The sequence below is a fragment of the Leuciscus leuciscus genome (genome assembly GCF_965113295.1).
Source record: "Leuciscus leuciscus genome assembly, chromosome: 6".
Classification (NCBI taxonomy): domain Eukaryota; kingdom Metazoa; phylum Chordata; class Actinopteri; order Cypriniformes; family Leuciscidae; genus Leuciscus; species Leuciscus leuciscus.
The window spans coordinates 24,513,562-24,585,650 of record NC_138730.1 but is presented as its reverse complement, the minus strand read 5'-3'; the positions used below and the strand labels follow the sequence as shown (position 1 = coordinate 24,585,650).

At 38.5% G+C, this 72,089-nt stretch overlaps 4 protein-coding genes across 6 annotated transcripts; 2 read left to right on the top strand and 2 right to left on the bottom strand.

Moving 5' to 3' along the window:
* Positions 1-22,476: 22,476 nt before the first annotated feature.
* mplkip (M-phase specific PLK1 interacting protein) lies at positions 22,477-24,591 on the top strand. Its single transcript, XM_082172500.1, has 2 exons — positions 22,477-22,947; positions 23,168-24,591. Exons 1-2 carry the CDS (start codon positions 22,612-22,614, stop codon positions 23,363-23,365), a joined length of 534 nt encoding a protein of 177 aa, XP_082028626.1. The 5' UTR covers positions 22,477-22,611; the 3' UTR covers positions 23,366-24,591.
* On the bottom strand, positions 24,559-30,030 carry ralab (v-ral simian leukemia viral oncogene homolog Ab (ras related)). The gene is made up of 5 exons (XM_082172499.1): positions 29,721-30,030; positions 27,172-27,364; positions 26,885-27,093; positions 26,635-26,809; positions 24,559-26,283 (listed from the first exon to the last, which is right to left on the bottom strand). Exons 2-5 carry the CDS (start codon positions 27,271-27,273, stop codon positions 26,161-26,163), a joined length of 609 nt encoding a protein of 202 aa, XP_082028625.1. The 5' UTR covers positions 27,274-27,364; positions 29,721-30,030; the 3' UTR covers positions 24,559-26,160.
* A 952-nt stretch (positions 30,031-30,982) lies between these two features.
* Positions 30,983-33,605, bottom strand: cUnh7orf25 (chromosome Un C7orf25 homolog). 3 transcript variants are annotated; one of them, XM_082172496.1, is made up of 2 exons: positions 33,501-33,605; positions 30,983-32,885 (listed from the first exon to the last, which is right to left on the bottom strand). In XM_082172496.1, exon 2 carries the CDS (start codon positions 32,865-32,867, stop codon positions 31,548-31,550), a length of 1,320 nt encoding a protein of 439 aa, XP_082028622.1. In that variant the 5' UTR covers positions 32,868-32,885; positions 33,501-33,605; the 3' UTR covers positions 30,983-31,547. The 3 variants fall into 3 exon arrangements, with proteins under 3 accessions (XP_082028622.1, XP_082028623.1, XP_082028624.1); XM_082172497.1 differs by having other exon boundaries at positions 33,452-33,573; XM_082172498.1 differs by lacking the exon at positions 33,501-33,605 and adding an exon at positions 33,344-33,429.
* Positions 33,606-34,446: 841 nt separating this feature from the next.
* fbxl7 (F-box and leucine-rich repeat protein 7) lies at positions 34,447-71,782 on the top strand. Its single transcript, XM_082172594.1, has 4 exons — positions 34,447-34,892; positions 37,852-37,941; positions 65,365-65,970; positions 68,811-71,782. The coding sequence occupies exons 1-4, from the start codon at positions 34,856-34,858 to the stop codon at positions 69,545-69,547; spliced, it is 1,470 nt and encodes a 489-aa protein (XP_082028720.1). The 5' UTR covers positions 34,447-34,855; the 3' UTR covers positions 69,548-71,782.
* The last annotated feature ends 307 nt before the right edge of the window (positions 71,783-72,089 follow it).

The following is a 72,089-nucleotide window of genomic DNA, read 5'->3' as shown; positions in this document are numbered from 1 at the left end:
GCAATAACTGCTTCCTTTAACATCCACAATAAAGGGCTGACATTGGCTGTGGCTGGTGCAGTGATGATGACACATCTGTCACGAGGCAGCACCATGCATCTTCTCGTCCCTGTGGTGGCGACCTGCCCACCCTCAAATGCAACCCACTTAGAGACGGGCCTCTCTCTCTCACGCCAGTTCTGCCCACTTCAATACATAGAGAGAAGGAAAATAATCAGATCTGCCTCAAAAGGTTACCCTACAGCTCACCTACACCTATTCCCTCTCCCACACTCTCAGCTGAGCTTATTATGTGCTGATGCTTCTCACTTATAGTTCTACATACTGTGATGTGGTTGCAGTACATTTGTGTATATCCTCTTCATAAATAGCCTCACTGATCTGAATCCATTACTGACCTCTCCTATAATGAAGTGTGTGGTTTGCACAGAGCTATAACATGATTCCTAGAACATTTGTGTTGTTTTGAAAAGGCTGTATTCAAATGACAGTGGCGAGGTGTTCTGTATGTACTGACTTTATTGAAAGTGAATATCTGTACAGCCTTGACTGAACAAAAGCTATATTTACACTACTGGCCAGGAAAAAGATAAACTCAGTGTCCTTCCTATTGTTATGTATTTAGTAAGCAAGTAAAGGCAAAAATTAAATGTAAAATATGAAACTGAAAAAAGGCAATTGTGATTTTATAAAAAAATTTTATAAAACTTGCCCCAACCTGAAATACAATTAGTTGTCTTGAGGACAGAGTTACATTTTTCAATTATATTCAATTAATACTATCAACACATCTTCAGACATGATTAAACCTGGATTTAATGTATTTTAGCCATCTATGTTTTGTAAATGAGGAACAGATAAAAATGTAAGTCATTATTCACTGAAAATCACACTCAAAAAATTAAAAAAATGAATAAATAAATGTACATATGTACATGAACCTACGTGGCAGGTTTTGGGTGTCATTCTGGAGGAATTAGTCATAAAGCCAGTGCTGGAAAAACTAGTGTTTTTATATTACTTTCTATGGCGATGTAGGGGTTGCCCTGAAAAATATCCATGAATGAGCTGCAAAATAGATTATTTGTGCTGAATATTCAGACCAGTAACCCTGAATGGCTTCCAGACATGTGCTTTCTTTAGACATGCCAAAGTGCCCCAAATATGTTTTTTATGTAATAGAGAGATTGAGGAAAGCCCTTTAATGCCATCTTGAGAATGAATTGGCTGCTTCATGTTTAAATGTATTTGACTGTTTTCCCGAGAAGGTTTCATCTCAATCTCAACTCCCTCGGGTCATACAGACTTTTAGATATCACTGCCAACAGTTGCAGTTCCAGTTACTGGACACTAACCAATACAGACATTTGAATGCACAATGTGGACAGCCATGCAGAGGGGTATGTTCAGAACAAGTTATCAATTTCACATTTATTTACATGTTTTTGCTTTTGAACAAAAACACTGTCAATAAGAATTTTATTTTGGGGCACACTGTTTACATGTCAGTGAAGGAACTGCAAAAGCTTTTCCTTTACAATTGATAGCATTATGTGCCCTGGGCAAGGGCTGTGTGCCGTCCTCTTGCCATGCCTAAACAAGGCTTCACTCACAGATATGGGTGTTTTCCCACTTTCAATGACCATGCAGCAATAAACAATACAACATCCCACTCCAACCTTTAATAATTAAGGACTGTTATGCATGCTTGACCACATGGGGTGCTCTTTCTGTTTTGCTCTCTTTGTTCTGGATGTTGATGTGTAATCAGCCACATCAGAGAATGCTATGGCCCAACTACAGGGGGTGTGAGCCATATGTGAACCCTGGACCACAAAACCAGCCACATGGGTAAATTTTCTGAAATTGAGATGTATACATCATATGAAAGCTGAATAAATAAGCATTTGTAATAAAAGTTTGTTAGGATAGGAGGATATTTGTCCGAGATACAACTACTTGAAAATCTGGAATCTGAGGGTGCAAAAAAATCAATTCGATTTTGCTGCATTCACTCACAAAAATAAATGTTTTATATATTTACGGTATAGGAAATTTACAAAATGTCTAAATGGAAAGTGATCTTTACTTAATATCCTAATGTTTTTTGGCATAAAAGAAAAATCGATAATTTTGACCCATACAATGTTTTGTTGGCTATTGCCACAAATATACCCGTGCTACTTGTGACTGGTTTTGTGATCCAGGGTCACATATGTCCTCTGGCACTCTCTTCAGGTTCCTCTGTGAGTCAAAAACTGGACCACACATTTCCCTCCACCGCTTTGTTGTATTGTATAATTTCGAGCTCAGCAACGTCACTGTTGGAGATTGCTTGATCATAATTCTTAGCAAAACAGGTGCTGTTCATTTTTTTACATTCAGTGCCATGTTGATGCAGTGAAAAGGCAAAACCGGTATGCATTTTATTTGAAAGTGAAAATAAATGTCTTTAAAAGCTTTATTTTATCCACCTGGAACTGATTGCATCAAACATTGACCAATGAATTTGCACACAGAATAAGACCAGAAACGTGCATTGAGAGAGTTAAATAGTCCAAATATTGATTTTAGGTTGAATTTAAAGTCACAATGAAACGGAAGTAGTTACAGACCTTTTTGTACATCCGAGTGTAATTGATTATCAAGAGAGAAAAATTTGTGCAGGGACTTTGTGTCACAAAGTCACAAGGCTCCACTCCCTCACAACAGTCCCTGGAGTTCTGAGCACCAATCAGCATGCTAATCAGTTCTGTACCACATTTAACCACACACCTCATTTTCTGATCTTGACATGTCAAAGGACTACTTACCTGCTCTACTTACCTCCATTGTGATCTCCTACAAACTCCTAGCGATCTTCCTTGTATTCTGTCATCGTCTCGTTCTCCAGGAGAACCTCGTGTTCCTGCAAGTGTGTTCTCCATAATATCTTCTCACCTGGATTCCAACCCCATTGCAACAGCAACAAGGTGTGTGCTTACCCTGGTAAATTTTCCAGGGTAAGCACTGGGAAATGCTTACCTTGCATTTTCATTTAGAATTAGGCACTGTTCTTCTAATCATCATATCTGCTGTTCTACACTCGCTTAAAACTCCAATTAACAATCAATAAAGCTGTCTACATTGCGAATGGATAAACACACTTTCCCATGACACTAGACTATAGGGGTGAGCCGGACAAGATGTGGTGAGGGGGATGGGGGTTGGTTGGGTGCTGGGGTGGGCCCAACTAAACAGGAAATTGGAGCATCGCAACCCCCATCCCTGCCATTAGGGGTTCAGATATGGTCTTTGCCAGGACATTATTTGAACCCCTATGGCGTGAGTTGCTCAAAACAAGACTTACGGTCACAGGTGTGACAATCGTAACAGGTGCACCTGATGCTCGGGCTCTGTCGATGTGTGATATCACAATCATGCCAGGAGAATGTTTGCCTGGAGCTCTCTAGATGACAGCTGGAGTCACTCTCACACTGACAGTAAGTTAGACAAAATGAGGTTTTCCCAGGTGCCTGTGGGATTGTGTTTGTGGTCAATGACACGGCTGCAGAGCCCGGTAGGGTGTGACTGTAAATCTGTGGTGGTGTACCCAGGTGTAATACTCTAATGCTCAATGGCAGCAGTTTGTGTGTTGTGGTTGGATAGAGGGTGTCTGATTCAGCTGTGTGGTTTTATTCGAGTTCCCCCCTCAGCAAAAACTCAACCACTTAATTCCCTTCAGACATCCTCCATCCTGTACTTACTGGCAGTGTAGGCACATACCGGTATGCTTGTCTCACAAGAAAGAAAACGGGTAAATTTATCTGCCTTTGATCCTCCAAACCTCTTCTCCAGCAAGGTCTCTGGTACCACATGGTTTCTTGATCACAACTTCATTTTGGCAACATGTGCAGTGTGTTCTTTCATTTTGAATGTTTCATTCAAAAGCCATTTTTGGTGTTTCATTCAAATGTACTGTATCACAACAGAACATTAAACAGGGAGCTAAATGTAATGTCTTCAAGAAATGATACAGTGAGATGCACCAAATTAAACAGTAAACAACATTAACCTTTTAACTTTTACTCTCAACTAAAATAGATCATAGTTTGGGTAGATTAAAAGTGAAAAAATACTGTGAGTCAGACCAGGCTCTGCTTTGCTCATTTTCTGACTCATTCATGTTCAGTGTCATTAAGAGACCATCTTGTTATGAGTCTTTTCAACTTCATCACAATAATGGTAAAGCAGAAGCAAAAACACACTTAAGTACAAACAGTATGCACACACATACACACTGAACAAAATTATAAACGCAAAACTTTAGTTTTTGCCCCATTTTTCATGAGGTGAACATATCATGTGGCATATCAAGATGCTGATTAGACAGCATGATTATGGCACAGGTGCGCCTTAGGCTGGCCACAATAAAAGGCCACTCTAAAATGTGCAGTTTTATCACACAGCACAATGCCACAGATGTCGCAAGTTTTGAGGGAGCGTGCAATTGGCATGCTGACTGCAGGAATGTCCACCAGAGCTGTTGCCCGTGAATTGAATGTTCATTTCTCTACCATAAGCCGTCTCCAAAGGCGTTTCAGAGAATTTGGCGGTACATCCAACCGGCCTCACAACCGCAGACCACGTGTAACCACACCAGCCCAGGACCTCCACATCCAGCATCTTCACCTCCAAGATCGTCTGAGACCAGCCACCCGGACAGCTGCTGCAACAATCGGTTCGCATAACCAAAGAATTTCTGCACAAACTGTCAGAAACCGTCTCAGGGAAGCTCATCTGCATGCTCGTCGTCCTCATCGGGGTCTCGACCTGACTGCAGTTCGTCATCGTAACCGACTTGAGTGGGCAAATGCTCACATTCGATGGCGTCTGGCACTTTGGAGAGGTGTTCTTTTCACAGATGAATCCCGGTGTTCACTGTACAGGGCAGATGGCAGGCAGCGTGTATGGCGTCGTGTGGGTGAGCGGTTGTCAACGTTGTGGATCGAGTGGCCCATGGTGGCGGTGGGGTTATGGTATGGACAGGCGTATGTTATGGACAACGAACACGGGTGCATTTTATTGATGGTATTTTGAATGCACAGAAATACCGTGACGAGATCCTGAGGCCCATTGTTGTGCCATTCATCCACGACCATCCCCTCATGTTGCAGCATGACAATGCACGGCCCCATGTTGCAAGGATCTGTACACAATTCCTGGAAGCTGAAAACATCCCAGTTCTTGCATGGCCAGCATACTCACCGGACATGTCACCCATTGAGCATGTTTGGGATGCTCTGGATCGGCGTATACGACAGTGTGTTCCAGGTCCTGCCAATATCCAGCAACTTCGCACAGCCATTGAAGAGGAGTGGACCAACAATCCACAGGCCACAATCAACAACCTGATCAACTCTATGCGAAGGAGATGTGTTGCACTGCGTTAGGCAAATGGTGGTCACACCAGATACTGACTGGTTTTCGGACAATTTCAGATACATTCAGAATCACTTTCTTGCCTTCTTACTATGGTATGCTTGCAATATTGACTTACATTCAGACCTGTCAGGTTATATTTAGCAAGAAATGTCAGTCTTCCATCATTTGTCATTGTGTGTAGTCTACGACGTCATGTCTAAGTAGGCCTAAAGAAGGCCCAAGTAACTTGCAATTTCACACAATCACATGAGGTGATAGAAAGCCCAGAGGTCTGATTAAAGCTTCAGTTAAAGGGTTAATGGAATAAGCACATCTTTACACTTTTCAGATACGTTCCATATTAGGATACTTCTCATTAAAACAGCTTTAAAAATAATTTGAATTCGCCTGAGCCATAGTGTGCCTCATATTAGAGAGCATCAAACTATCAACACACAAAAGCACTTCAAACTTAATAGTATTGTGTTTTGCATGCAGTGCTGTGAGGATGACTCAGACTTGTAAGAGCATTACTATGGTTGGATTTGGCTGCCAATTAAAATGCCCATGTGTGTGAGCAGTGTGTGGGTTGGTGGGGCTGCGCTCTTTCACACAAGAGAAGCCTCTGGGGATCATTAATCTAAAGCTAATAAGAGACCGGGTAATTGGGCATGTGGTTCTGTGTGTGCGTGTGTGTTTTGGGAGCGGGTGTAATCATTATAGAAATACAGGCTTAATCACAAAAATGGACCTTGTGGACATCTGTAGGCAGTCTTCGGGGAGCATGTTGATTAATTAAAATGGTACCATTTCATGTGATCTATTTCTGTATATGTGTACTGATGACACAGGTCATTTTATTTTCTCCATATGACCAATCTGCCCGGCGTGACGTGTGAAAACGGTGGTGTTCTCCATCAACACCTTCATTACTTAGCCTGCGTGATACGGCCGCCCACCCTGCATGCCTCTGTGAGTGACTCTGATTGGTGAGGAACAGGCCATGTGTGGGCAGAGAGGTGTCATTCTCATATTAGTGGCCCTCACACTGTGTGTACCTACACCCTGCCGTCCATTCCATGTCTCAGGGATGATGATAATGATGATGATGGTGCCCACATAGTGTGGTCAAGAAATGTTTCATCCGCTACATCTAGCCACAGATAGAAGCGAGATGCGCACAGACGTGTTCGTGCACACTCGACGTTATGGACGCAAAATGGTATAAACACATGTACGCAAGCACCCACGTATGCAGACATCCTCTAACAGAGCTGCCCACACATCTCACTGTGTCAATAAGTATTCATCTGTGGGAAAGAGATAAAGTGAGGTAAGAGGGGATTCCTTCTGCGTAGTCTCCTTCACAGCTTTTTTCTATGCACCGCTGCAAAAAAAGCATGCGGTGGGAGGTATTAGCCTACTCTTCTCTGAGCTGTGACATCACAGTGAACGTTCAGGATGACATCAAGATTAGAAATGACTTCAGATTTTTTTTTAGCATGAAGTGACTTAATTAAAATTTTTGTTCCTCATTTCAATTTGTACAACACAATTTGTTACTGTCAAAGACTAGATTAAAGACCAGATGTCATGACATTCAATCATAAAAGCATTATTCCTGATTCAACAAGGTCATATAATCATTCATGTGTCACCAATTGTGTCCACAACATTTGAAGAAGTGCACTGAAAAAAAAAAAAATCAATCTGCTATAAAGTGTATTATAAGCTAAGAATATATATTATTTAAAAATGTAAAAATCTTTTTCTTAAATGTCATTATTGTGTATTTTTCTATGCATGTGTATAAATAAAATAAATAAATCTGATTTAGTGCAATATTTATTAACACAAACATTGCCAAAATAAAATGTTTAAAAAGTTTTCAAATTTACACTAGACAAAGCACACACACACACACACACACACACACACACACACACACACACACACACATGATTTATCCATTATATATATATATATAGGTAAACAGGGATGTGCCAGGTACAACTCATGGAAACAGATAAATTATCCCTTTTATTTAAAATCCATATATATATATGTATATATATATATATATATATATACATACATATACATATATATATATATATATATATATATATATATATATATATATATATATATATATATATATATATATATATATATATATATATACATTTATATATATATATACATTTTAAATAAAAGGGATAATTTATCTGTTTCCATGAGTTGTACCTGGCACATCCCTGTTTACCTATAATGGTAAAACTGCCATTATGTTAAAAGACATAATGAAGAGGAAGTGACATCAGTTTTCAGGGTGATCAAGATCAAAATTTGTCAAGTTCAACTCTCATTTCTGTCAGAACCACTATCGTCAAAGATGATTGACAAGTATCATACAGTTTTGGATTGGCAGAATGTTCTGATCTTCCCACCCAAAGTGCAGTGATAAACAGAACATAACCAATGTAAATGTATATCATTAATGTTCTTAATGACAATAATTTAATGTAACAACATAATTCAAGATAAATTAGTCTAATTCCAAGAGGAATTTCAGAAGACCAAGTCCTGACTGTGAATGAGAGGAGGAGCCGGGGATGGAGGAGGGGAATTAGCACCTGAGCAACAAGATAAAGCTGCTGATAATATGAATGGACCTTGTAGTGATGTTGTGATAGACGTCGTACTTCTATAGGTAGACATGGACCAGCTGAGAGTTGACTGATGTGAGCTTGACTGACATGACCTGCCAAAACTAACGCTAAGCTTGATTTTATATTATTATTATTTTTAATGCTGATCAGATTTTTGAGCACAACATATCCATCCAGTCACTTACTGTAAAATAAACTGCAGAAAAATCATATTTTTAACTCTTTGGTTTGAAATATTCCATCTCATCACATTCCCCTTTTCACAAGTTCAGAATACAACAACAAAAATACAAACTCTTTAAAAAACTAATCAGCCCACTATTTAGTGAATAAACAACCAAAACTCTGTATATTTGCAGTAAAGCATACAGACATCATGAATGACGTAAATCAGTAAAGAAACCTTGTGAGCTTGTGTGTTCAGATTTCTAAGCTCACACAATGGGACGCAGCTGAGACTGACACTGTGGAACTCATTTAATGTCCACCTGTTTTCTATAAACTTTTCATTACCTCTGTATAAAATGTGTGTCTAACCAAAGCAGCGATGGCCAGAGCTGACAAGGAGAGAAGTGAGGACTCTTCACCCTGAGAGCGCATAATAATCCTTGCTGCTCCCTCTGGAGTCTGAGAACCTGTTACAGAGAAGTGTGAGGTTACACGTTCGCAACGCTCGTGGTGTATCCAAGAATACAACTGTCTGACCTCGGAAAAAAGAGCATAAACTCCGTCCGGAAGGGCGAACTCAGCCGTTTGGAGAAAATGTGCAGGCCACATGCACTAAACAATGTAAATGTAAGTCATAAACAAGCTCATTTCCTCAGTGGTTCCAGAGCAGTAGGCTGTGTCAGCAAGATGATAGGCTAATGTGCATCCCATGTGACAATCGTTTCAGATGCTTTGATGTGATTCCTAAACAAACTTTCACATGAGAATCACAGTAACGCTCTTGGCTGAAGTGCCACAATGGGAGAGAAACACAAAACGGAGCAGACTTAACAGGGAACTTAATGTGGTGTTTGTATTCCCCTTTATCTTCCACGGCTCCTATCGCTCCTTTCCTATATATGAGTCATAGAGGCATCAGAGGTAGCTTCTTCAATCAATTGGCTTTTTCATGTGGTGGGATACTGACGTCCACCAGCCTCCTACCGACCTCTAGATCAAGGTGACCACTGGGGCACAAACAGCTGCTCCCTGGTGTTTAGTTCGTCATGACGGTGACAAAGCAGTGCACCTCTGGGAATGCAAGAGGCTAATGCAAACTAAATTGATACTGATACAGCATGTCCTGATTTTGCAGAGTTTGACACATTCCTGGGTCAACTCATTTGGTTAATCCTAGAAAAACATTCCTTTTTAAAAAATGTATCCTAACCATATCCCTATAGAAATAATCAAGTTATCCCTAAAATCAGAGGGAAACGATAGGTGAATAACACTGATGTATAAGCCTAACCCTGGTTGTAAGTCAAACACGTAGTCAAACAGTCCGGCCGAAACTACTTAGTTGAAATCACGTCGTAAACCAGTCCAAGGCGGACCGACTTATTTTTAACCATATTTCAACGTTGAAAGACGGTAATTGTTTACTGGGATGTTGTACTTGGTGAAATCAGGTTCTGTCCCTATAATATTTTTCATTCTAAACTGTACAACATTTTACAACATTTTACATTTTAAACAAATATGTTTGAAGAAAGAAACTTGGTTTTGTCCATTAGGAATTGAGTGCATCATTGCTGTTTGCTAATTGCTGCAATCTGATGTGAGTGACAGTTTGCTGGATGGGAGGGGTTATTGTCCCACCCTTGTGCTGGTGTTTTTGATTAAATATTAAAGGGTTAGTTCACCCAAAAATGTAAATTCTGTCATTAATTACTCACCTTCATGTCATTCCAAACCCGTAAGACCTTCGTCCATCCTGTGTCAGAATCACACGCATGTATCGTCAGAGCCGCCTTAACCTATGTTAGGCCCCGGGGCTGAGAGGTTTTGTAGGCCCCCCATCCCCTCGATTTATAGAGTCTCATTTAAAAAAAGTGTAATATCTAGGTAATCTACATCACAAAATGCATTAGTTTCTTTCGAGACCTACAACAGTGAGTTTTCCCTCTTTGAGCCAGAAAACACCATAATATTGTTAATAACATATCACTGAGCCCACTTGAGCATAAACACAAGACACTTTATTTAACAATCACACACAGCAACTAAATTTCAACTTTATGCAAATGAGAAGCGATTTTTGCGAGCGACAACCAATAGGAAAGAAGCCTTTCAGTGGCGCTCAGCTCCCGTCACCGTCTCGAGTGCAGGCAAGACAGAAGAGTTCAAGGGCGATTTCACTGTTTTATATGATTTGACTGTAACTAACCACAAACATGGATATAATAAAATGATGCATGGAAAAGAAACTGTCGACAGTCTCAGTGAGTTTAATCCATACATTTATAGATCGAGTGTTGTAGTTTTACGATGCAAGTTTAGCACTGCTGCAGTTCATTTTACAGTTTCCCCTGCATTATGTTGACTATTAGGGACAAGAAAATGTATTATTTGTCAAATTCGGATGACGTTTTAGTAATTTATGACAGTATGAGTGAGTTTAATTTATAGATTGATCGATCGTTAATCTAGTAAATTATTTAATCCACTGAACACTGCTGTGTGGTAATATAAAAACACTCTCCCGAACAGCATACTGTATCTTTCGAGCCTAATTCCTAGTCAAATTAAAATAATATAGTAAAAATACGTTTTGTATAGATGTGGCCAGACGAGCAGTCTACCAATAACATTAGAGCGACAGCACTACCAACGCCCACAAGCGACTTCACAGTATAGAGACTAGCGACATACAGCGACAAAATCTGACAAGTTACAAAACAATATGACCTTTTCAGCTCATCATGAACCTGAACATGGGAGGCCCCTGAACTTGGGAGGCCCCTGGGCTTCAGCCCAGGTAAGCCCGTGCATTAAGGCGGCCTTGTGTGTCGTACTGCTCACGTGAACAGTGTTGGCAATACTGAGATGTTTTTACTACCTTTCTGGGCCTTGAAAGTTGCAATGACGTTGCTGCCTATGGCTGGTTCAGAAAACTCTCGGATTTCATCAAAAATATCTTAATTTGTGTTCCGAAGATGAACGAAGGTCTTACGGGTTTGGAACAACATGAGGGTGAGCTAACCCTTTAAGAGCACACATGAAATAAAAAAATATTTATTTGCATGGACAAATCATTCATAATAAACACTTTTAAAGCATACAGTGATTGACGTTCTCATTGCTTGTACATCTATTAAATGAACTGAAAATCCGCTAGATTCTAATTCATTTTCACAGGCTTTTTCCAAACAGCAGATGTGAAAACATTTCCGTTTGATGAAGCTTTAGACATGTGGTTTCAGTCAAGTCTGAAGTATGCACGTTGTCCACTCTTGCAAAGTCCTCTTCACTGCTCTGTGGTGAGCAAATTCATTCCCAGCAAAAATCTTCTCATTGTTCCTCATATAGTCAACAATTAATTTCTCTTAGGATTCTAGTTGACCTCTGAAAACTATTGTGGATAGAAAGGAGAAAGTTACATACCCTTTATGCGTGGGAAAATGCAAATGCCATCTTGTGGTTAAAAAGTTGTGAAGTACTTCTACTGCTATACTTGCTTTTTACTGAATTTTAACTTTACCCAATTAATATTGAAACTGAATACTCAATTACATTTCTAATGAAAAAGTAAAACTCTTTACAGTTTAATCTATATCAATGCAAACATTTATTTTCATACAATTTGCATTTAGACCAGTGGATCTCAACTAGTGGTTTTCTAGGGGGGAAAACTTAAAAATGACTTAAAATAATACAAACAACTAAAATCAAGATATTGTAATTCCCCCTTTGACAAGTTTTTTTGAAGAAGAAGAAGAAGAAGAAGAACTGGGGGTTCCCACAGTCTTGGAAAACCTGGATAAACAATGTTTCCTAATTTTAAAATGTATTGAGTTCCAGACCTAGAAAAGTCATTTAAAAGAAAATCAAAGCTTATGACTGTGTGGGCATTTTATACATTTTATGAATATATATTTTTCTAGGTATGCCAAGCTCTAAAATGTTGTGCCAGATGGAAATTGTGAGTAATAAAATATTTGTAAAAGTCATTATCCTGCCAAAGACACATGAACATGGCCCAAGTAGTATGACACAAGTCGTCTCTCTAACAACTACATTGAAATGTCTACTAGTTTAAGTTCTGTAAACCTTGTTTGTGGAGGAGAGTGGGAATATAACTACTGGCTTCTGATCCTCTGGGATATGATAGGAGCTGCTCAGTGGGGTAAAACGTGCAGCATCACTGCTTGTGCTACAGGGGTGAGAAGCTCTTAATGTGATCAGACATCTGCTGAAGACAGAACTCACATGACACAGTATCTGTAACAGAAATAGCAACTGTTCACACTGCCGCACACATCTGAATCTTAATTATTCACAGAGTGAGATTTGAATAGATTCAAAGATTTTAGATCTGCATTGTATGTGACGGATGGATATAATTCAGTTTATTGCTGTGAGCAATGTAAACTGATATCATGATCTGGGGTCTATTTGATCTTCTTAAACTAATCAACTCATAATTGCTATAATTTCTGTAATTTCCTCAACATTCTGTGCCTCGCCAAAGCCATGTGCCTTCTTTCTCTGACTAGACGCATTGTGTTTTTCATATTGAACTGAATTTGTTTTCAGTTTTAACTGGAAAACGTAAATGTTCAAAAGGGTTGCAGGCTCACAACAGTCAAAAGAATTGCAGAATGTTCAGATTTCCAAAAGATTAATTCCTCCTCATATTTTGTAGTGCTAATGTGAAAGGCAGTCTTGAATGACCAGCACATTGGTCCCTGTAAAGTTAAAAGAAGAAAAGTCAAATAACGAAAGGATATGAGTGTACGTGAGAGGGGATTTCTCCAGCTTTACAGCAGCCAATCTCAGATCCTTGGAAATCCACTCAAATCCACAGGGAGAGCTAAGTGAAAAAAGTTTCAACAGCTGACAGAAATGGTTAAGCTCTTTTCCCGTGCCACTGATCTCTGCAGAAACACTTCACGGTATCAGGTCTTTTCAATTTCAAGACAAAAGGTGAAATGTTAGAGGATGTGAGGTGTGAAAATATCTTTGAAACACAGTGAACAGCTGGCCATTATTCATCCCAGGATATTCTCTTTCACTCAGGCTCTTTGTTTTGATTAGGCAATCATGAAAGGTAAATAATGAGCGCATGCAAATTAAGGCTTTTACAATGCCAGAATGAATTGTGTGGCTTTCATGGAAGAAGTGAGGTCGGCTTTACACAGATACAGCACCTCCTCGGGAAAAAACATACTAACTACAAAGCGGCTTCCACAAACTCAGGGCCAAAACTCATAAATGTTTTCCCTCTGGCTCTCATCCAGTTTTCCAGTTGAATAGATGACTGCAGGTTTTCATGTAGGTTTCAGGTTTTAATGTAGGTTGTATGTCCTCCAAAATATGTATATCATGAACAACATCAAATATTTTGACATGATTTGGGGCGACTATAACACAAGCATACCTTATTCCCTGACACTGTAAGACTCACCTCATTGAACCCTCATGGCCATGAATCTTTCCACTCGAATCCTGAATCTCTGAGGCTTGCAACAACAAAAATTAGATGAAAATAAAATAAAATAAAAATTATATGACTTACTATAACCCAACTAGGTGCAAATAAAGGCTTAAAACAGCATTTAATGTCACTAAACATTTTATTAAAAGTTTACTAAATTAATAAACAAATAAGATAAAAAAACGTGTAACATTCTACCAAACTCAATACAGATTTAAAAAAAAAAATATTATTATAAGATTCATATACTGTGTATAGATATATTCTAATTGATACATTATTTTAAAGCATATATAATTTATATATGTCCTCACCAAACATTTGGATTCTACAAAATTTCATTAATTCATAATTCAATTTGTGTAGGGAACCAATAAACAGATAAGATAAAAAAATAAAATAATTTGAACAAACACACATTTGTCAGATATCATATATATACTGTAGTGTATATATCACCAAACATTCAGATGTTACAACAGCATCCAGTTATGATTAGAAATGAACCCTTGACCAACACCTGTAGCCAACCAGCTCCAATCTACCCAACTGTATTGTAGACAATAACATGTAGATCGGTTTGTTGCCTCATTCCTTGTTCAATAGATAACTCTGAAGGAGAGCAAAAACCTTGGGCAGGCTAGAGGTTAACTGAGGACTTGAGTGAGAGAGAAGAGTATAAGGACTGCTCCTACAGGCCGGTTTGACAGAAATGACAGGTAAGTGCAAATAATAGCTCAGGACAAAAAGGGTGAATGTTACTTTTCAAATAGATAGGGTGGGCTTGCAACTATCATGCCCAAAGGAAAGGAGGTCAAAAAGACAATATTTTTCCAGTATAAGGGCTATTTATCACATTGCAACCTTTTGATCAATTATACCTATCTGTTTCAGTACACACTTGATTGAGCAGTTGATGGTCCATTCCTTCATTTATCCAGTCAAACTCAGTGTAAAGGATGAGAATTAGTAAGTGGAGACATGCTTAGCTCCGACCCATTAATGCCTCTGCCTTGTTGCCCATGTGAAGCAAATGTATGCTGAAAAGAAGTTCAGGCAGCAGTGAATAGGTGACAGGATTGTGCATTTTTTAAAGAAAAACCTTTCATCCACAACAGGACATTATGTGCATCAGATGCAAAGTATTGTGAACTGTCTCTTTTTTTAATAAGATTTTGTGTGTTACAAAAAAACCATTGATTGCATAGACAAAAGACCTACTGGTGGAGAAAATGTGGGTCCACACGTGCTGACCCAAGTGCAAAGGTTGACAGGTCTGTGGTCACACAGTTCAGCCACAGCAGAATTGGGACATTTTAGTTTGGTTAATTAGTGCCCCTGGACATTCCCCAAAGGGGCTCAGACTGAACTCAATGCTTTAATTGCTTTCTGTGTGCATGTATGAGTCTATACGTTTTGTCTGTGTATTATTTTTATATTTCTGTGCTTACACTCTTAAAAATGAATGTTCCAAAAGGGGGGTTTTCACAGCAATGCCATGGAAGAACAATTTTTGGTTCCCCAAAGAACCTTTCAGTGAACAGTTCTTAAAACAACATTATTTTTTATTAGTGTGAAGAACATTTTACAAAATCTTTTTCCACCATAAAGAACCTTTCATGCGATAGAATGGTTCCATGGATGTTAAAGGTTCTTATGTAACCATCAATGTCAAAACAATAACCTTTATTTTTAAGAGTGTATAAGACCAACAGTTTAGAGAAATTCAGATATTTATGATATACGTCACACCAGATTTAAGTCACTTCAGATGAAAGTGTCTGATAAATTAATATTCTTCAATCACACTTCATGTATGTTGCACATATGCAAGAAAGTATTAATTTTGCTGATCATAAAAATAAAATTGTATACCATGCAGCCATGGTCAGCATTACTTTGCTAGCGTCTTTGAATACATTCCCAAATAAATTTTGTTCTACGATGTCTGTGAAATTATATGACAATTCACAAAATGAATGAAGCTGAGCTCAGTAAACAGCCATACAGGTATGAGGCCTGATTTTCATTGCACATCTAAGCAGCACATATTTATTTCAGCAGCCATACTAGCAGGTCACTGTATTTACAGCATATTCTGAGCCTATTTTTTGCCACACGATCATAATCATGATAACTCATTAATCTTTGGAGAATAACTCATTGAAATTTGTGGTCATGAACTCATAACAAGTTAATGGAAGGGAGTGTCTACTGTCTGAAGAACCTCATTAAATTCCAAATCTACATCTGTGGCACAAAAAAGATTTAGACATTTGGGAAGACCTGTTCTGTGTGATTGATGAAGCACATGATATATTAATCAACAGTTGTGTCTCTACGGTTTCATCCACCCAGCTGTGCTCAAACCTGAAGGGCAGGTCTTCACAAACCACACTAACTCTCATTATCCACTAAACTCTCACAAGGACCTACATTTGTAGCAATTCTCAATTTAGTCAAATAAACAGTTAATAAATCATGCCTTTTCCATAATTATGTATGTAGAAAAAAATTATAGATTTATACATATACAGGGCTATGAGAGATGAGAGATGAGAGAGCGAGAATGCGCAGCTGGTATTGTGTCTCCTGCGGAAGAGTTTCAAATATTTCAGGATCGATATGTGTAGAAAAATCTATATTTTTGACAACACTAGATTGCACTTAGTTTCTTATTTCAGATGCCTTTTTAAAAGACTACAATTAAAAAAATGTATATTATATAAAATTCAACCTGAAATGTGTATATATATATCTGCCTGTGGTTATGCCTGATCATAACCATTCTTTTGCAGTGATATTCCTCTGAGCTTTTCTCTTTTGTAATGTCTCTCTCAGCCATCTCTCTTTTCTTCAAATCCCCCTCTTGCTCAGATCACTCTCCCCTTCCATCATAAATGGACACTCTCCCTATGATTGGCAACAAGTTTTTTTGTGGTGCTCAGTCTTATCCACTTTTTAACAGTATTTTTCAAAAATTGTTTACTGCACCTTTAATACGGGGTTCAGGCAATATGTGCATATGTAGCCTACTCTGATTATCTTCACTGTATGTACATGCATAATAAAATGAAATGACACAACCGACAGGACAAAGTTGGGCCACCATTTTATATAACATCAGAGCCATTATACACAAGATTGGGCATTTATCTGGCAGTCATATTAAGATCCCAAACTATCCTGTTATGTAAAATTAACTAAACTATTATTTGATCCATCTGCAGCTATCCCACTATTTTCTTTTGTTTGGAAAAATTCCTGCATGACCCCATCTCTCGTTTGCCACACAGATAACAAGCCGTGTTTTGAAGCCGAGTGCATTTTCCGCAGCTATTCACATAACCGATTGCTAACTCTGATCCAGACAGAGAGGACGTACCAGCATCTATTTTGGCTTGAGTCCTAATTGGTCTAAAAATACACTTATTGTCATTGATCAATTAATCTGTTAACACATACATTCTTTCTTTTCACAAACGTGTTAATGAAACAGTATTACACATCAAAGGGATGGCATTTCAAGGGTGCATTATTTGTCAGAGAATAGAGGTTTGTTTGTGAAGTGAAAAAACAAAGTTACATATATAAATCACGAGTTTGGGATTTCATCCCAGCCCTCATGAAGCACATCATAAAGTTGTTCAAGAAACTTTTTCAATTGTATCACACACACCTGCAAAAATCAGTCTGGATGTGCTCACAAAGCAAATTAGTAAAATATCATCATAATACCCTAAAGCTCAAACAGGTGTGTTTAGATCTTTCCACTTATGATTGGAATAAAAACAGCTGTTTTTTTTTTTTTTGTGTGTGTGTGTGTGTGTGTGTGTGTGTGTGTGTGTGTGTGTGTGTGTGTGTGTGTGTGTGTGTTAAGGATAGGACAAAGGAAGATGATAATTCCACTCTAAGGAATATTCAAGTCATTATCTTAACCAGACTGCTGCACTCTTCCAAGAATTCAACTCTCAAGCATTTATCTGATATCACAAGGATGCTATGTTATTTCAAATACATTTCCATGAGATTTGTAAAGTGAATATGGGTGGAATTTTAGGTGTTATTAGGTGGAATGATGATTGACGCAGGCATTACGTGCTATGAGACCATGTTGAATAACTGAAGGAAACAAGATGATTTTAGTCTCACGGCATCTGTGAAAAGTTCTCCAGGGTCAAATAAAAAAATTAGAGGCTCTGCACAGCTGCCAAAAAGAAGAAGAAGAAAAAAGAAACGACAATGCCTAGAAGAGGATTAACTCAAAAAAGTTTTAGTCTGCTGAACTCTTGATGGATGCAGGTGCTACTGCTCACCTGAGATCTGTTATTGCCCTGAACTCCTCCAATTCCTGTAACAGATCCCCAGAGCTCCCCAATTCCATTAAGAGTCCACAAACAACAGCACCATTCATCATGATCCACTAGTTTCCTCTGAAACTGAAGAATGAGCATTTCACATTTATAGGTATTTAAGTGCACTGCATAATTTTCCCATTCACCAAATGGGAAGTGCCACAAAGTTTGAAGTGTCATAAAGAATCCAGAATGAAGCAGCCAGAGAGAAGCTGTGCGAATAGCATGTGACCAATTAAGCATGAAGCCAGATGACGAGATTTGATTATTAGAGCATGAGTATACCAATGCTGCAGGATTCTGAACTCTAGATAAATAGTCTGCGCCGAGGTACCGCTCAGCCCTTCGCTATAGCGAGACCAATGGCATCTCCCAACAACAAACAAGTTTGTCGCTCTCTCTAGCACATTCCCAAAGCAATTGCCTCAAGCTAGGTCCATGAACTAATGCCAAAACATTCCAAAAGAACCATTAAATAACAAAAGGCCTGACAATAACAAAAGGCCTGACATGGCATAAATCTAGATAGATAGATGAATGAATGAATGAATGAATGAATGAATGAATGAACGAACGAACGAACGAACGAACGAACGAACGAACGAACGAACGAACGAACGAACGATTGATTGATTGATTTGGGACATGGTATCATCTCCTCTATGCCAGGAGCAAGAATTTCTTGGTTCTACTGAAAGTTGGAAAGAATCTTAACTCTTGCAGCTGACTTTTACTTTTGATATTAAAGACATTAATAGTGACAAAGGGTTGGTCCAGTAAAACAGATACAGCTATTCTATAGCACAATGAAGAAAAGATGGCCTCTAGAGACTCAAAGTAACACGAGAAGCTCCATATTATCTTCTTTGTAAACTAGAAATATATATATCTTAAGTAATATGTAGAAGTGCTTTTATATAACAAATCAATAATCAAAAAATTCATATGCCATAATAGACCATTTTTAACCAGTATTGACAATTATTAAACAAACTCTTCAGACAACACACAGTAGAGGTGTTTACTTTCTGAAAGAATCGTGTTTTGAATTAATCGTTTGATTGATTGATTCAATGACTCACTCATAAAGACATTGGTTTCACAGTCAGGGTTTAGATTAAGCCAGGATTAGATTAGTTCAGTTCAGCTAGGACATTTAAGTAGCTTTTATAAACATGCCTTAGGAAAAAAAAAGAAAATAACTGGTGTGCATCTTGAGACAAAACACTGACATGTTTTATGAAATGTCAGTGAAAGTTGCTTTCAGTTAAAACAGTTCAAGCATGCATTTTAGTCTGGGACTAGACTAGGTTTAAGCCTTGTCTGTGAAACGAGGGGATAAAGTCTTAAAGACATCATTCAAATATTTAGTTTCTGAATGAATCAGTGTTTTGAATGAATTGTTTCAGTGAATGATTCAATGGCACACCTATAAAGACAGACACTTGTGTTTCTGAATTAATGGGTGTTTTGAACGAATCGTTTTAATGAATGATTCAGACTCACTTAAAGTTGTAACCTGCATCCAAATTTGCATACTTCCCTAATAAATAGTTCACAAAAAACAGTATGTGAAAAGTATGTCTGAATGAGTCCGAATTCACAGTATTCAAAAAACAGTATAAAAATCCCGATTGACCTTCTGGTGAGATTGTGCATCCGATGGACACTTTATGCTTACTCTCCCATGAGACCAGAGGAGAGAAGTTGTAGATGGCAGTGAAGTGAAGCATTTGATGCTGGTATAGGTCACATGACAATGACAGCATGACAAATTCATTATCGCAAAGTAATCACTTGTTCAAAAGAAGTATACTCATGGTTTCGGATGCAGACAGTAACTTTTTTTTCCTGAATGAATCAGTGTTTTAAAAGAAAGGATTGAATCAATGATTCACTCATAAAGATGCTCACTTGTCACCATCTACTGGATGGACTGTATGTCACTCTTGGTTTGCTGCTCGACCAATAAAATTCAAGGAAAATAATAAAGCAATAACCAAATTTTTTTTTTTATATAAACCACATTCTGTTATGAGTACTCGCATCATAACAAGAAGTGAAGGTGTAAATTAGGAAACTGAGTAAGTGACCAACCTTCAGTGAGTTGGATGGAGGGGCATTTGAGGTGGGACAAAGTTAGTCTGGGAACTAAACATGGGAACCAGAGGGCTAGAGCATGAGCAAAATCTAGGGTGGGAGGAAATAGGTCACTTGCCTGAGAGACTTAAGAGGGAACACGGTTCATCTGAGTGCCACATTGTTTCTCAATGAGTTGGCCTATGACTTCAGTGACAGTTTTGTCCCATAAAACATTTTGTCCCTCATGTATTGTAGACAAAATATGCCTCTGCAATGTCTGCATTTTTTTTCTTTTTTGTGCATTTACTTTCTTGTTATTTTTGTCATGCCAGTCAAGCCTGCGTCTGATCTTTGGCCCAGAAATGGTCATCATTGTCTTTCCCAGGCAGGACAGAAAAATGCTACAGTTGGTTGCCAATCTAATGTCTAAACTGATAAATCTCCAACACTGAAAAACAATTTAATAAACAGCATCAACATCATGATTTAGGTTTACATTCAGAACTGTAGGATTTCAGCTGCATCATTTATATCTTTTGACTGCTTTTAACAGTAGGCTAATCTTACATTTGTTGTAACAATGTTACAACTAAACTAAACTTGCAACCCAGTGACTTTAACATCTGTTGAAGTTTTGTGCTGTACATCAGTCTAAAGTCCCATATGATCAATTAAGAAAACTGACTTTGCACAAAATTACATAACTTTTTCTGAATTACTCGGTATAGAGAAAATGAGAAAATTCTAGTGCCAGTGTATTCTCACTGCAGCCATTAGTCCTGGTTTAAGTTCCCAAAACTAAATTTCTCAAGCTTAAGAATGCCTTTTAAGGCCACACTTTCTCTGCTCACTAATGTCCAAATGAAATAATAACAAAACCAAACACAGTTCCACCGATGAAAATATGACACAAGAGCTTTGATTTGAATAAAAAGAAAACACGCTTGAGAACTCAATCCATCAGCAGTCCTCAATCAGAACTCTGTGAGAAAGTATAATTCCTCCTCACTGTAAACCTCTTATCCTCTCAGCATAAAACTTTGTCAATGATAAATTATGATCTGTTTTCAAGAGCACAGCTAATAAAACACAAATGTGACCTCAACAGAGGAATATTCATAACCACAGGAGCCCTGGCCCCTCCCACTCAGAGAGTGGAGGGAGGTTTTAATTTTTATGTCAACTATGTTTTGCTATTATTTTACTGCACATATTGGCTTATCCAATTTAAACACATGAATCAGCGCACTGCTTAATCTTCTAACAGGACTGTGTAATGGTTACACTGACCTCTGCTGACAGCTGAAGAGAAACAACTTGGCTCTCACAAATATCCTACAGTAAATCATAAAGAGAAATTAACACACAGACTAGACTGCTTTCAATGAAATAAAATAATAATATCAAATAGCTTAGAGTAAATCATAAAGAGAAATTAACACACAGACTAGACTGCTTTCAATGAAATAAAATAATAATATCAAATAGCTTAGAGTAAATCATAAAGAGAAGTGAACACCCAGACTTCTTTCAATAAAAATCATAATAATGATGATATTAATAATAAATCTTCCCAGGAACTTTACATTTGTTTTCCATGAAATGAGTTTTCAATTTCAACATTTGAGGTCGGTCTTAGACAACTATTAAATATGAAGCCTGTTTTGCTACTTCAGCGTATTTGTTGCATGAAGCATAAGGAGATTTTTTTTTTTGAAAAAGTGGGACTATAAAGGGATAAAAAGAACTACCCATCGATGAAGTGTTCAGGAACATCAGATTATGTTCATGTCTACATGTAAGGAAGCCTCAAAATGTATACATTTATCTCCAAGGTGGGCTACAAGGCACTGGTGAAAAGTCCAGCTGAGACCATGCATGAATTTCCACGCTGGTGGACCAGTAGTATTTTACAAACAACGGCCTTTCTGATTATAGTGATGGTGCTTGTAACAGCAAGGTCGTGGGTTTTATTCACAGGGAATGCATAAACTGATTTTTATTTTTTTTATTTTAAGTAGGCAAAATCATTTTGGCATGCTCTAAAGGTGCCTAGAAAATAAATAAGGAAAACTGTTTGTCCATTGGAGGCTACCAGCAAACACTAACATATTTGCCCAATGTTGGACAAAGTTTCTTGTTTATTGCAAGTAGCCTACTTGAGGTAATGAGTGTGTGAATTACACTGAAACTTTGCTTAGATTGTTGGTGCTTAACGGTACTTTCGATGATTAAACTCGTGTGTGGGCGTTTGACGCTCCGTGAGAATAGGTGGCAGTATCGAGTCTTTCATTGGCGATGTTGTATTCAAATGATAATCGTCGAGAGACCATTCTTATTCCGGGTCGTTCTGTATTGTTATGCTAAGTGCAAACAGGTTTAGGAGCTTCAGGTTATAAATACAGTCGTCCTTTGAGGTTTAGGAAACAGTGTAGGGAAATACTACGACAGGATGCAAAGACCACAGTTTCGCCATCCCCGCCAGGGCTCGGATCCACGGGCAGCAGGTTTCCGCAGCCCGCCTCCAGTTTACGACAGGACAGGGAGCATGTTTCCATCGCCTCCGTGGGCATTTTCCGGCCCTCCGCCGCCGTTTGGACCGAGATTTGGGCCGTGTTCTCCCAATACCCCACCGAGAGAGTTTGGTGGTAATAGGGGCGGTGGTGGTGGGAAATATAATAACGGTCAGTCTCCGGGTCAAACACCGCACAGATCGAACGCCAGTCCCCGAGGCGCACCGTTCAGACGCTCGCCGTATGAGAGTCCCGGGCGACACGCTGGATATCAGGTAGTTCACTAGAGTTCAGGACCAAATGCGCGATTTTAGTTTTTAAACATTTTTATGTGCTGTAATTTCGCCTCTTTGCAGCACTCTGTTGCTCTGATCCGAATGAATTTCTGCGAATTATGTGCGTTTATATTTTGTTGTTGGCTAAGACACTATTATATAACCTCTGATTAAATGTGGTCGTTTTAACGTCTTTCTGCATGATAATTTTCTCCTTAAGGGTTCACCACGGACATCCACACCATTTGGGTCAGCGCATGGCAGGGAGAGAGGGACAAATGATATGGAAAAGTTTTACAAACCATCAATGCTTCAAGATCCCTGGGCTGAACTACAGCCTATCTCAGTCACACAAACTCAGTCTAAATGCAACTCCAAACAAACCAATACAAGCAGACAAGGGAGGTACTACAATTAAAACGCAGTACATTTCTCTAACTTCAGTGAGCGGCAAAAGTCACTGAACAGTGCTTTTTATTTAGTGCAGCTGTAGTGCACTAAACTTTTAAAGTCAAACGGAGCCAGACGAACACATGGACCTGAGGCAGGATTCACCAGCAATAATTCTTGAGAAACTGACTCCACAGCATTTTTAAAAACATATGTACTTTCTTGTATTAAGAGACCTTCTCTTTTACTTTTATATCTGCACTTCAACGTCAGGATCATAAAAACGGGGTGCGTTTGTAACTGGCAGCCTATTGAAAGTAGTTTGCCATCTCTGGCCCACTCCCATGGAGTTTGCAAACCTTTCATTGAATTCAGAGGAATATGTCTTCAAGCTCAAAATGCAGTCTAACAAAAGAGATGTCTGATCACCACATCCACCTACCTCTCAGTATTGACTGTGTGCTGTTAAATAGAACGGGTCAAGTATTTGTAGGTTTGGCTCCTTTCCTAATTTTCTATGGACTGTTGTTTTTTTTAAACTTTTAATTTTTGGTGACACTTTTTTGGTTTTATTAAAATCTATGGATTTCTTTTCTGCATATTAAAAAAAAACGTGATCTGATAACAAACATTGTCATTATAAATGGCCCACAAAGGACCATTGTTGAATTATAAGCCTAATTTAATGAAAATTTGAAATGCAATACCGTCCTTGTCAAAAAAACATTGAAAGTGGAAATCTGTTACGCTTTACTAGTAAAAACATGTTTAATATCTTCAAAGTTAATCTTAATGTGTTTTTTCAAAGATAATGTAGATAAAATACCATAACATTAATACACGTCTCTGGAAGTTGTAATTCAGTAATTACACTTTTTGCTGTAGGATATACCAAATGAATCTCATGTTAGAGGTCTACAAAATAGATTTTTATTAATGTAACACAAATGAGTTTAGTATGCTTAAATGTTTGCTTTTCATTTTCATTCAACATTCGTATCACCAGAATTGCTGTTGTAATATTACATTAGAGATGTCAGTTTTTTTTTTTCGTCTTGGTTGTCAGCTAGTTATTTTGATAATGCTTATAATTTGGCCTTACCTTATTTAGCATTCAGATTCCTGCATGTTTAGCATTTGCCAAGAGACACCCAAAATATAGAATGAAATGAAGACATTACATCTTGTATAAGTAATAAGAAAGACTCAAACAATAGAGGCTTATATTAAAATGTCTTGTATTGTAAACATTTAGCACTCAAAGTCAGTCACTTTTTTTTTTTTACACAAGTAATGAAGGGTTTCTTGAGGCATCCGCCATTGATAAGTCAGCATCATTGCCCCATGGCACACTCACCACACAAACAGACCAATCAAGAGCTTTGTTGAAGTGTATTAACCCACTACGACAGATAAAACTGAGGGAACAAAAAATTTGCAAAAGCCACAGTGCACACATAGATTTAGGTAAAGACAGTTAAAAGAAGCAGTGTTTTAGCTGCAAAAGAACAATATTTGGTAGAAGCCAGAATAATGTGGAAATAAACTGTCAACATAACATTTATTTACACATGGATGTGCTTATTCAAAACCATTCATCAAAGGGTGACGGTTTTCTTTTGTCTGAAATGCAGATTATGTCCAGCCCTTTTAGAGTTTCTTAGTTTTAGTATGAGCGAGTATGATTTCGCAATATGCTCTTGCCCACAAAATAACTAAAATTCTGAACATTTTAATTTACAATAGAAAATATAATTACACAGGATAAAAGTTGCAAGAAAATTTAAATTGCATATAAGTTCTAATAAAGTACACATTTCAGTCTGTGTAATAAAACATTCCAACCCGTTTTCACAGTAAAGTTGACTCAAGCTAGATGATGCTCTCATTTCTAAATAGCAAAATCCATGTGTTATTTGGGACCCATAGAAAAGCACAAACGAAACCCCTAAATCTGGTGCCATGCACACAGGGATGAGTGAATAAGCCCTTTTGACTATAAATATTTTATGCATGAGAGATTAGTTTAAATCACATATTTGAAACAAGTTTGATGCACTTAGGATATTAAGATGAAATAAAGGACAGTGCCAAATGTTCTGAAATGACTGAAAGCCTTTTACACTTTGGAGTGTTTGAATTCAAACAAAAGTTTTTGGTTAAAAGAGCCAATTCAATTTCTATAAACTCCATTAATTCTTGAGTTCATTAGATATTTAGCTGTTTTTAATAATTTGCAATGCGTCTTAGGAAGTATTTAGCAATGCCTATGTGAGGCAAAGATATATATAGCTGTAATTTTCTTTTAGATAGGTGCCTAAAAGCATTCATGCATGGAGCTTAACACCCACTTTTGTATACTCTAACATTAAGGCTTTACTTTAGGAACTGAAACAGAACAGGTGGTTTAAGTCATAAAAACACACCGTGAACTTCGTAACAAATAGCTTGGAGTAGTAGTATTTTCCCAGTAGTGTTAGTGTTCAGCACTCAATGGACTCGCACTTAACTAAAAGCAACTAAAGAGAACGGAATCCAGTTATAAGTTAAAATCATTATAGTAGTCTTTTATGGTGTGCTTGAGCCGAGAAATGTTCTAATCTGATATGTCAGACCTTTGACACCATTTGTCATTTTAATGCATATCTGATATTCTGTCCACTTATACCCATCGAAGAACCAGACAAAGACTGTTGACTAGATGTGTTTTTAAGAGGTGATCTCCAGCAGTTGACTGGAGAGTGATGAAACCTGATGGATTTTTTTTTTTGAAGCAGTGGAAAGGTAGAGAAGAGATGTTAGCATTCTAGTGCGACTCGGTTGTTATAAAATGCAACATCTTTCTCGAATTCTCTTTGCCAAACTTTTCCTCTTCTTTTTTCCATTTTTCTCTTTGCCATCTTCCATTTTTCTGGCTCTGATCTCTCGCATGAGATCAAAAAACACCTGGAGAGATTATGAAGTTTGTATGAATGTCTCATTGAAGAAAATAAATAGTCCATCCAAAAATGAAAATTCTGTCATCATGTCATCCAAACCTGTATGACTGACTGACTTTCTTCTGTGGAGCACAAAAGAAGATATTTTGAAGAATGTTTTTGTCTATACAATGACAGTCAATTGGGGCTGTTTTTGTATTTTAAACATTTTTCAAATTACCTTCTTTTATATTTCACAGAAGAAAGAAAGTCATACAGGTTTGAAACGACCTGGGGGTGAGTAAATGATGACAAATAACATCTTTGGGTGAACAATTCCTTTAAGGATCACATGTAATGGTCGCCAAACCAGGCCTACCTTATCTACGTTGGCACGGGTTTTGGCAGAAGTCTCGACGTAGCTGACTGCCCACTGCTCTGCTCTGGCCTTGGCCTCCTCCACCCCGACTTGCCGTCGGTCCTCCAAGTCTGACTTATTTCCCACCAGCAGGAAAGGTACGTTATCCTCCTCCTTCACCCGAAGAATCTGTTCTCTGAAATTTAGAGATAAAATGAGAAAACTTTGACTAGTATTATATTAATCATCAGTTTCAAAGTCGTTTCTCTACCTGAAATCAGCAGTTGCAGCAAAGGATTCAGATTCTGTAATGGAGAACACACAAAGAAATCCCTCTCCGCTGCGGAAGTAGTTGTCCCGAATGGCAGCGTAGTCCTCCTGTCCAGCCGTGTCGAGGATGTCGATTTGGACCTCCTCTCCATCCAGAACCACCTTTTTTCTGTAGCTGTCAGCTTTAGTGGGCTCATAGTCTTCCACAAACTTTAAAGAGACCAGCATAATTATACTTTATGGGTAACATCAATTTACACTGTGAAATTCCAAAATATTAAGTCTTACCTCATCATACATGAATTGCAGTGTTAGTGCTGACTTGCCCACGCCGCCACTGCCCACCATTATCACTTTGTGAAGGGCCAAAGCGTTCCTGTTAGCAGCCATGGCTTCAAGCAATGAGACAGTTGGCAGTGCAGTGATGAAGTAGTGAAAAGTCAGAGGTAGATGGGTATTAAGGGAACCCTAGAAAAAAGGTCTTTGAGAAGAACACAGCAGATGTTAAAGCTTGTGAAACTTTTAACAATGCAAGACTGGTATTTTACTTGTTCAGGAGCAATTACCTACATTCATTAATAATAATATATACCTGCACCCTTTCAAGTCAGTCAAACATGAATGGGCTGATTTTTATGAATAATCAACTTTCCGACCCTGCCTGTAATGATGAAAACACAGGCCTACTTTCTTTTCCATCCTCTGAGAAAATGCTAAAACAATGAGGCTTCTCATTAAGGCTAGCATAGCATTTGTCAGTTCCCTTCCTAACTGACACTGACATCATTGCACACTCAGATTCTCTTAAAGGACTGTCAATAGTTACAGGGATAGTTCACCCAAATTAAAATTCTGTCATCATTTATGTACCCTTCTGTTGTTCCGAACCTGTATTACTTTTTTTTTTTTTTTTTTTGTGGAACATAAAAAGATATTTTGGTATTTATGCTGATAACCAAACAGTTTTGGTGAACATCGACTTCCATTGTATGAAAAAAAATTCCTCAAAATATCTTTTTAATTGTTTACAGAATATAGAAAGTCATAAAAGGTGAGCAAATGATGACAGCATTTTAGGTGAACCATCACTCTAAATATTCCTAACAAATGTACATCAATGTTGAATCAATTGGCTTCCATGTAGCAAAGAAAATCCCATTTTAACTTTAAAAACACTGAGAGATTAGCCTTACGGTTAATTAAGGCTTAAGCCTCCAGATTGTGAGACTATTGGCCAAAGGTGTAATCTGATAGTATGTAATTATATATATATATAAAATAAATCCTCTTTAAAAACCTGAAATCATGGGTGGAGTTACTAGACAATAATATAGGATTACAGCTATTGACTCAAGTGCAGACTGGTTTACTCAATTTACACAGTGGCAAATGGTAAACTACATGATGCATGCAGTTGATTGCTTTTACATGATTGACCCCACATTAACAGCTTGTTTGTGCAAAGAGTGAGGGGGTGAAAAAATGAAAAATTCAAATGAGCACTTGACTAATGGGGCATCACATTTCTATAAAGGTGCCTCAGCAGGCTTTTGTTTGTGGCACTGGTTCATTTGAATAACAGACGAGAATGTTACCAGGTTGCAATTTAAGGACTGGCAATAAAGCAGTAGGTCTAAATATTTCTGGACCAAAGACTACAGGTCGGTGAATATTTCAATACAGTGTTGATAAAAGGGCCTTCTGTTAATTCATACAAGACGGCATTGTCAGATCAAACAAGTACCTTATCAAAAGATATCCTTTGATTCAAAATGAACATTTTCTTACATAAAATGTTTTTACTTGTTAGCTTACACTCTATATATGGGCAGATACATAGATAGATGTTTAATACTACTCTGAGGTATTGATATCCACCTCTTAGGGAGTAAATAAGGCAAAGTTCCCCTCTTCAGGGTACTTCCCCAGTGAAAAGCTGTTTTACCCCAAAAGGTACAATTTTAGCACACTGAAAGTGTAAATTGCCTATGATAAGAATAGCTCTACACGTTCTCTAATAACGGCCTTCACCTCTAGCAGCAGTATCATTTCAAATCTAGAACGTGTTGTAATTTGTCTCTACAAGCATTTAATTTAGGGAGATTCACTATAATAATGTAAAAGTACATGTAAATATAATTTACGATGGCTACATCACCTCACCTGCTTCCTTTGGCACAATACTACCAGCTCAACGTGCACGTGACAGCTGTGATGTTGTAAAAAGTGTACTTTTAAAATCACAGTTTATACAGTGATCAGGGTGCGGGGACCTATTTCTGACTAATAAAAACTAGTTATAAGGTCGTGATACATTCCTCAACAATTAAATAATGACTCTCAATGCAAGCACGTGATATTTGACACCTGTTCCGCCTGTACAGTCGTTTACAGGAAAACAAGACTCGCTTGAATGGACTTAATTCATTCAATAGCCACGAGTGAATTATTTCAACGGCCTGCTGTGTCCCATCATTCAAAAAGGGAATAACGACAACATTGATTCAGAAAAGTGCTCATTGGTAGAGCTAATACCTGCTGCTGAGCTAGCTAGCTAACTCAATAATTTCGAAATGACACGCACGATGGGCTGCTGTAGTTCGCGAGCTCTTGGAAGTAAAATCACGAGTGATTTTCCTGTTATATTTAAATACTGACAGCGCGCTAAATGCCACTTCCGTGTTTAAGAGAGGATTTCGTTTTAGCACTCCACAGCTAATAGGGAACACTACTGCTTTAGTACGTGGTTGTCTTTTAAGCCATCTAACAAATTAAACGAATGGCAGTCTTTATTACAATAAAAGTTGTAGAAATGCGTGTATAAATCAGATACTTACCAAATGAGCATGAGCTCGCGAGTTTGAAGTCTTGTTAGCTTTGCTGCTGCGGGCAGATTTGTTATGCTTCAGTGCATGACTCAGAAGGGAGCAGCACTGCTGTCAGCTTCGGCTGGCTGGGCTTGGTCTTCTTCACACTGACTACCAGGTTAATTCTGAATTACAAGAAGAAGAAAAAAGTGCTCATATGCTAAGACTTGAATGTACGCCACATAACTCGATGGGGTTAACTGTTACGTCTCCGTCATAGGTTTTACTTCTCAAAACAAAACAATTTTAGCCTTGTTTCTTTCACCTTAAAACTTTTTAAACGTAAACTAGCATGTTATGTTTTGAGACGTCATCACAATAATTGTCCACCTAGAGGTCTCCTGATTAAACTGTACATCACTGCCAGCAAGACTAGCCTTTAAAATGAATGGAGAATTATTATTATAGTAGTTCAACAAAAATAAATAAAAAATTCTAACCATAAATGCCGATTATCAAGTTGGCATTCAAACATTCCGTTTCTATATAGATCTCTCTCATAAGGCCATGGTGATGGTGAGCTGGGCTGTGTGATAAGTAACTTTCTAGTTCCTCTCAAATAGAATCATAAGTAACATAATGAATTAAGAATTAGAAGTTTTAAAAAAAAAAATATTCAAACATTTATCTTAATCTGAATTTCATTGCATTAGATGCAAGTGGCATCGGCAAATTATTAATGCTGGGGCTAACTTCACTTTTCTAAGGCACTTTTTCAATGATTTTTAATCAGTTGGTTTCAAGGTCATTTTTCGTGGATGTATGAAGCCAGTTCTCCTCGAGTACACAGGTACCTTATAGCAGAATAACCACCGGTGTAGTTCATATCAACGATAAACATGGATCACAAAGTTTGACAACCAGAAAGTGTCCCACCCTTTTTGAACAATATTTAGTTTCATTCTGTTTAAAAAACAAACCAAAAAACACTTGTTTTAATATTTTGTTATATAATCTAAATACATTTTTACATACATAAAACATTATAATATTTATAAAACTACCGTTCAATTAAAAAATAAAAGATCAGCAATATTGTGAAATAGTTTTATATTTTCAAATGTGATTCCTGTGATGTCAAAGCTGAATTTTCAGCATCATTACTCCAGTCTTCAGTGTCACATGATCCTTTAGAAATCATTCTATTATGCTGGTTTGCTGCTCAACAAACATCATCACAGTTAAAAACTGTTGTGCTGCTTAATATTTTCTTTTCAGGGATCTATGATGAATTGAAAGAACAAAAGAATAGGATTTATTTGCAATAGAAATACTTTGTATCATTTTACAGTAAAACCACAACATGGCTTGGCTTCAATCAATCACAGAGATATATTATTATTCATGAGGTAAAGCCATCTGAAGAGTGATTATTTTGTACTCTTATTCAAGGTTAAATCAGAAATATCAGGTGTGTGAAAAGAAATTGAAAAGAAAAACACCCTAGGCATTTAGTCAAGAGCTTTGAAATGAAAGTATATGCCTTTGTTTAAACTGTTTTTCACACTATAAGCTATGATTGAATCAAACATTTGGTTAATTTGACATCTCTGGGGAGCCTTCGAGGGAGGCACTGAGCTCACCGAGTTTACATAAAGAGCCACAGAAACATTGCTGAGTGTCTGCGTCAGCCGTGCAATTTATTTGCGAGTATACAGTAGTGGCTCTCTTACAAGTGTCTGGTTTTAAGCAGAACATATTACTCTAACCATCTCTTACACAATATAAATCTCCCCATATCTTAGGCAATAACCTTTTCTTAATTGCTGACATGTTATTACTTTAACAGCGCTTCAGTCATATTGGAGTTGCTCTCCATTCTTTCCCCTCAGTGAGTGCGCGAGGTTGGTGGATGAACACGCTGTATCGCACACCCTGGTTAGCAGCAGCGCGAACGAATCCGCTATTCGCAGTCATAGTGATGGCCCGCAGCGTGTCCCCCGTCCCAAAGATCATCAGTGATCTACGGTTCACTTTTGAGCTCGCAACTAAGCGGTTGGTTCGCTCAGACGGCTGGTCCGGAACCACTTTGAGTCTGGCTAGCAGCTCCTCAGCTCGGGATTTTTCTCCCGGGCCTCCTAACGTATCCAAGATCACGCGGAAATCTTCAACTGCAGAATGACAAGCAAACAGCTCTTTCCCCTTCATGAACTCCTCCAGTCGGGGCAGGACCTTCTCTTGCCGTTCCTGTGCGGCCTGCTCTGTCAGCACCACCTCTTTAAAAGTAAAGTGACAGTTGCCGTGGCTGAGGGAGGACACGTAAGTTATCAGAGTGGTGATGTCAAGGTTCACCCTGTTGCACACATCTACCTTCACCTCAGTAGGGAAGGCAAGGCTGGCCACAATGGTGTCTCGATCAACACGGGTGTGCATGAGGTCTGTATCGTCACTGTCGTCTTCAGCATCATCTTCTTCCTCAACCAAAAAATCATTTTCTCCCTCCTGGCCCTCTTCCACACCACAATGTTTGTCTTCACTATCATCTTCATCCTCTTCCTCCTCCTCCTCCTCTCCACCTTCGAGCATTGTATTAACAGCAACAATGTCACCTCTCACAGATATGCCCATCTCTTTGAGCTTGTCTGCCATAGGGCTGGATACCCCATTGTAGAAGGCAAATATAATGTGAGGGTTGCTGTACTGCACAGGCTGCTGCTGACTGGCCTCAAGGAAATCTTCAGCTTGCCGGATCACGCTTTTATCCCCATACTGGCCACGGCCTTGCCAGATGTTGTGTAGTGCCTCCGCCTTGCGCCCGATGGCTTTCACCCAAGTGTGTCCTCCGTTTGCCACCACGTCGACTACCAGAGTCTGCTTCTGTCCATCAGGTCCCTCATAGGTGAACACGTGCAGGACGCTCAACACATTTTCTAGATTCTCGGCTGACTCTACGATGGCCCTTAGGTGAGTGAGATTGGTACTTTGCAGGTGAGACTCCTTGATCACAACCTTGCCGGCCTCCACCTTCTGTAGGAACTTGAGCTCAGCTCGGAGCTTACTGCACAGTTTAGCACGTCCCTCGACCTCACGGCCTTGTCGACTGCAAATCTTGTCCACTTGCTCAAGCAGCTCCTTGGCTACTCTGATCCTGTCCTGCAGCGTGTTGTAAGTAGCCATTGCTGTTAAACATTATTCCTACAAAATGAGAATGAAAAAGGTTTAAATAATGACCACAGAGCTACAAGAATCTCTTTCTCTCTCTCTCTCTCTCTCTCTCTCTTTATATATATATATATATATATATATATTTTTTTTTTTTTGTAGAATATTTATAATTAAATCAATAATTTTCTGGATTTTGGTATAATTTATAAAATAAATGGCAGGGTAATACACAAGATCTTCCAGGTAATCTCCCAAAGCAATTTCGCTTTTTATATAAACCATTAATATCAGCAAAAGCAGGATACAGCAATGTTTAAAGCATAACGTTACTTATATGAGCACTAAACAAGTGCTAGAAAAACGAATAGTTCGCTAAGGCGAGGTTTTAACGAAACACTATAGGATAAAACATATATAAAGATATAGCTTTCTTACATTCTTACGAGAATATCAATAAGTGCACAAATTATCACGCTGTTTTTACACACCGGCTCATAAATACGTGGACATGTCAGCTTGCTTGGTTAAAGCCATGGTTTTCTACGAACCAGTCACACTTCCTCCTGTTTGCTTTTAATAAGAGAAGAACAACTGACCGTTTAGCTGAAGAAAAGCGAAGTTATCTGGAAACTGATATACACTTACAGCATGTACAGGTTAAAGGCAAGTTCTGTCTCTTCTGTGTTTTTTTTGCCTGATGCTTTTTCAACCACGAAGAAGAAGCAGCGCTGTCATAATGTTAGTGAGTTTGTGTTGCCACCTAGCTTGGAGGTTATGAATTGCATGAATTGTTTGTAGGTTAGTGTAGCATATTGTTTCACATGTGACATATTCGGGACAAACGTTTTGTATATTTTGTCATTTTGTAATTTTATATTTTGATGACATATTTTGCACACACTGCCAATTTTCTTCATTCATTAGACATTTTACTTTTTTAATATAAAAGTTACCATTAGGGCAAACATTTATTCCTTTAGAATAAATAGTACCTGTTTTTATGTTACTAGTATTATTTTTTAAATACAAGTCAGTAATTCAGTTAATTTATTTCAGTCTCTTATACATTTTTTAAAATTCTTTTTGCTTCTATTAAAGTTAAATTAAAAGCTAGTTTATATGTTATTAGTAACAATTTAGATACACATTAATGCTGAATAAATATGTTTGTTTCAAATAAATTATTAAAATTGTTTATCTAGCAACTATCGTCATGGTAGCATAGCATGATAAATAGGTAGTCCTATAGTAGGCTACAAATGCTAGTAGTATAACTGAAATAGGTATACGATCAATATTATATATATTTACTTATCACAAATAGGCTTATAGCACAGGAATAAGTAGCGACTAATTGAATATAAAACTAGACACTTTTGGAATATATTTTTTTATTATTATATATGTAGCCTACCTTTTATTATTCCTAATATATATATACACACACACACACACACACACATACATACATACATACATACATATATAGGCCTAAACTTCTCTTGTCTAGCTACTATTTATAGTTCGAAGTGAAATCGAAAAAAATACTGTTACTGTACAGGAAAGAGGGAGGATATTAGGTCAAAGTGAGTCGCGCTCGCTCGCTTGCATGGAGTGAACTCATGGTTACAGATTCTGCACGAGCGTATGCGTGCTCCTGACGCAACAAGTATCTGGTTTCCAGTCTCTCCTTTGGATGACTACGCGCAGTCTGGAGACGAAGAGCTTTTAACATGAAGAAAATTCATAGCCAACATTATATCTGAAGTAATACAGTTTTTAAACTGTCGTTTGTGGAGCTGCGCTAAGTTTTAACCGATTGCATAATAGTGGCTCTGACTTATACCGTTATTTCTACTCTTCTAGTTGCATTACAGGACCGAACTGTATTTGAAAGCAGTCTTTGGCGGATTTGCATGACATCTTTTCTTTAGCCGTACGTGTTTTACGCATATGGATACTTTTCCGGAGCGCAGACGGTAGATTATGCATTCCGCAGGATGGGTGCGAACAATGGGAAACAGAGCGGGAGTGAAGGTGAGTGCCAGAATCAAACTCTAACAGACAGCCACAATGCTCATTTTCCACTGTTAAATCTCGGTGTACAGCAGCCATAGTTGTGTCAACGTCACTATTCCCCATTATTCTTTGTGGGCAACAGTAGCCTTGCGGCAATCATCTAATTTTCTGTCATAGCATGAGCTTTTGATACATTTGAAAGGTCTTTCTGATGTTTCTGGCGTTTGTCCAAAATAAATATGCATATTACATGTATGTATGTATATGTATATGTATATGTATATGTATATGTATATGTATGTAGTTATAATTCTCCCATGTCTCTATGAACTGCATTTTGCTAGGCCGAATATTGGATGCACACATGAGAATTATGGCTATTTAAAAAATAAAAAATTGGAATTGGAATTTTGGTATTCAGACTAAAACAAATCTTCCTATAAATATATAATTCGTAGCCTATTTATTTTCCTTCCAACTAGCTTTATATGTCTGCTTAAATGTAAACACACATTAAAGGACTGCTATTCTCCTCTGTTTACCTTTTGTCACTGACACACACACACACACAACAACAATTGTTGCTGGTCAAAAACTAAAAAAAAAACTAAAAAAAACAAACAAAACTTGGTGCCTGAAGCAGCTTTATGAGACCTTAAGAGGTTTGTGTTTGTAGCTAATAAGAAATGAGTTTGTGCCAACATCAGAGTGCACAATTCAAGCCGACTGTTTTTAAACTAAAGTAAGCATTAACGGAGGGTGTGTGTACTTTAATAAGCTGGGAATCATGGCCTAACACATCCTATCATCTTAGATTGTGGGCTAATCTCATTTCTCCAAACATATAGGTATACAACAGTGATTAGAGGCCAGGGCAGAGACACTCCATTGAAATGTGAATGCTGAAGGTTGCCACTGATCATGTCATAATAACCATAAGCATTCCTGCCAGAGATTTTGCTCTTAAAGAGTGAGTTCTTGGCAGTGTGAGAGACTTGTGGTTTTTTAAAGAACAGCAGATTTCTCTGGAAGGTCAAGGTTTGGCCCTCAAGACTGGCATGAAGTGAGAAAACCTAGAACTTCCCACATGCAGCTCTCCAATTTGCATATTTCACATATCACCATCTTTTGATGTAGAGGTCCTTTCAAAGTTGATGTTGTCTACTGATTAGATCAGTTATTACTGATTAGATAAGTTATTTCTACTTAGGACCTCCCTTGATGTCATTAAACATAGTATTTCCATTCTAATGCACTAAAACTGTAGTTTGTAAACCAACAAATTGCACTTTTCCATGTAAAGTGGCATTTAAGTGGCTTAAATGCATTAAAATTCTTGCTATTGTTTATTCTAGTGTCAGTTATGAGATGTTTTTACAGAGTACCAGCCTTTTTTCCCATTATTTGTTCTACAAACAGTACACAATGAGCCTTTAGTATATCATGGATGCATTAAAGCAAATGTTTGTTCATGTTTAATTTGACGACTATATGAACTATATAAGTCGCAGTCAAAGACCATATTTTCTTCCTCAAAATAAAATCAGGATGGGATCTATTCCAGTGCATTTTTTTTTTTTTTTTTATCCAAATAAGTCATCCAAACGAAACCATCCAAATTATAGTGAATTATGTTCTCTCCATAATCATTAAAGGTGCTTGCTTCTTTTTGTCATTTTCATGTGAAATTTATGGTTGACTGTCTATGGCAGTAGCTTTGTAGAATTCCATCAATGTAACGTTTAAGTCAATATTAATCTCATCAGCAGTGAAGCACATTCTTCAGAGACAATGAACAATAAACAATGCTTGTGATGTGATCAGATGTTGAATTCAAGGTTAGTGTCTAAGCAGATTCCACTTGGGTTCACTGATTTCACTGATCATAAAAAAAAAAACCTGGCCTGAAATGTCTTTAGTGATATCACTGGGAGACTATTTAGTGAAAAACAGGTTTGTTTACAGAGCAAAACACATTTTTTTGCTCAGCATGTGGAAGCTCCATCAGTCAGACCATTTAGGGTAAAATAAAAGCTTATGTGAGCTCTAGTTGTGTTTGCTCTCTCATCGAGCCTGTAAACATGCCTCATATGTGACCTGATGCTCTGAAGTGCTATTGACACAAACAGGAGTGTTTAGGAAACATTCACACCAGGGCATGTTGTTTTAGGTTTACTGTTATCCAAAAAACAGAAATGCATTTGTTCCTCTGGTTATCGGGTGCATTGATTCAAAATAAATCGCAAATCATCACAACTAACCAAAATGCAAATTGTAAGAAACATGGGGTTTAGGTTTGCTATTGTGGATCGACTCTTTCCTAATTTGGAATGAACTTTTCAGAGACTTGTAAAACAAAAGGCTTTTCATTTGGTGTTCCAAAGAACTTCTTGCTCACCATAAAAAAAGTAGTTTTGGCTTGTTTTTTTATTGTTTTATAGTAACTTTGATCATCTTTATTTAATATTTAGTGTTTTTTATGTGATGAACTCAAATGAATGGCACTTCAGCTTGTTTTGTTTTTTTTGAGCACGTCTTTCTGAAATGTAATTTGTAAAAGAGCTTCAACTTTCAGTTTTTTTTTTTTTTCGTGTCCCTGCCATTGGGGAGAATCTGTGGGAGGCATGGTTTGTTATTCTAAGTTTGTGATGGACAGAAAAAGAATGCCTGGCATTTATCGTACGATTTGGTGAATTCTGTTGCATTCATCTCTTTTAAACAGTACACAGTCATTTTTTTATTTGTGCGCTCTCGACATATAAAATATGTTTTGATTGACTTTTTTTGTATTGTGTATAGCATCATGTACAGATGTGTAAGTGTGCTGAATATATGATGCAGTTTTGATGATTTCATGTCTCTTTGTATTTTTTATCTTGCTATGGCTTCTGCTTTTTAAGGCTAATATGTGTATTCTCAATTTGTGTCGTTACCATGGGTGTCCTGATGTGTCCTGGGGTGTTCTTTGTGATTTTAGGGAAAGGCAGTTCCAGTATTTCCTCCGACCTGAGTTCAAGTACGGATCAGACATCAACTAAAGCTCCAAAGAATGCAGCTACCAGTGAAGGTAGGCATATGGTCCTCATTAACCATCACTAGCTAGCCTTTTGTTTTTTGTTTTCTTGTTTTGTTCCTTTGGACTTGTTGATTATTTTGGTGGAACTTTTTTTCTAAAGCTATAAAAACTTGCCATCACAAACACTGCGGAGAACAGGGTTTCAGTTTCATCCTTTTTCTCTTTTTTCACAATCTAGCCTCCAAATCTGGTCCAAATCCATAGTGTTGTTTAGAGTGTGCCTGAAGGAATAAAATCTGACTGGAAGTGTGTGAATGTGGATGAAAATAAAATGACAAATCCTGGGCAAATTGTGAAGCTGGCTGTTTTCTTGTAAAGCTTTCTCAAGGTGACTTATTAGAAAATATGCCATATTTGTTTATTTAGTCTGGGTGTGGTTAATTAGAACACCGATTTTGCTCTAATAAACCATATCCAGAATGGATGAATGAGAATTCCAACAAACACTTAAAGACCCCATGAAGTCAAAATTTTTGTGTTATGGCTTTTAGTTATATATTTGAGGTCATATGTACACTACCGTTAAAAAGTTTAAAGTCAGAAATTAATACTTTTTTTCAGAAAGGATGCATTAAATTAATCAAAAGTGTCAGTAAAGATATTTGTCACAAATTACTTTAGTTTTAAAATCAATGCTGTTCTTTTTAACTTTCTATTCATTAAAGAACTTATTATTAATGATTTCTGAAGGATCATGTGACACTGAAGACTGGAGTAATGATGCTGAAAATTCAGCTTTCCCACCACAGGAATAAATTACAGTTTAAAATATATTAAATTGGAAAACAGTTATTTTAAATTGAAAATTTGAATTGAATATAATTGAAATAATATTATAGATTTTATAATATATAATTAATATATTTTATTAAAAATGCCGTCTTGGTGAGCATAAGAGATTTCTTTTTTTAAAACAATAAAAGTCCTATAACCCCAAACTTTTTAAAGGTAGTATATGCTTTTTAAAGTTAAATGAACCATTATCAAAAATAAACAATTCAAATTTACAGTCTCTCTCATTTAGGATGAACCAGAGTTATTGATGACTCATCCTGCACTGCGCAGATTATTGTCCAATCAGATGTGAATTCCTCCCCCAGTACCTCCTGCAAACAACTAACAAGTAGCAAATCAACTTCATAAACAATAGCCAGAAATAGAAGTTTCCTGTCCAAAACGTCCTGTTTCTATAGGAAATAATACATCAACACGGAAAAGAAGCATACAAGCGATTTCATTGGGTCTATAAATCTAAAGGTAAATAAAATAATGTGAGAAAGAACAGCCAGTAATCTGCTTTTCCCAATGTTTGTAGCTGTAAAATGTGCTGTGTGTGGACTTGGGGGGAACATGAAGTAGTTATGAAGGGGGTGGATAGCATGTGTGGTGTGGAAGGTTGTTCTCCAGTGAGCTAGGGCATCCTCAGAGCCAACCTGTGGTGTGTGTGTGTGGTTGCGGCCTGCAGTATATCCAGCCCTCAGTGAGAGCAGATCTCGTCTCTTCTCAGCTTGTCCACAGTAATGTCAGAGCGGTTCTTCCAATGACTGCCTCTGCGGCTTTGATTTACACCAACTCCGCCTTAAACACGGCGAATGGGAAGATGTTGTAGCCACTGCTCAGTATAGACTATCTAAGCCATTGTCTCTCTTTTTGCCTACAATTTGGTCTTGCAACCAGCAGAGGTGTTAAAGGGATAGTTCACCCAAAAAATTTAAATTCCGTCGATACTTGTGTATGACTCTGCAGAACACAAAATAAAATATTCTATTTTTGTCCATATAATTAAAGTCAATGTGCTCCAAAACAGCATTGTATTCAGTTGACTTTAATTGTATGGACAAAAAGACAGAGACATTTTTCAAAACATCTTCTTTTGTGTTTGGAATGAATTTGGGGTGAGAAAATTATGACAGAATTTTCATTTTTGAGTGTGAACTATCCCTTTAAAAGTACTTATTTATGTTTATAAGCTTAGTTAATGTTACTCGCATCATTGGTTGAGCCAGAACTTGACATTTTGAATCACTCAAACACACAGGGCAATATTAAACTTGGAGAGGAAAAAGTATTTTTGCACCAGAAAAATTACACACTTCACCTTCAAATGTCATATTGAATGTGACATATATACAGCTTATAGGAACATTTAGAGTAAAATGACCAAACCAAACCAAATTAGCAAACTCTCAATTTATTCAAAGCTTGAAACTAAACCCACATGAATTGTGGGTGGTCATTTAGTCTCCACATGCTTGCATTTTACAAGGGCAGTTTATGAAATGTATTGTGGACAAACTTGGGAGTACTTTTTTAGATTAGCACTGAGTGCTAGCGAGGCATTTTTGTGTCCTGAGTTATTTCATTTTAATTTGCATGTGTGGCTCCTCATTGTTTGCCACTCCTGGGATGGAAAAGCTCAGCCACTCATTTGCTCCATAGTGAGTCATCTAGCCTTACGGTGTATCAAACAGAGCTCTAAACTTGCCACTGTTAGAAGTCAGTCACGGGGCCGTTTGACTGAGGAGAAGTGGGCAGAGCTGCTTCGGAGCTGTCAGATAGCATTGTTCTGTGAGACGGCCCTTTCCTACCAGCACTTCCTCACTGATAACCCCACATGAGTTTGAGCCGTGCTGCTTGCGCTGTGGTGTGTTTTTATTGCAGAGTAAAAGCATATGTCAGCTTGCTTTGTATTTTCATTTAAGAAAAGCTTTCTGAAGCTATTTATATGGGATATTTGGCATCAGAACCCCTTACAGTGGTCTTTAGCTGTTGTTTATGCCTCCTGCTCTGATCCACTGAACATTCCAAGTGTGATTAAATGTGTTACAGAGAGCAGTTCAGTTTTACACTTTTAAAGATCAGTTACTTTGACTGGAATGTAGCACTTGACCCGTATCAATTTGACCCTGAGGAACTTTTGAACTCCATAATGTGTTGCATAATGCTATTAGATACTAGGTTGCATAATAATGGTCAGTAATGAAAACAACAACAATCCTATTATTATTACTAGTAATAGAAAGCTAATTGAAAGGAAGAGATCCCTCCCTTCAGAGCGTCTCCAAAGCTACACCTCCTCCAAAACACAGCAGAGTCTGCAAAGAGACGAGACGAGAGACGGCGTTAAACTACCTCTTGTCTCAAAGCACATAACATTACAATAATAATGAGCGTAAACAACTTACAGAGCTCTAGTTGCTCTAGATTGCTAATATCCCATACCTGACTGCTTTTTTCGGTGTTGATCTGCATGGCCTTCAGAACGCGCTGATGACGTGTGTTTTGTATGCGAGCAGGTGCGCGGAATTATGGAAATACATATGTTGATAGGCAGGCAGGACATCGTATTGCATTCAGACAGAATGCAATGATTGGACGGACATTTTTTTGGTCCTGAGACTTCCACAGAAGATATATTTACATGTTTTAAAGGGGTCCTATCATGCTTTTTCACTATTTCAACTTTAGCTGTTGTGTAATGTTGCTGTTTGAGCATAAAAAGGATCTGCAAGGTTACAAATCTCAAAGCCCACTCCCAAGGGAGATATTTTATTTAACTAATATAAATTTTATTTAATTCCCTATCCAAGAACTACAATGAACGTCTAGTTTGGACTACACCGCGTTTTGTCCGGACTTTATGAAGTCACAATGTTACTCATTTAAATAATCCCTGCTAACGGAATACGCAAAAAAGCGGATGAGGCCTGGTGGAATTGCTGCAATGTCAAAGAGATGCTGTTTTTTTCCACCCCTTGTCCAACTCATTTGTTTGACCTTCCTAAGGCTGACAAACCTAGAGTGGTTAAAATTGATTTTATACACTGTTCCTGCACATTAGAACCCCAACGTTTATCTGTGTGCTGCACATTTTACGGAGAACAGCTTCCAGAACCTAGGAGAGTACAATGCAGGCTACGCATAAAAGCTTCTTCTGAAATGGAGCAGTTTCCACTTTGTTGGGACAATCTGTTGTTTGTGGATCACAACTTGTAAGTGTGTCTTATTATTTGTAGTTGTGTTTTCTATTAACAGTTCCCATTATACATTTTATAGTTGCTATGATGTCAACAAAGAGCAAAGCTGTTTGCCTCCGCTCGCCTGCTAACTAACATTACAGTGTTAATATAGTGTTTACTGTAGCTTTTGTAAGCTCTCGCTTTTGTAAGGCTGTGATTTTTGTGGTTTTGTGATCGATTACTGTTTGCATTACCATATTTTCCGACAAATATCATGATTAAATGGTTTATAATTATATTATAATAACCACTCTGAAGCGTCCTGTGAAATCCATGCTTGCAAAATCCATGCGTGAAATGCGTTCTTCTGGACGATCCTCTTGTTTGTTAATATTCTTAAAGGGGTGGTATAATGCCCTTTTCACAAGATGTAAAATATATCTATGATGTCCCCAGAGAGTGTGTGTGAAGTTTTAGCGCAAAATACCCCACAGATATTTTTATATAGCAAGTTAAAGTTGTCACTTTTTGAGGGTTTGCAAAAACGCACCGTTTTGTGCCTGGCCCTTTAAATGCAAATGAGCTGCTGCAGAGGGCGGGGTTTCAAGAGCTCGTGTCTGTTAGCAGCTGCTGTTACCTCACGCAGACACACTAAAATGACAGAAACTGTTCTGCCTTTAATGTTAAACGGAGTCGGATAAGGATGGAGAGACTCAAGAAGAAGTGACAACATGTAGAATGCAACAGGACGTCTCTGAATGGTTAGTTGATGAATTTATGTTGCTGATGTGGAGTTAACTATCTTCAATTAGGATATTCTGTCATGATAAATCTATAAATTGCTCATATATGAACTGTTGTGAGATGCACACAGAGTGACTTTCTATTGCATGTGAAAAGATGGATGCTAAAGTTTGAGCTGACTCACAAATGTACTCTTATACAACAACTTTTCCTCTTCTCAACATGGACTGCGTGTTCCCGGGGGCGGGGTTTATGTAAATTCTAGGGTTAGTGATGTCACTAACCCGAGAGGAATGTTGTGTAGTCCCAACCAGCCGTTTGTTGTAGTCCTTTTCTTTAAAAGCAAATATCTCCCTTTGCTTTGAACTTTGAGCGTTGTAACTTTGCAGATGTTGTTTATGCTCAAACAGCAACATTACACACTAACTAAAGTTAGAAAAGTAAAATCACAGTCAACCACCCCTTTAAGTCTGAATCAGGCTTGAATTTGTTTGAAATTGACACCATCCTTAATATTTACATATGAGCAGATGAAACTCGTGGTTATGGTAAGGGGCGGGACATTTCCCGAACACGCGCTAAGCAGTGCCAATCTGGGCCAGCTAACCAATCACAGCACATATCGTATTTCGGAAGGAGGGGCTTCATCGAAATTGTGCTGTGCTATCGAAAGGTGCTGCCTGTAATAATATAAAATATGTGAAAAATAATGTTTTTTGACATTATTCTAGCACACCACAAAAACAGAGTAAAGACTTTGTAAAAAGGAATAATAGGACCCCTTTAATATTTAGACCACTTCTATTATTGATTACTATCAGGATGTGCAGGATGTGTAAAATTTAAATTGTATTGCCTACCCTAGCTTTAAATTGATCAAAAGTGAAAAGTCAGTACAGACTTTTACATTGTTACAAAAAGTCCTATTTCAAATAAATGCTGTTCCAGAATCCAAAAAAATCCACAAAAATATTAGTCAGAGGGCAGAGGCTATCTACACTAAGTGAACATTGCAGTAGGCTATTTTCTTTGCACTAAGTGTAAACAGTTGTTAGATGCTATACTTAGTGCAAATAGTGTCAGATACTATTTGAACCTTAGTTTATTGTAGTATATTATAAACAATATGCAATAATAACAACATACAAAGTGTAAATAATTATATTTATCAAAATAATTAAATGGATGTCGCCTTATTGGGGCAGTAAAGCCTTCCCTACACCTACCCATTAAACACATTATTCCTACTATTAAATACCTGTTAGATACTTTATTTCTACTTTTCTAGTATTTTCTTAATTTTTATTTAAAACAATTGCCTTTTTTTGGGAAAAGGGAGAAGAAAGAGTTCAGATACAATCTCGGTCAAAATTTATCACCACCTACCATACTCTCCACACCACTGCTCCTGTTAAAAGATGGGTTTCTTTAGTAATTTTGTTACTAAAGAATTGTTCTATACTAAAATTGTTCTATACATTTAGTAATTTTGTCCCAACCAGTTAGTGTTATTGTAGACACTCCAAAAATATCAAGAGCACAACTGTTTTCAATATTGATTGAACAGCAAATCAGCATATTAGAATGATTTCTGAAGGATCATGTGACACTGAAGACTGGAGTAATGATGCTGAAATCCATCACAGGATTTCACAGCCATCACAGGAATAAATGACCTTTTAAAATATATTACAATAGAAAACAGTTTTTTAAAATTGCAACAATATATCATATTTCACAATATTACTGTTTTCCCCCCCACAGAATTCACAATTTAATGCAGTCTTGATGAGCATAACAGATCTTTTTTTTTTTCACGTTTAAAAAATCGTAGAGACCCCAAACTTTTGAACAGTAGTGTATACTATCAAAGTAACATGCTTTAAACTTCTGATCAGTACACTGATAAAAACGATTTTGTGGTAAAGTAAATACTACAGAAAAAAACAAAGTAATTTACATGAAAAAGTTAGTTCAGGCAGGAGTTTAAAAAAATTAAGTAAATTCTATATCAGTACTCAATTCAAGCGTGTAGAAATGAAAGCGTAAATATCAACGTTATAAAATTAAGTAAAATTACTCAACTTTTCTGATACTGGTGTTCCCATCATGCACTGGGCCTTGAATAATTAATGAGGTTGATTTTTCACTGTTTTCAAACTGTATTTACACTGTTTCATCATCGCTTTTGTTGTTAGGATTAGTAACGTGCCATTTTGTGACATTTGGAGTTCATTTTCTACTCAAAAAGACACATTCAAACACAAAAACGATCCATCAAATGTTACCGTCATTGTGTATTGTCTACCAAGTATTGAGGTCTCTGCGTTCACATGATGCTTAACATCTGAGATGTGCTGTTTAACACAATATCTATTGTATTATTACTTAAGTATTTTTAAGTAAAGCATATACTTAATTCAATATTATATTGTTTGAGTGAAATGTATTGCAAAGGAAACTTCAACTAAATAAATATTACTCAACCTTTTACTAGCCAAGTTAAAGTTACTTATTTTCTTTGTTAGTTTCACTTAACTTGGTTAAGTAGAGTTTACTTAATTCCATATGTGAAATTTACTTTAAAAATATGCGTGTGAAATTTACTTTAAAAATATTTGTGCAAAAACTTGCCAAAGAAAAATGGAGTAAATTTTACTTATTGTTTTTTTCAGTGTACTCTACCATGTTACTAGCACAATAATTTAATTGTATGTAATAAATTAAGTTGTACATGATATGTTGCCAAAAATGCACCAAAATGTAGTAATTTGTGGACTGATAACATCTTTTGTTGAAGGTGTGCTTTCTTATTTTTAAGTTGATAGCCAGGCCAAGCAAGAGCATGGACAAAAGCTGGATTGATTTTATCAGATGTAATTAGCCTAGCAGGCTTTGCTAGTCCTGCTGGAAGTAATCATTAGCCCCTTGCTAGCTACATCTTTAAGAAACATATGTTCTCTGTTTTAATCCCTGAGCTAAAAACTATGACTCTTAAAGATGACCCAAGGAGCTTTTCACAAGCCTGCACGCTTCTTAGTATACTTGGATGATACCCATGATTTTGGCTAAGACCATGCTGATTTATCAGAAGAAGTTTGTTTTAAATTATATGTCAAGGTTATTCCAAAACAGGGCATGCTCAGCTGTTTTTAATTAAATGAGCTGATGGGAACGTAGCTCTCTTACATCTGAATTTTTCACCGTAGAGTTCCCTTATTTTTTACAGTTTGTTAACTTATTAGCAATGACAGATGTTATACATCACATCGAATATCTTTCATTCCCCAGTTCAAACCTTGAAATTGGTGTTTGAAACAGTCGTCCAGGTCTATGATTTCCATCCTGTCGATACTTTTCTCCCTAGACATTACACATAGGCTCTTACTAAGCTCAAAATAGTTTTGAATTCCTCTATGAAAGACTGTGAAAGTAAAAACGTACGTCAGGCCAGTGGAATTCACTCTCCTTGACTATGGGATTGAAGGGAGTGCAGACTGACTCCCCTAAGGAGGAGTAGTCTTCATTAGATTAGAAAATTGTTCTATACAATGTTGGGAAATGGTCAGTGGTAGACATTTTATTAGCTTAATATTCATATATCAGTCAGCATATGTAAACAAATGAAGGAACACTTTTGTGCTGTGGTTGAATAATGCCCTACTGAGTGCATATCAGGTCCATCACACTGTTTTAAGGCAAAGTTTCTCAAGTTTCTCAGCATTTATATATATATATATATATTGCAATAAATTGAACCCAAAACTGTTTTATATATTACATATCCATGTACAAATATAATTTTGAATGATACAGTTAATTGCATACTTTACTAATGAAATGTTCTTTTCTAGTTTTCTGCTCTTTGTTTTAAATCGTGCCACTGATGGTGCAAATGGTACAGCCGAATCTGTTGAGACAGTACCGTTGCATGGCATATATGGTCGTACCACATGTTTGTGATTATTGCTGTTGCGGTTGCCACCATGATGACGTGGCACGTGGGCCACAAACATCGCAGCCCATTTGTTATGTAGTTGTAGGTGGTAGTATAAAGACTACCTGATACATGAAAGGGATGGTCACAGTAACAAACACGTGGTGTTTAATCCCACGTGGTAACAACTATTAAGGCTCTCTTGCACCCTAAAGTGCCTTTCTTGCTGACAGTGATCTGATACAGAGGGGTTTAAGTGTGGTTCCTCTTAGTCTTCTTTTCATGCAGAAATCTGATCTCAGCGTCTGAAGCGTGCTGGAGAGAGAGGCGTGCGGGTTGAGTTGAAGTTCACAGTGAGAGATATGTTTCCATGCTGTAGAGGTGTCTCGGGGTCACACACACACCCTCATTCTTGCATATATATTCATCTGTCTCTTTAATGTGGTTGCTTATATTGGTACACAATGACTGATACTGCAGATAATATCTTTCTATTTCATGAGGGACTGTTGATGCACACAATGCTAATATAAATATGAGGAGTTTGTTTTTCCATGTTTACATTAGATGTTTCAGTAAAACTTTCCTGATTTAGCTAGATCAAGTGTGCATAAAAAAATAAAAAAAGTGGATTTGTGGGAGTTCATGGAAAGAGCAAGATTCTAGTTAAGAGGTCAAAAGGTCTCTTTTTGCTAACTTTATTGAAATATTGCTTTGAAAATATTTAAGTGATCTGATATCTAATGAGTCGGTTTACAAATTGAAGGTTATTTGAGAATAAACTAGATGTACCGCATCGCGGTACAAAATATGACCGCCGCTCAGGCCTGCACTGGCTTTCCACAAAAATAAATGACGTGGAGTAATTTGGCTGTATTGCGTGTTTATGTATATACCTAAAAAAAGTAATAGTATGTGCATGTCTGTCTGTGTGTGTGTGTGTGTGTGTGTGTGTGTGTGTATGTGTGTGTATTTGTGTATGTGTGTGTCTGTGTGTGTGTGTGTGTGTGTGTGTGTGTGTGTGTGTGTGTGTGTGTGTGTGTGTGTGTGTGTGTGTGTGTGTGTGTGTGTGTGTGTGTGTGTGTGTCTGTGCGTGTATGTATGTGTGCGTACATGTGTGCACGTGTGTGTTTGTGTGTGTGTGTGTCTGTGCATGTGGATTTGTATGTGTGTGTATGGGTGTGTGTCTGTGCGTGTGGATGTCAGTGTGTGTGCATGCTTGCGTTTGTTTGTATTCCTGCATGTGTGTGTGTGACAGTATCATCCTAAACCAGCAACCCTTCGCTCAACAGCACCATCTACAGGCCGATGAGTGTACAGTCACTAAATGTGCACATAAATGAATTTATTTTATACCCCCCCATGGATGAAATTCTACAAAACTTAGCAGAGGATACCCCCAGAGGTTGTCAAGTTAATCATACACATGAAATATGGTGCAGTTCTGAACATCTCCACTGAAGATAGGGGCGATTAAAGCAGAATAATATTGCATTTTCATTTTTTATGGGAGGGGCGCAAATCACAAATGAGTGATTATGGGCTAGGTTGATGTGCCATAAAAATTTCTTCATCCTCGGTGCCACGGTTCAGGTAGTTATTTAGGAAAAACTGCATTTTTTTGGGTTTGGGGGGGCCCAGCGCGGGGGGGGGGGGGAGTGGCCCCCGGGGACCAAACGAAATTTTTCCGTAGAAGTCTAGTGGGGCTACATGCCCACCAAATTTCATGTTCCCCGGTGTTTCGGTGTCCCTGGTATCGTTGACGAAAAATTTACGGGGGCCCCAGCGCAGGGGGGGGAAGTGGCCCCCGGGGACCAAACGAAATTTTTCCGTAAAAGTCTAGTAGACCAACATACCATAAAAATTTCTTCATCCTCGGTGCCACGGTTCAGGTAGTTATTTAGGAAAAACTGCATTTTTGGGGGTTTGGGGGGGCCCAGCGCGGGGGGGGAGTGGCCCCCGGGGACCAAACGAAATTTTTCCGTAGAAGTGTAGTGGGGCTACATGCCCACCAAATTTCATGTTCCCCGGTGCTTCGGTGTCCCTGGTATCGTTGACGAAAAATTTACGGGGGCCCCAGCGCGGGGAGGGGGGAGTGGCCCCCGGGGACCAAACAAAATTTTTCCGTAAAAGTCTAGTAGACGAACATACCATAAAAATTTCTTCATCCTCGGTGCCACGGTTCAGGTAGTTATTTAGGAAAAACTGCATTTTTTTGGGTTTGGGGGGGCCCAGCGCGGGGGGGGAGTGGCCCCCGGGGACCAAACGAAATTTTTCCGTAGAAGTCTAGTGGGGCTACATGCCCACCAAATTTCATGTTCCCCGGTGCTTCGGTGTCCCTGGTATCGTTGACGAAAAATTTACGGGGGCCCCAGCGCGGGGGGGGAAGTGGCCCCGGGGACCAAACGAAATTTTTCCGTAAAAGTCTAGTAGACCAACATACCATAAAAATGTCTTCATCCTCGGTGCCACGGTTCAGGTAGTTATTTAGGAAAAACGGCATTTTTTTGGGTTTGGGGGGGCCCAGCGCGGGGGGGGAGTGGCCCCCGGGGACCAAACGAAATTTTTCCTTAGAAGTCTAGTGGGGCTACATGCCCACCAAATTTCATGTTCCCTGGTGTTTCGGTGTCCCTGGTATGGTTGACGAAAAATTTACGGGGGCCCCAGCGCGGGGGGGGGGGGAAGTGGCCCCCGGGGACCAAATGAAATTTTTCCGTAAAAGTCTAGTGGGGCTACATGCCCACCAAATTTCATGTTCCCCGGTGTTTCGGTGTCCCTGGTATCGTTGACGAAAAATTTAAGGGGGCCCCAGCGCGGGGGGGGAGTGGCCCCCGGGGACCAAACGAAATTTTTCCTTAGAAGTCTAGTGGGGCTACATGCCCACCAAATTTCATGTTCCCCGGTGTTTCGGTGTCCCTGGTATCGTTGACGAAAAATGTAAGGGGGCCCCAGCGCGGGGGGGGAAGTGGCCCCCGGGGACCAAACGAAATTTTTCCGTAAATGTCTAGTAGACCAACATACCATAAAAATTTCTTCATCCTCGGTGCCACGGTTCAGGTAGTTATTTAGGAAAAACGGCATTTTTGGGGGTTTGGGGGGGCCCAGCGCGGGGGGGGAGTGGCCCCCGGGGACCAAACGAAATTTTTCCTTAGAAGTCTAGTGGGGCTACATGCCCACCAAATTTCATGTTCCCCGGTGTTTCGGTGTCCCTGGTATGGTTGACGAAAAATTTACGGGGGCCCCAGCGCGGGGGGGGGGAAGTGGCCCCCGGGGACCAAATGAAATTTTTCCGTAAAAGTCTAGTAGACCAACATACCACAAAAATTTCTTCATCCTCGGTGCCACGGTTCAGGTAGTTATTTAGGAAAAACTGCATTTTTTTGGGTTTGGGGGGCCCAGCGCGGGGGTGGAGTGGCCCCCGGGGACCAAACGAAATTTTTCCTTAGAAGTCTAGTGGGGCTACATGCCCACCAAATTTCATGTTCCCCGGTGTTTCGGTGTCCCTGGTATCGTTGACGAAAAATTTACGGGGGCCCCAGCGCGGGGGGGGAAATGGCCCCCGCGGACCAAACGAAATTTTTCCGTAAAAGTCTAGTAGACCAACATACCATAAAAATTTCTTCATCCTCGGTGCCACGGTTCAGGTAGTTATTTAGGAAAAACTGCATTTTTGGGGGTTTGGGGGGGCCCAGCGCGGGGGGGGAGTGGCCCCCGGGGACCAAACGAAATTTTTCCTTAGAAGTCTAGTGGGGCTACATGCCCACCAAATTTCATGTTCCCCGGTGCTTCGGTGTCCCTGGTATCGTTGACGAAAAATTCAGTAAGGTGACAAAAAAAAAAAAAAAAAAAAACTTTGACAATCCCTATATGACCGGCTAGCTACGCTAGCGGCGGTCATAATTAGCATTCCTTTACACTTTAATTTTCAAATAAGCGGAAAGTTTTAAGGCTATTAGTGTGAGACATAAAACGGGTATAAAGTGACATGTCTTTTTTCTGCATTCCTTGCAAGGCAGCTTTATTGCTTTGTAGTTGGGCTTTATGTCAAAATCTGCACCCTGCTGAGAATGAATTTTGTGAAAAGCCTGCAGAATAGTACACTATAGATACACTAGATAGATTACAGTGTGAGTGAAACAAATGTGACTAGTTAAACAAATATTAATGCATACAATGGAAATATCAGGGAATTTTATTTCCAGGTGATTTTTTGTTGTTTTTGTTTAATTAATTTCTATGGCCTGGACAATTTGTGGAAATGAGAATTTAATGCTAAGCTCTTATCATTTTCTGTGAAAACAATCTATATGAAATGATTTTAGAAATCCTTATCCACTCTTCATGAATGACTACAAAGGTTATGGAAAATACATAAATTCATTGGCCAAAAGAAGTGGGAACGCTGAAAATGGATTATTGCATCTTTTTTCCTGAGCTGAGCACGATAGGTGGGGTGTGACTGTCAGATCAAGCGGATCTTTCATTACAGACATGAAAAATAATAATCAGACATCTGAGGTAGTCTGTGGCCAACAGTTTCACACAGCTGTTGCTTGGTCAGTTCAGGTCCCGCTTTGCTTTTGATTTCCTGTCTTTGCTCTAGAGGTACTGAGTGCCTGATTTGAACCGAGTCGAGCATTTCAGCTTGCACTTCTTCTGTGAGACTCCAGTTCAAGTTCAAGTTTTATTATCTGAGCTCTGGATGGCCTGGTCTGGACTAATTTTCTTTGGCATGACACGGAGTGGGTGTTGGAGAGAAGTCGTTGGTAAGGAGGTATGCGGTGCAACACGATAGGATTTGTGAGGTTCCACCCGGAAGATGGCCTTCATAAGTGTGTGCTGAATAATACGCCTCATTTAGACTTTGAACGCTGGTGGGAAAGAGATGTAACAGTCTTTAGAACTCATCTGCGGCTCTTCCAAGAGAAGGCCAGTCAGATTTACGAGTCCAGAGCTGGATTAATGGCGTGGATAAAACAAGATCTGAGAGAGATGTTGCTTAGCTGCTTATATATCTTCACGTTTTTGTGACTTCATTATCCTGCAAAATCCATTGTGTGTTATGAACTTGGGAAAAAAAACTGTGTAAAAACTCTGAAAGGCCACATTATTTAGGCGCCGTCACACAAATCATTACAGTGCGACCTGCATTAAAGGGGTCCTTTTAAAGGGTATGTTTTTTTTTTTACTTTTTCGACTTTTGTTAGTGTGTAATGTTGCTGTTTGAGCATAAAAAAAAATATGCAAGGATCCACTCCAAAGGGAGATGTTCACTTTAACACAAAACACTTTTAAAGACCTACAACAAACGGCTCATTGGAATTACAACGCATTTCTTCCGGATCTTGTGAAGTCACAACGTGACTAATTTAAATGTCTTGTTGCCATGTCAAAGAGATGCTGTTTTTTCCACCCCAATTCCAAAAACCCTTCGTCTGGCCTTCCTATGGCCGATGAACTTAGAAAACAGTAGTTAAAATCTATTATACTACAGGGCTGTTGAATGCTTGATTCTGATTGGTTGACGAACATTCTAAGGTGTGCAATTATTTTCATGGAAACGCACGGCTGAAGTAGTTCCAGGCAGGTCTTGACGGCATTACAGTTCCATATCACTTCGCCAAATGATTTCAGTTATTTCAAAGGTCCTTACAGCCTACAGAACCAAAACCCACAACGACACTAACCCGGGCAAACAAATATAGTAAACAATAGGATACTAACGTTACGTTTTTTTGCCACAAAATTACGTTTTATTATGTAGCCTATTTTGCATTTATTAGTTATTATGGAAAAGCATAATCCCTCGCTCTCTCCAGCTCAAACGCACACATACGTAGTACGGACACACATTCGCATGTTGTTAGTGCTGTTCTGACGATTTTATCAGTAAAATAGTTTAGCAATTTAAAAGCTACATGATGTTTCTCACTAGCGAGGTGCAGATAAACGTGGTTTCGCTATTAGTAAACAATGGTGCCGAATGGTGAAAGACTGTCCTGTAAAATCCGTGCTTGCAAACATTCTGCACAATCCTCTTGTTCATAAACATTCTCATGGACTCAATCGGGCTCCAATTGGTATGGCAATATTGTATGGTATAGATACAGACGGTTGGTCTGGGAACGCCCCCGGGAACGCCTTGGCGCTCATTGAAATACACAGGGGCAATCATGCCGAAGAGTTGCTGTGTCGTTTTCTGTACCGCCAATAAACAAACAAATTATGAATTGATGTAGGAATTTTTTTTAATATTACTGTGTGAGTAGATCCCTGTGTGATATAGTAGTGGGTGTTAAACTCGTATTAGGCAGTGGTGGGCTAGTTTTGTCTACATCCCTTACGAAAAAGAACTATAGTAATCCTATAAGATTTCTATAGTAGTGTATAATACTTATGTGATGTTCTGTAATACCTCTATAGTACTTCTATAGTATGTCCCAAAATACTATAGTATTCCTATAGGATTACTATAATATTTTGTCCCAAAATACTACAAGATTCCTATAGTTGTTTTTCATAAGGGATGTCTCATTCACATTAGCGTTATCAGCTGAAGGCTCATGACGCGAGCCGTGAACCTATGGAGTAGACAGCAGTCTATGAGTTACTAGAAGACTTTAGGGATAACTGTCAGCACAGTCCCTCAGCAACTTCGTACTACTGATCACCGTTTTACAAAAGGATTAATAGTTTGGAGTGAAGCATACGTACAATTGGGAAGTGACAAGGTTTTATGGAGTTATAGTATGCAACATAAGTTGATTGAGTTATAGGCTAACGTTACCGCTACAGCTGCCGCGATGTCTTGGAGATTCAACCAGATCACAAAATATGTCTGGAAACGACACCTCCGGCCATTTGGTTGGGTCATTGACCCAGATTTTAATTAAATAAGGGCTATCATAACCTATTGCAGTTAATTTTACAATATACCGTTGCCGGTCGGCAGGTCAATGACTCGCAATACCACATTTTTTGTCATTCAAATACACACGATGTTCGCAGTGTTTTCCCCCACGCCGACTCCACCCTCGCCACGCCCCCAACTATGACTAGATGCCGACTGTATGTATGGTATCGCTCTAAGCGGTTCACCAATCAGAACACACTGGGCCAGCTAACCAATCAGAGCATATTTCATATTTCGTAAGGAGGGGCTTCATCGAAACCGGAACTAAAAGGGCGTTTGAGACAGATTGGGAAGAGAGGAGCAACAATAATGTAAAATATGTGGGAAAATAATGCGTTTTTTAAACAATCAAGCATGAAACCCTATTCTAGTACACCCCCAAAACAAAATCAAGACTTTGAAAAAGGGTATAATAAGAGCCCTTTAAAGGATAGATCTGTTTCATCAATATGTCCATAAATTATTCTGAAAATAAGTGCAGATTTGCATGTATTCTTAATCAAGAAGACAATAACAAAATGCACTGTGAAAAAATCCATCCAAGATGGTGGATAAAGCTAGAGAAATATTGATTGCTTTTTTTATTTCAAAATTTAATTTATTCCTATATTTCAGCATCATTACTCCAGTCTTCAGTGTCACATGATCCTTCAGTAATCATTATAATATGATGATTTGGTGCTGGGTATATTAATGATTAAGATTTGTGTGCTGGGTATATTGCTTATTAGAGTATGCTGCCATTGAAGTCTGACTCTGTAGCCTTTGTGCCGTGAAGCTCACTAGTTTTAAATTAGAGCCAATATCTAAGACAATAGTTATATTTTAAAAGGACTATAAAAAAATGTACTTCTCCATTTGGCAATTTTCCAGTACAAGTAACAGTCATGTTGAAAGCTGCTCAGCAGCAAAGGGAAGTGATTTGTTTTTCAAGGGAAATGTCCCGCAGGTGCCTGTCTTACAACCTTTCCCAACACAAGGTTTGCCTTTTTAACAAAACAATATGGATGGACTCGGACTGCTGTTCCGTTTTAACTTCTAGTCTGGAGGTTTCAGGTGAAAGAGTTTCCCTGAGTGTCATGACAAACCTCTGTGGCCATGAGCAGAAAACAGGTTGGGAGAGTTAAGAGGGACCTGCAGCAAGAGAGCCGGGCCTGATTTATCCCTGGACTTGGGTTTTAGGTTGTAGGTATATTTTGCCTGTTTTGAGTGCTGCTGAAGAGATTCAACAGAAGAAGTTTAAGAGAAGAAATTCATTTGATGTCCAAAGACACTTGGCAGAGCACTGCATTTAAAGATTCCCATACTCAACCACACTGTTTTTCTTTCCACAGAGCTTAAGTTTTTGCAAGTCTGTGAGAGGTTTGGTAATGGCACTGCTGCAGGTTTTCAAAGCTTCAGTCATTCCCCTACTGCTATTTTCCTCCATACAGTGCATTAATAATACAAAGGCAGGGATGTGCACATTGTATTTCTGAATTAGATCCATATCTTGAAAACTAAAGTGCCATTGATTTATAACTAATAGGCATGTACACATGTTAAAATTCAGGCTGATATGCTATGCAAGAAGACCTCATGCCAAGCCTAAAATCAGTTAAGAACGTGTTGGAAGATTCTGGGCAAGCTACTTTAAACTCTTGTAAGCTCTTCAAAAGTCTTGAGCTTTCATGCCAAATGACAGGATGATTACAGCGACCGCAGTGCACCCCTGATTAGTGAGATGTAGTTATGTGAGGGCAGAGTGGAGAGGAGAGGAGAGGGATGCTTCTCTAATGTGGAGAAAGAGTAAACAAGACCCCTGCTGGACCAGTTGATGGTGTGGTGCTTTAGTGTGGCATTTATGTAGATACTCAGTCTGCCATCTTTTTACTTCAAAACCACCATTATGGAGGTCGGTGTGGTAGTTTGACTACTGTGCCCTAAAAAAGTCTATCATCTTTTTAATAAGCTTATAAAGTCTTGTGAAATTGTCATTTCCAGTAAAAATGGAAGAAAGGAGTATCATCGACATTTGTCATTCTGTGTCCCTGGCGTGTATGTTTGTGGAGAGCACAATGTCTCCTCTTGGAGTACAGAGACCTTTGTCTCTCACGGTTGTTTCCTATAATGGGGAACAGTAGGGAGAACAGGAAGTCAGTAGGCAGTTATTTCCATTGTGCCCCAACTACCCTGGTGAGGTCATTGCTTCCTTTTAGGAGGCCAGGAGCTGCTTTATAAGAAGCTTACTCGCCAGTATGAATGTGAAATAATATTGGAATAATTTTATATGGACTTTTTGGTTGGTTGGGGAATAAAAATGTGAACAAAATAAATGTAGTTATGAATAGAAATGTGATTCTAATATTTGACAATTATTGCCATTGACTATTTAAAAAGCATGGGTTAGCAACTCTGGCCCTCCATTTTCCTGCAGAGTTTAGCTCTGACCCTAAACAAACACACCTGAAAAAACTAATCAAGTCTTCAGGGTTACTAGAAAGCTAAATGCAGATGAGTTTGATCAAGGTTGGAGCTAAACTAAAATAGATCTTGAAGGCCAGAGTTGCCCAACCCTGATTGGCCAGGGATAGTCCACCCAAAAATGAAAATTCTGTCGTCATTTACTCACCGTCATGTCGTCCAAAACCTCTATGATTTTCTTTCATTTGTGGAACACAAAATAAGATACTTTTAAAACTTTTTTTTTATGTCCATGCAATGAAAGTCAATGGGGTCTGATTTTTTTCATTTTGTGTGAAACTCTCACTTTAGGAAAAGTTAATCAATAGAATTAAAAAGGATCAATTCACCCAAAAATGAAAGTCCTATACTCATTTATGTTGTTCCAAACCTGCTTGACATTCTGTCTTCTGTGGAGCACAAATGGATTTTGTGACCATTGATTTCCATTGTATGCTTAGACATTTTCTCAAAATATTTTTTAAAATAAATTATAATAAATAATTTATTTTTTTATTTTTTTATGTTACACAGATTAAAAAAGTCATACAGGTTTGGAATGACATGAAGTTGAGTAAATTATGACAGTTAACTATCCCTTTTAATACTATACAAAGGGCAATTTTTTGAGAAGTGGAAAATTTCCCTTTCCATTCACATATATGGAATAATGGAAGACGGATAATAATATTTCATCCAGACTATGAAAGAGGACAGGAACTCTGTAGAACTACTCCAGTCTTTTTCTGGATTAACAGTATGTTTCGATTTAGCCTTGAAATGTACGGCTTAGTCTGCAGATTAGCTATTTCAGGTTTTGGAGATTAGACCAGCTAATAAGAATCTGTGAATAATGAGCTTTGAGGCCAAATGCTTTGGCTGCTTTACATGTATAAGGCGGAGGGATCATTCACGTCCAGCTCTGACAGCCACTGTGAAATTTGGTTGCATAGTGGGCCATCCAATCAAAATTCAATATGACTAGTTTCTAATATTTTAGTTAATCTGTTAATCCACTGCCATAAAACACTCATTTAAAGATGTATTTGCATAGAAACTTCATCTCTGTGATCTTATGAAACAAAAAATTCATTGTCTTCATTCGCTTTGCTGTGCACACAGTTTCTTGTATTTAATTTTCTATGCACGTCATCTGCTAATGTAGAAATTTGTGTGCAGGCAGAGTGTACATGTGGTTAATTTGTGTAAGGGGGCCCAGGCCAGGACGAGGGTGATCAGGCTTCAGAATGTTTCTCCAGATCCTCTCTGCTTTATGCATCACCAGCCTGGCTTTCCAAACTGAGGAGGGGAGAGAATGAGAACAGGGCAGACTGGTTAGGAACATGAAATGCCTTTCCTTCTGCTCCTTTACTGTGGCAAAGCCCTGGTTTGAACACCAGATGTTTGAATATTTCCTTTATGATGTTTTTGATTAAATAGGATGAATCCTGCGCCCATAAGGAGGAATATTTCTAGAACAATATTTATGGTGACACGGTTACTTCACTTCCTTTTAATATGATAATTAGAGAGTGAAAACATCAAAGAGACGCAATGGTTTGACTTCTCCGTATACTGTTATGAATAAATGCACGGAATAAAATAAACAAACAAAGTGCAAATTGTATGCTTATGCCGGAACTGAACGTGTTTTTCTGCACCTATTGCTTTGATACCTGATACTGCTTAAGATGGTGAACTTTTGAACAACTTTTGAACAGTGCAAATAATTTAGCTCCCACATTTGTTCCACCATTTCCACCATGCATTTTTTTTTAAATATGCAGGATAATGCAGAACACATATGAATTGCTAATTAATATACAAGTTAATGTCAGAATAAAGTGGGATAACGTGAGTGATTATTCCGTGTTTTTGCTGGTAGTGAGCACAGCTGCTCTTTAACGCAGAAACTCTTGCAGAGCCCCAGAATCTCGCATGAGAAGCTCCGAAGGCATTTTAATCAAAACAAGATGCCCCTCTAGAAGCTGGAAGGGGCACAGCTGAGACATATGCAGGACCAGCGTCTGTCAGGAACTGTGGTTAGACTGACAGATGAGCCAAGCGCAGGGAGTGCCAGGTCTGTCAACAACCTCTGATAGAGCTGAACGACTCAAATGCTGCCGCTGCAGATGGAAAGATCCGGCTCTGCTGTCATGTACCCTAGTACTTTAACATTTATGATTATTTCATTTCTTGGCTTGACGTTTGTGCTTAATAGTTCTGACACTTTTGAAAGCAAGTTTTGCTGAATCAAAGTCCATCAGCTACAGTCTCTGGCCCCCGACACCACAATGTTACAAGTTCCCCTCACATTCGCGATGTGAGATCAGATTACTGTCTGCTGCCAGAGGTCACGCTCGGTGTCCAAGTGAAAGGTACATGTCTGAAGACATCACATTTTGTTTCTTTTAACTAAAACAATGAACTAATGGTGAGATTGGAGACCTGAGGTCATGAGACTGAATTTGTAAGCAGAGTACAGAGTGGTGAATTGCGGAATTATTGAATTACGACTGTGTCTGAAAACTTGTTGCCTCATTGCTCTATAAGCCAATGACTTCACAAGCAGCGTTTGTGCACAAAGGTACCTTCTAAACTGATTTCCAACAGGCTTCTGATGCAGCATAATGGATCTACAACTAAATAGAGAGAGCTTTCATGATTATAATGTTAATATTTAATCACCACAATACTAATTTCACTTTAAATTATGTCGAAAGTTGAAAAAAGTGAGCAAAAACCAACATTATACACAAACTGAACACAAGCCAACTTTCAGACACGTTTTTTTAGCCCAACTGTCGGAATTGGACACACAGTATAATGAACGATACAGTGAAGTATTGCTTCGGCAGTGATACAACTTAAAAAAATTATCAGATGAAGGTATCTCAGTAGACAGAATCTGACACAATCATTAAATTCAGACATGGCTTGTTGCCTTCCTACCTCCGTATGCTCCCTGCAGGAGGATTTTTAAGCTTTCGGACACAGCCCAAAATTCACAGGTTATGCATTCTGTTTTCCACCCAGGTCCACAAAAGTAAATTTCTCAAATATGATAAAATATATAAACTCTAATAATAAAAGCTTATAATAAGGCAAATAAGTCTTCAAACTTCAGGGGTTTTAAAACTTATAAAAAAAATTTAATAAAGGTTTGCCAAACTTTTTTTGTTGAACAGATCTGTGTTTCTCTCACCAGGATGCTTTGAACTTGGTGGGGAAATTGCTGTTGCTACCTTCATACAGTATACTTGGCTATCAGGTAGCCTTTTTTTCTTTTCTTTTTTTATAAATGGGGTAGAAAAAAATAGCTTCAATGTATTGTGAATGTGATGGATTATACAACAACATATCTGCAACTTTGACTGATGTGGTGTTTGCAGGTTTGAAATCTGCCTTGCATGTTCAACACAACTGCCAGAGCTGAATTTTTTTAGTTTTGGCTAGTGGTGATTCCCCTGATAGTGGCTTGTGTGGAGCTGTGCAGTCATCTGTGCATGAGTAAACAACATGAGTGAGTGGGTCTGACCTCCCGTTCACCCTCATTCCAGACCCTTTGGAGTCTGCTCAAAACATGGAATCTGGCCTTAACTCCAAACATCTCATTTTCATCCTTCAAAAAGGTAGAAGATTCCAACTGAGATTATGGTAAAGGGTCCTGTCTTAAGATAACCAATCTGCATTAGGCATATTTGTAAGCAATTACCCCTGGAACTCTCCTGAGATGAAACAGGACTTTTGTTGTCAAATTTGTAACCGTGATTCCCTCCCAACCACTCCTTTTCTGTGCAAAAGACTGTGAGAACATAGCATATCTATCAGATTTGATTATTCCGTTCAGACAATGAAGTATGTATGAATAAAGGTCTTAAAGTTCAACAGCAGGAAGCTTTCGTATAGAGGAACAACTAATCAATACCAGAGCTGACAGCTGTGCATTTAATAATGATTGTACGGGCCACATGAGCAGCGTCGTCTCGGATTATAGAGGTGTGTAGGAAAACATTCCCGGCTGACGTTGTTCAGAGGTCATTGAGTGACGGGATGCTGAACAGCTGGAAGAGTGATGAGTCTGAGAGTTCACAGCAGGCTTTGCTTAAGTGAGCTACAGGGTAAAATGACATTCCTCACATTCCCGTCTGTCGATTTTCGGTCTATGTATTTAAAAACCTTTACCTACACCTATCTCGGTGCCAGGCTATGGGAAGACTAGACAGCTCAACCTCAAGATTTGCTCTTAATATTTTGGTTAAATGAATTGCATGCTTTGTGGCAGAGCTTTGGCACAGTTTTGCAGAATGGGTTGCAAAATTGCTGTGTTTGGTTAATGTTTTAAAAAATGTTTACAATTTTTATTTTTATTTTACAGTACGTGCACTTACAGTATACTTTCTTAAGAAAGTACTTGATAATATAAGGTAACTACATGGGTTAAGGTTCTACACAAATTTCTACATTAGCAGATGACGTGCATAAGTTCAGGGTTAGTACCTATTATTACCCAGTTATTGCAATTACTATAAGTATATAGTGTACAGTCAAACCAAAATTATTCAGACACCATATATCATTTTTGATATTTTTTTTATAGTGGGTGCAGGACACTATAGTTCATTTATCTAAGTTAGGATAGCAAGGTGTCTGAATACATTTTGGTTTGACCTAACCCTTTCAATAAAAACTAAAAGCTAAAACTACCGAAATTGCTTGCGTTATTTGAATGTTGCAGCTGCAACTTGGATTCCTGATGGTTCAGTCTCATCTCCCATTCCCTTTAAAAGCCAGTTGCACTCGCACCATGGCGGATTCGCTATTTACATTGCGGAATTTGCAAACGGAAAAACGGATCTGCTCGTTCGCGAGGTTTAAGCGAACGCGGGTTGTGGACACACCTATAGGCACATATTACTAACGCGCTCTTTAAATAACAAAAAAAAATTATTGTGCAGTCTATTTCAGTTGCCTCAAAATATCAATTCGCCAACAATGCGCCTGAACACACCTCGTTTTCAGACCAGCACATCCATGGGCAAACAAATGGGCGCAAATACATTTACTATTTAAACAACTTAACCTTCAGCGCAGGACGTGAAAATGATAACTGCGTTGGGCTGAAACTAGCAAAACTAGCAAAAAACATTTGCCTGTCGCCGCATTGTGCTGGGTGTGATAGGACCCCATAAATATGGGTGTAAATAGAGATAACTGGGCTTAAATGGAGGTTTGAAATTATATTTACACATTGTCTTCTTCGTTAAGTTGTTTTCAGCCCCTCAGAGTGCATGGGTGAACATGATCAAGATCAAACTACTTCGAATTTAATCCTATCCTGTTTTTAATAGAAAGCAGCGAAGATTTTTAAATATATTTTTATGGTTGAATTATGGGTGAATACATTTTTGGGTGAATTATCTCTTTTGTGATGGTTTATTTCAATTAATAATTGAAAGTCAATATTAAAATCACCAGGCCAAGCAATTTTGGTGTGCCATTTCACAACAACTTAACACTTATCCCAACTCCCTGTTATTTTTTTAAATAGATTAAAAAGAGATGCTGGGAAAGTAAACTGTGCTACTTTTCTCTTTCTTTTTTTTTCTTTTTTTTCTTTTTTTTTCTTTGAAACACTAGATGCTTTATTTTTGTCTGCTTTAAAAAAAAACCCTTTGTCAAAGTGAGCATTAGTCAGTGGATTAAATGGCTAGTTGGCATCTTGTCTCTGGAGTAGTTTTATGTCTGAGAACCTCATTGCACCTGCCTGGAATACCAATCCATAGTCTAGTATTCACCATAGACAGACTTTAACTCTCGGATGAAAAGAGGAAGAAGGCCTCCCCTGAACAATTCAAACAAACGTCACAGAGGTATTTCACATTTCGACTACCAATGGTTTGTAGGAAAAACTGTTTAAGTTCTACATTGACATTAATAACGTTTTAGCTTCAAGTTTCATGTTTTCACCTCATTTTCATTAGATTGCAACCAGAACAGGCATGGAAAAGTCTTAAAATAAATGCAATAATGAGATACAATTCGTGGCTTGAGGTAATTATGGCTTCTGTGGCATTATATGTGGTTTTGGGTTAAATTTGGCAAAGGTACTTCTTTAAACCAGAAGTTTTGGGGGATTTACAAGAAAATAACTGGAGCAAATAAAACTTGGAGGCTTGGAGAAAAAAACAAAATATACTTTTTTTCCTATATTGCAAACATTACTGAAAAACGTTCAGATTATTTAAGGCTAAACAATATATATTCTAGAAGGTCCTTAAAGGGATAGTTCACTTTGAAATTAATTTTTGGTATGTTTTAGCTTACCTCAAGGGCATCCAAGATGTAGGTGTCTTTTTTTCCGCAGTAGTTTCAATTTTGATATTTTTAGGTCAAACCGTTCTTGTCTGTCAGTCATATAATGCAGGTCTATGGTCATTATCTCAAAACACAAGCACAGAGTCCAAATTAAAACAATTCCCCGTCGTCCAAATTAAACAATTCCCCATCGTAAGTACACATGGATGGCCTAAGACACGAAACGAGCGGTTTGTGTGAGAAAACGAACAGTATTTATATCGTTTTTACCTCTTATACACAGGTAAGCTAAAACATATCAAAAATTAATTTCAAAGTGAACTATCCCTTTAAGAAGCAGTCTGAAAATGCAAAAGTGCCAGAAGCAGGTTTCTCCATATGTTTGTGGTCATTTGATTGGTACAGTGCTACTCTTGTGGAGGTTTCACAGACGAACCATCCATTGATTTAACACTAATGGAGGATTAGTAGATTTTTAATCCTCTTCTTAACAGCCTGACACACTTTAGTATCAGTGCAACTGCTCTATAGCCCTCAGACCGAGGAGCTTTAAGCTGCTGAAATCCCATGCTTGAGTAATGCATTAATGTGTGAAACAGACACTGGCACCCTGATCACAGCTGCTGCTTTAATGTTTAGTCAATCTGTCGAAGAGAAAAATCTGTATGTGAGTGTATAAACTGTTAACTCGGGAAACATTATTTTAGCCACCTGTTGAGTTCTGACAATAAGCAACTTTAGACTTCTAGCATTTAGCAAGATAAATTAAGCAACATGTTCCTGGTGGTTAAAACCCGCAAACTTTCAGATATATGCACTCCAATATTCTTTCACACATTCATAGCAAGCAACATTGTGGCTGCATCTGAAATCACATACTTCCTTACTATAGTACGCGAAAAATAGTATGAGACAAAAGAAGTATGTCCAAATTCATTGTACACATAAAAGAGTTGGCAAAAAGTACCCGGATAAGAGTGAGATTCTGAAGTGTGCATACAATGGACACTTTACCATCCCATGAGGCCACGGGAGAGGATTTATGAATGGCTGACGCTGGTAGGTCACATAATAATGACAGCATGGTGGATGTAGTATGTCCGAATCACATTCATACTACACACATTCATACTATATACAACGTTTAGCGGTTATTCAAAATAAGTGCTTTTTCGGATGCAGCCTTAGACACTGACTATGTGAATGAACAGATGGTCAAATGTTCTTGATGCTCATTGGATTATTCTCAAATCACATGATCATCAGGTGTGTGGAGTTAATGCTGCTCAAATGCCGCTGTCATTAAAGCAAAAGGGGGAATTCTAAAAAATTCATTCCTCAATTCAACTTTTCACTCAAATTGTCATGCTGATAATACTATTATAGCAGATCCAGGTCGAAACCAAGTTGGCCAGTTGATAATTTGGCTGATTAACCAGTTTGGACCTGCTAATGTCTAAAAATGAAACCATGTCAAATCAGCTTTAAGCTGGATTTTCTAGCAAGGTTGCTATTAGTGTTTTGAAAATGAACACCATGACCATGGAGCTCCTCCTACTGTTTGTTCAACTAGGAGCTTATGCTTTGTATTAGCTGTGCAAAGCAGTGTAATTCAGCTGGTAGTGAGGGTGGGGATCTATCGTGTGAGTCAGGGCTCAAGGCCATGCAGCCTTCACGGCCACTTCCAATTCTTTGTCTCTAGTGGTGACATTAAAATGTAATTGGCTTCTGCTTCTTCTGCCAACTGTAGTGGCTCCCCATAACATTATGGGACTTTGGCTGCTCTGAGGACTAAGTTTGTGAATGTGGTGGCTGTAGCAATTCAATCAAAGCTAAATGTCTCACTATATGCTCCCTTCTGGCACTTTGAGTTGTGTGGGGGTTTTGTCCTTACTGCTTTCTATTTCTTAAAGCATTTTGTATTTACTTTTTCATTAATCATAGAGGTTGGAACCAACAGCCTGTTAAGATCTGTTTTTTAAAAATACTGTTACCAAATGGCGTTTACTACCATTACCGGTTCTTGCATATGCATTTTTTTTTTTTTTTTTTTTTTTATGAAATGTGTAACCACATTTTTTTTTGTTTAATATATAGTTAAGGCCAAGTATTTTAGAGATTTATGCATGTAAACAAAGCTTTGGCAAGAATTGTTTTAAATGAACTTATTGAAATTACACTCGCTAATAATAAATATTATATTATATTATATTAAAGAAAATTATGATATATATAATAAATTGGCAATAGAATAACACTTTTTTCCAAATATTTAATCAGAACAGAAGCTTGTTTAATGTGTCGATCAATGGACTTAAATATCTTGTGCTGTTATATAGATATGATCTTCATAAAGGCAGTGCTTGAAGACTGAGCTTGCTTGCTTTCAGATTCTTGTGAATGGAGGCATATCCGTCATATATGGGATATGATTATGAGCTGCTGTTTCCCATTATTCAACACGGTGCACTGTGAAACTGTAGGAGACAAAAACATCTGTCAAAGGGAACAATGGAGTCATCATGCCCATAAATTAATGGAAATAACAGAGTTATGGCTTGAGTTTTGCTGAACAATACATATTGCAGTTAAGCTGCTCGCAGTTTAATCAAATGGAATAATAAAAGCTTGGTAACCCTTGATCCTCATCCAATCATTACTTCCCTGATGGTTCAGGAAAAAGTAAATAAGGCCTGATACATTATATCTGGGGTTTCAGGCATGACCTGGGCCAGATCATACAGTGGAGGAAAATCATGGGAGATTAGTCTGTGAATATGGCTTTTGCAGGCTGCATGTACAATACATGCTAGACCTCAACAACACTGCCAGAGAGTCATTTTTTCTTAAGCTATGAAACACTTTCTACCTCAGTCAACATTGTGGGATGGAGCCAAGTGCTTTGCATGTGCAGAAAGACAATGCATTAACTGAGGAAATGATTTGAAAAGGAAAGACTGCTATTTGTTTACATTATTTCAACAACTTGTCTTTGTTACATAATGATGTTCTCAGAGTGGTTTGAGTGCAATATCATAATGTGTTCTTGTCTTTCTCTCTCTCTCTGCCTTTCCTCTTTTTTCTATTTCCCTTCTTCCCAGATTCGGACCTTAGTATGCGAACAGTGAGTACGCCAAGTCCAGCTCTGATATTGCCACCTCGTTCATCTTCAGCTGTACTTAATGGCTCCTCTACATCCTCTTCCACGTTCGGCACGGAAACCATCGCCATGGTCCACACGCCGCCCACTTCCCTCACCCATCCTCAGAGGGGCCTGCGGCAACCGAGAGACCAGCAGGGGGCGCCCATCGACATCCTCCCTGACCATGCTTTCCTACAGATCTTCACCCACCTGCCCACCAACCAGCTGTGCCGGTGCGCCCGCGTGTGCCGTCGCTGGTACAACTTGGCCTGGGACCCCCGCTTGTGGAGGACTATTCGTCTGACCGGAGACGTGCTACACGTGGAGCGTGCGCTTCGGGTTCTTACTCGCAGACTGTGCCAGGACACCCCCAATGTGTGTCTGACCCTGGAGGCGGTGGTGGTCAGTGGCTGTCGGAGGCTGACTGATCGAGGACTGTACACGGTGGCACAGTGCTGTCCAGAACTCCGTCGCTTAGAGGTTGCCGGCTGTTATAACGTGTCCAACGAGGCCGTGTTTGAGGTGGTGTCACGTTGTCCCAACCTGGAACACCTGGATGTTTCAGGTAATTTGTTTTTTGAGTGATGATGTTTGGTTTTATTACTAGTATTTATCTCTCCTAAACAGGTGCTGCCCACACTGAATGCAGTCAGAAGATATTTAATGTTTAATGTACAGTTATAGCAGGATTTTAGACCAATGCGATTTCACAGTGAGTGGCCAGCTACAAAAACAGAAACAAAGCTACCATCCAAATGGTTAGGACAAAAACGCATTGTGATTGTTACATTCGGCTTGGTTAGGAAAGTGTAAAAGTCACAATAGCGATGAACTTAATTATTGGAAATAAGGCCCTGTTGATAATATAAGAAATGTTTTAATTTTTTTATGATTTATTTAGAATGTAATTGCTATTTTACATATTTTAATTTTTAATTGTTTCAAATGGTTTTGCTTCAGAATCAGGACTTTACTTTGGACATCAATTGGCATCCCAACACCAAAATTGTTATGTTGTAATTTAACCACGCAATATTACATAAACTACATGCTGTATGCAAAATTATTCATCAAATTATTCATGACCTAGACTGAATTTAGAAAATTGACTAATTTTGGTTTCTAAAAGTGTTTTTAATTTCAATGGTCTCATGGTCTTGGCTGCCACATATCAAATTCAGCTTTGATTTTCCCCTGCTGTCCACAATCCTATCAGAACAGTCCTGTGAAATTTGGCAGAAAAAGAGTATTTGAGTATTGACTTGACACAATTATATTCAATTTGACATTCTCAAACTAACATGCCAGTAAAGTAGCTGTGTTGGTCTACAGACTCTCTAAAAACCCAGAAGGATTTGTATTCAGCTATATAAATGACTTACTGGCTCAGAGCCAGACAGCCTGTTCTTCACCTGCTTTGTTGTCCAGCACAGAAGACAGTTTTACTCGCAGAGATTACTGAAATGTCCAGAACTTCCTCTTGGAAAAGCTGGAAAAGGTATTAATAGCTCTGGCATTCTGTCTGTGCTCTCTATACTTCCCAAAAGAAACATAAGCCCAAGCAGAACCAGGACCTCTGACTTTAAGGTGCTTTGGGAAAATCTGCTACCCCAATTTAGAGAATCAATCATCAACTGTATTTTGTATAAAATAAATGGCTATTAAGGTAGATTATTAAATGGTCATATAAGAGCCTTTATATGAATCTTTGTCCATTTCTCCAGTTTGTTTTCAGTATTGTGTTCTCAGTACATGTTATTAATGCCTTTACCTGGCAACATTTTAGCCGGATTTCCTTTGTTTTCTTGCAAGTATTACATTTCATAAAGGACTATATAGAGGTTTACAATGTAGGATTCAGTGAATATGTCAGAAAATAATACTCCTCCTCCTCATGTCCTCAAGTCCCTTCCCTGGTGTTTTATTTCCAACTTCCTGCACTGCACTTCCTGTTCAAGCACGTTGTTGTTTTCCCTGTGTGAGTGCAGGGGTCCGGCTGGAGTCCCTCTGCCGATGGACTCGAGCGTTGCATTCTCACTGTGCTCCTAAAGGACACATGGGGAGATCCCATCCCCCACTCCTCCTGATATGACTCAGTTCAGATGTCTCTGCAAGGTTTCAATCAAACCCTCTGCTGCCATTTTCATATTCTTCAGATATTCTGCAATAACCTTCAGCTTTAGTTCTACTGTCTGAGGTCTGATGTTGGAGTTTCACAAGTTAAATCAGATGACTAGACAGCAGAGGGGATACATTTCTTAGATGGAATGTTTTACATCAAGGCTTTCTGTGATTCCTGTAAAAACAGATCTAAAACCAAACATTTGGTATTTCTTTTCATGTGCATCTGACAAGATGAAAATGTCTGTCTTTTGGGGGTAAAAATCATCACATGCACATGGTTCTAAAGAGATATGTTTTCTTTTTCTATAATGGTCAAAACAGTCCCCAAGGCTGAAATGTGTAATTTTTCTTAAAATACTTTCTCCTATGGCAGCTTAATATGCAGAGACACCCATAAGTAAAGAAGAAAAAAATGGACCACATTTGGTTCTCAAAAAATAAAGCAAAAATATGGGTGCTCCAGAAAGAATATATATTAGTGAATATCTCCTCGCGAAATACTTCAGGCACATAGATTGTGATATTAAAAAGCCTTTTTATTGTAGACAGACCTAGACTATCCTAAAATTGTAATATGTACTAATTCTTAAATGCAGACAACTCATATTATATGATAATATGAATAATATATAGTAATTGTATAAAAATATAATTAATATTTATCATTATTATTGTTATTATTACCAAACAGTAAGATTAGCATGAGAGCACAATTCCAAAAAAGTGCAGATGGGAGTGGAAAGTTCTGCGCGTGATCTACTGACAACGCACAAATTAAAGAACACAGACGCAGCCAAATCATTTCCATAATGACCAACGCAATCTACCAAGAGCAGCGCAAATTAATGTCTGACTCTAGTTTAAGACATGCTTTTTTGGGGGGCGGTAAATAATGGCGCAAATACCAGTAAATTGACTAGCGCAAACCTTAGTAAATCACCTTGCATGATTCATTTAAATACTCTCCTCCCATAAATTTTGCGTCTGAAAGGGAAACTCTTACAAATGCAAGTGACAAAAGTCAGCTGCAAAAATAACCCTGTCCACGCCTTTTCAGCGCACTTTTTTCACTGCGTGTCTTTAGTAAACCCTGACAGTGGCTGTTAGTAAATCTGGCCCTTTGGTGACACCAGAACCACAGAAATTACACACTTCATCTTTAAATACAGGTTTTGGTCAAATGTTTCATATCAGGTTCTGAATTCTTACATATTGTGTGTGCAAATGAAGTTTGCTTTGTATTACACTGTTCATATTCTTTACTGTCTTTGTTCTCTGCAGGTTGCTCTAAGGTAACGTGCATCAGCCTGACTCGGGACGTGTCCGTGAAACTCTCCCCTCTTCATGGCCAGCAGATCTCTATCCGCTATCTTGACATGACTGACTGTTTTGCTTTGGAAGACGAAGGCCTGCACACCATTGCAGCTCACTGCACTCAGCTCACCCACCTCTACCTGCGGCGCTGCGTGCGTCTGACCGACGAGGGCCTGCGCTTCCTGGTCATCTACTGTCCTTCCGTGCGGGAGCTCAGCGTCAGCGACTGCCGCTTCATCAGTGACTTTGGCCTGCGGGAGATCGCTAAACTAGAGGGCCGCCTGCGCTACCTCAGCGTAGCGCACTGCGGCCGCATCACAGACGTGGGCGTGCGCTACGTGGCGAAATACTGCATCAGACTGCGTTACCTGAACGCTCGTGGCTGCGAGGGACTGACGGACCACGGCATTGAGCACCTTGCCAAGAACTGCCTCAAGCTCAAGTCCCTGGACATTGGGAAGTGCCCGCTGGTGTCGGACGCAGGCCTGGAGCAGCTTGCACTAAACTCGTTCAACCTGAAGAGACTGAGTCTGAAGTCGTGCGAGAGCATCACGGGCCGTGGGCTGCAGGTGGTCGCTGCGAACTGCTTCGACCTTCAGCTGCTGAATGTACAGGACTGTGACGTGTCACTGGAGGCGCTGCGCTTTGTCAAACGTCACTGTAAACGCTGCGTCATTGAACATACTAATCCAGCCTTTTTCTGAGAGCTGCACACATGAGATTGCGTGGACGGATTTGAGAAGATAATCTCTTTTGACCCGGGCCGGTGACGTCTCTGCTAGACAACATAGCCGAGATTTGCACTGCTGCACCTCTGTATTTAATTTGCATGGTTGGGAGAAATCTTAACTTTTTAATCCATCTATTTATATTTTTATTCACTTCTATATTTTTTTGATTACTCATCTTGTATATGTCAGATTGTATTACATCTAACATGTACATTGCAAGCAATGAATTTTCATGAATGCAATTTCTTGATGCATAGAGGATTACATGATGTGACTTTAACCAGACATGAAACTAGTTTGCAGAACTACAGTGGTCCATAATTCAGTTTTTTAGTGTTTACATTTGATATCTCTGTTGTGAATGTTTTGCTTTGTTTCATCATGTAAGCCTTTCTGTCTTGGTTTCAGTGCCAAGTAATATTACCGAACAGTGCCATTTTTGCTGTGACGTTCACCTTTGTAATGGTCAATAAGGCTCGTTTCAGGTGTTTAACAAATTGAAGACCACAGTGGAATAAAGAGGTCTAAGCCATATCAAACAAAATCATGATGTCTACTTTTATCTTGCTAACCTGCAGTAGTCGAAGTCCATGAAAGAAAAAGCACAAAATATGCTATTACAGTGGTTGTCAACCTGTGGGCTGCTACATTCTAGAATTGTACATTCTAATTACTCATCTTGATTATTGAATTACATTAAATGGTTAGTTCACCCAAAAATTTCGTTCATCTTCGGAACACAAATTAAGATATTTTTGATGAAATCTGAGAGCTGTCTGACTCCTTCATAGGCTTCTATGCAATTTCATTCTGCCGGTCCAGAAAAGTTAGTAAAAACAACGTTAAAATAGTCCAAGTGACTACAGTGGCTCAACCTTAAGTTTATCAAGCGACGAGAATACTTTTTGTGCACAAAAAAAACCCAAAATAACAATTTTGCCTGGCCACGGATCCAAAATTTCAATGCAATGATCTCCGAGCCACTTCATCATCACTCTTGCCTTATGACATGATGTTCCATCATGCCACGGATCATCACCAAAATGCTCCTGGATCGTTGAGAGATCGTTGCTCTTGCAGAACGTTTTGAAATCTTTCTTTATTCATGGCAGTGTTTTTGGGCAGAATTGTATGAGAGCTCACTCCATTGGATGAAAAGAAACCCCACACATGGATGGTCTCAGGATTCTTCACTGTTGGCACGAGGCAGGACTCATATAGCGTTCACCTTTTCTTCTCCGGACAATTGATTTTCCAGATATCTCAGACAGTCGGTAGGGTGCTTCATCATGGTAGGTTGCTTCATCGAAATAACTTTTCACCAGTCTTCTGCTGTCCAATCTTCAACTTCCTGCAGAATTTCAGTCTGTCGATGTTTTTCTTGGAGAGAAGTGGCTTCTTTGCTGTCCTTCTTGACCCCAGGCCGTTGTCCAAAAGTCTTGGCCTCACTGTGCTGTGAGTACAGATGCATCACACCCACCTGCTGCCAATATTGAGCAGCTCTGCACTGGTGATGACACGACTCCATAGCTTTCTGGACACTCTGGGACAACCTGAAGCTTTCATCACTGCAGTTGAACCTCTCTCCTGAAGTTCTTGATGATCCAATAAATGGTTATTTCAGGTGCAATATTCTTTGCAGTAGTTTCCTTGCATGTGAGGCCATTTTGATTACAAAGCGATGATGGCTGCACGTCTTTCTTTGAGGTAACCATAATGATTGGAAGTACTTTTCCCCTCCTTTTATAGCAATCAGTCTGCTCCTATAATCCAATCAGAATGATCAAACCATTAGGCCTATGGAATAATACGCCCGCACAATCATGTGTATTAATTTATGTTCATCATTTATATATTTATTTGGACCTGATTTTATAATCACTGTCAAATGATTAAGTCCCTGATTAAGGCCTCTTCTACATTGTTAATAATGTTAAATTATTAATAATTACAAAAAATAAATAAATTAGAGGGATCATAGATTGCATGTGTTGTTATGTTGTACCGCCATGAATAAGCTATTTTACATAACAGATGTTTATATAGTCCACAAGACAAAATGATAGCTGAATGTACAAAAATGAACCAGTTTGAACAAGTTCAAAAGTTTGCAGTCTTGATTCTCAATACTGTGTTGTTACCCGGATGTTCAGTGACTGTTTGTATGTTTTGTGATAGTTGTGATAATTAAATGCCCTTTGTTCTTCATCCTTCACTAACTCTTTCCAACAGAGACTGTATGATATTGGAATCTACGGAACTGATGCTCCTAGTCACACAATCCTATATTTATAATATATATGTTATTAGCCACGTTTAAGGAAAAGATCAGGCGTCTAAGGTAAGCACTGTGTAATTTTACATATGAGGCATGTATAATTTATAATGAAACACTTCAAAGCTGTTTTGACAATGTTACTTGCAGGTTAAGCTGTTTTAGCTATCATTTAGCCCCTAACTGACACCTTGGTCAGTTGCCACAGAAAAAAAGCTTGCTGGCAATGTAGTTGTGAGA

Bases quoted from the DNA above. Each gene is read 5' to 3' on its own strand.
- mplkip (XM_082172500.1), top strand. From the start codon at position 22,612: ATGCAAAGACCACAGTTTCGCCATCCCCGCCAGGGCTCGGATCCACGG. The intron at 22,948-23,167 runs GTAGTTCACTAG...TTTCTCCTTAAG, and splicing joins GGCGACACGCTGGATATCAG to GGTTCACCACGGACATCCAC.
- ralab (XM_082172499.1), bottom strand. From the start codon at position 27,273: ATGGCTGCTAACAGGAACGCTTTGGCCCTTCACAAAGTGATAATGGTG. The intron at 27,094-27,171 runs GTAAGACTTAAT...GTCTCTTTAAAG, and splicing joins TGCAATTCATGTATGATGAG to TTTGTGGAAGACTATGAGCC. The intron at 26,810-26,884 runs GTAGAGAAACGA...TCTAAATTTCAG, and splicing joins GCTGCAACTGCTGATTTCAG to AGAACAGATTCTTCGGGTGA.
- cUnh7orf25 (XM_082172496.1), bottom strand. From the start codon at position 32,867: ATGGCTACTTACAACACGCTGCAGGACAGGATCAGAGTAGCCAAGGAG.
- fbxl7 (XM_082172594.1), top strand. From the start codon at position 34,856: ATGGGTGCGAACAATGGGAAACAGAGCGGGAGTGAAG. The intron at 34,893-37,851 runs GTGAGTGCCAGA...TTGTGATTTTAG, and splicing joins GAAACAGAGCGGGAGTGAAG to GGAAAGGCAGTTCCAGTATT. The intron at 37,942-65,364 runs GTAGGCATATGG...CCTTCTTCCCAG, and splicing joins GAATGCAGCTACCAGTGAAG to ATTCGGACCTTAGTATGCGA.